The sequence below is a fragment of the Hippopotamus amphibius genome, chromosome 6, assembly GCF_030028045.1.
Source record: "Hippopotamus amphibius kiboko isolate mHipAmp2 chromosome 6, mHipAmp2.hap2, whole genome shotgun sequence".
Classification (NCBI taxonomy): Eukaryota; Metazoa; Chordata; class Mammalia; order Artiodactyla; family Hippopotamidae; genus Hippopotamus; species Hippopotamus amphibius.
In genome coordinates this window covers 120965251-121037339 of record NC_080191.1, presented here as the reverse complement: position 1 = coordinate 121037339, position 72089 = coordinate 120965251, and the positions used below count along the sequence as shown (strand labels likewise).

At 37.9% G+C, this 72089-nt stretch overlaps 1 protein-coding gene and 1 pseudogene across 2 annotated transcripts; one reads left to right on the top strand and one right to left on the bottom strand.

The window, feature by feature from the left end:
- Positions 1 to 23051: 23051 nt before the first annotated feature.
- Positions 23052 to 61233, bottom strand: SLC25A36 (solute carrier family 25 member 36). Of its 2 annotated transcripts, XM_057738196.1 has the most exons (7): positions 60928 to 61199; positions 45271 to 45435; positions 41788 to 41865; positions 39532 to 39632; positions 31520 to 31586; positions 28630 to 28919; positions 23052 to 26569 (listed from the first exon to the last, which is right to left on the bottom strand). In XM_057738196.1, the coding sequence occupies exons 1-7, from the start codon at positions 60966 to 60968 to the stop codon at positions 26376 to 26378; spliced, it is 936 nt and encodes a 311-aa protein (XP_057594179.1). In that variant the 5' UTR covers positions 60969 to 61199; the 3' UTR covers positions 23052 to 26375. The 2 variants fall into 2 exon arrangements, with proteins under 2 accessions (XP_057594179.1, XP_057594180.1); XM_057738197.1 differs by lacking the exon at positions 41788 to 41865 and having other exon boundaries at positions 60928 to 61233.
- Positions 61234 to 61706: 473 nt separating this feature from the next.
- On the top strand, positions 61707 to 65482 carry LOC130854955 (SIN3-HDAC complex-associated factor-like; annotated as a pseudogene).
- The last annotated feature ends 6607 nt before the right edge of the window (positions 65483 to 72089 follow it).

Below are 72089 nucleotides of genomic sequence, written 5' to 3'. Positions count from 1 at the left end.
TTGAAACAGCAAAGACTGACACTGACAGAAATTTCTCAAAGCATAGGTCAAGCAGGTAAAGGGTTTCAGTGAAGGCATAGTTGACTACTTTCCTCTGACTGGGGAAAAGGGAAGGCCTGAAGGATACTACACGTATTGGCCTTCTACTGGGTAGCAGGCCTTCTCACAAGTGTATCTTGAAAAATGGTACAGATCAACCAGTTTGCAAGGCGGAAATAGAGACACAGATGTAGAGAACAAATGTATGGACACCAAGGGGGGAAACTGGGTGGTGGGGGGGAGGGGGGTGTCAGAATGGGATGACTTGGGAGATTGGGATGGCCATATATACATTACTAATGAGAAAAAAATGATCAAATTGTACACTTTATATGCAGTTTATTGTATGTCAATTATATCTCAATAAAAGTTAAAAAAAATGACCTCCATAAAAAATGAAATCTTGCCAAAAAAAACCCCAAAAACAAGTGTATCTCACATTTAGTGCTCAAAGCAGCCCCGTTGGGGCAGGTATCACAATTCTCGTTATATAAATGGGAAGAATAGGAGAAGATGACCTGCTCAAGTTCCTAGAGCAGGTGCCAGAATCGGGATTTGAACCCAAATCTCTCTGAGCTGGGAAACCATGGTGATTCTATCACCCTCCTCAATAATTCCCTGTTTCAACTGCTTTGCCCTGCTCCTCCTCCTCCTCACCAGGGGCAGAGCGTTCACTGCCTATCAGGCACAATTCTTTGTGTGGCACAAGGAGCTGCACTTTCTGCCCTTGGACTCTGTCTCCGTCTCCAAATCTGAGACTCCTGGGGCACAGTTGTGAATGCAGATTCTAGCAGTTCTCGCTCCTAATTCTGTCTCTCCCACAAATATAACCGAGTCCAATTATATTGGTCTTTCATAAACAATGAAGAACTGTTGAAGGAAGTTCTCAATTCCAGCAAGTTCTGCCAGGATTTCTCTGTAACTCAGTAAACACTGCTGAATATTGATAAACAAATAAACAAGAAAACTGATGAAAGTGTTCTGTGCTTCCATAGCTGGTGAACACACTCTCTGTGATGGGGGCCAAGAGAGCCGCCAGGACAGGCTGAGGGCAGTCATTGGCTCTTCTCCTCGTCCCACCGGCTTTAAAGGGAAACCCTTTAGGAACAAAAAGGAAATTGCAGCAATAAACACAATATTACTTTAAATCCTTGATTTCCTGTATGACATAGCAAAGTATTTACTCTAATGCCCACTCAAGTCAGCATGAAATCCCATGCCCCAAAAGGAGAGGGGCCAGAGGGAGATAAAAAAAGGGCATTTATCACAACTGCAATTAGAATCAAATTGTTTTAAAGATACAATGTCAATATTTTGCAGATGATTCCCCTACAGGGTAGAGATTCTAGGAGCACCCAGCTGCTGTTTTCAACTTCAAAATTGCATTCGGGCTAAATTATACCAGTAAATCATAAAATTATTAATATCCAGCCCACATTTGGACATATATAACGAGTACCAAATTGTATCTCTCTTAGAGGACAAATACCTAATGGTGAATATATTTATTCAAATTACATTTAACTTGTTCTCTGTCATCACAGAAGACTATAAAAATCATTCTTTATTTCTCTCCATGTTTTAATGTTTGAAATTTACCAGGCCCTGAAGCATTGCCCAGGTTTTCCTAAATGTTAATGTAACGAACTTTCAGGGGTGCCCCTCTGTGGGTGCATGCTCTTTCCAGGTTCCGTGGGTTCTGGGTGCCAGCTGCTGGGCTCAGAGGGGAGGAACTCGCTGCAGAACCCAGGAGACAGGCCGGACTGCGAGCCCTATGGCAGCTGCCGGGCGCCCCCTAGAGCTTCTGATGGGGCAAGATGCCTTATTTCTATGTAAGTCTTCAACTTGTTCTATTCCTGAAGATTTTTCAATTAGGAACACATTTGAATTGAGAGAAACGTTGGGATGGATTTTTTAAAGCTATTTTTTGCATAAAATAAAAATTGGGTTATCTTGGTAATCATTTTCTAGTGGTTTCAGGAATAGAATCAGCTCTTTAAACGCCTTGCTATAACACAATGTCACTTCTGTCATCTTCCTTCCTAAAGTGCATAACCTTCCTTCCTAAAGTGCATAACCTCAATCTAATCATAAAGATAAAATAAGACAAACCCAAATTTTGGATCATTTTGCAAAATAATTGGTCTGTACTTTGAAAAACATTAGTGTCTGAGATTGAAGAGCTGAGAATTGCTCCAGAGTAAAGGAGACTTGAGACACGAAAACTAAATGCAACGTGTGATTCTGAACTGGATCTGTTTGCTCTAAAGGGCATCATTGGGACAAGCTGCCATATTTGAATACGCGCTGTACGTTAGATGATAGTGTTGTGTAAATGCTACTTACTCCTCCTGGAGTTAATAATTGCACTACTGTTATACAAGAGAATGTCCTCACTCTTTTTTCTTTTCTTTTCTTTTTTTAAAAAATATTTATTTCTTTATTTGGCTGTGCCAAGTCTCAGTTGCGGCACACAGGATCTTTAGTTGTGGCATGTGGGATCTAGTTCCCTGACCAGGGATCGAACCCAGGCCCCCTGCATTGGGAGGGCGGAGTCTTAGCCACTGGACCACCAGGGAAGCCCCTGAAACTCACTCTTAATTGAAAAAAATTGAACTAAAAAAAAAGTTGAATGTGAATGTGTATGTAATATGCACATTGTATTAGTTTCCTATTGCTGCTTTAACAGATTACCACCAATTTAGTGGCTTTAAATAACACAGACTTCTTATCTTATAGTTCTGGAAGTCAGAGGTCTGAAATGGGTCTTACTGGGCTAAAAATCAAAGTGTCTGCAGGACTGCATTCCTTTCTGGAGGACCTAGGGAAGAATGTTTTCTTGCCTTTTGCAGAGGTTGCCCACATTCCTTGGTTCATGACGCCCTTCCAACTTCAAAGCTCACAACGGCTGGTGGAGTTTTTGTTGCGATGCCATCTCCTTGATTCTGACTCTTCTGCCTCCCTTGTCCCCATTTGGAAGGACTCTTGTGATTACATTGGACCCTCCTGGATAATCTGGGATGATCTCTTTATCTTAGTCAGCTGATGTGCAACCTTAATGTTGTCTGCATCCTTAATTCCTCCTTGCCCATGTAGCATAATGTATGCATAGGCTCCAGGGATTAGGGTGTAGACATCTTTGGGGGCCATTATTCACACACACACACACACACACACACACACACACACACACGCACGCGCGCACGCACACACACACAATGAAATAGAGAGAAAGCAAATGTGTTACGATGTTAACAAGTTAACCACAAATGAAGAGCATAAGGAAGTTAATTGTAATATTTTTGCAACTTTTGTGGGTTTAAAATTTTTTCCAAAGAAAAAAATTTAATTAAAAAAACCACTCAACTCCTCACGATAATGCTGTGTTCAAGCAACACAAATCCACAGTCTCTTATCTGAAATTCAAAAGCTCTAGAAACTGACCGTTTTTCATCCTTCCTTTGACGTCAAAGGCCCCCCTGAACCGGCTCTGCACAGCCTCTACAGCCCCTGCTGTGACTGTCCATCAGCATCCCTTCACTCCCTCTGCTCTGTTTTACCTGGGGTGGCTCACGCGCGGGGTCCTGGGCTAGGTCCTGGGAGGCAACACAGGCAGGAGCACCCTGCCCTCTGAGAGCTCCGAGTCAAATGCAGCCAGTGCCAAAGCCACTGTGAGATCAGCAGAACCCAACCCAGGTCTGAGGGCAGGGACACGAGGAGTGGGAGCAGAGATGGCTTTGGGGAGAGGTGATGCACATTAATAAACAGGTGGAGATCAAAGAGGACAAGACACCCTACATGGGAGAACAGTGGGGAAATGCTTGGAGGCTTGAGGGCGCTTGCCCTGTTTGAGAAAAATCAGATCAATTGTTTTGATGGGAGGATGACAGAGACTGGAGGGCAGAAAAGGCCAGGCCATGCAAGAGGGCTTCTTTGCATGGGATTACACTGTAAGGAAACTGAGGTTTTTGTTGTTGTTGTTTGTTTTTAATTGGTTGCGTTGGGTCTTCATTGTTGCAAGCATGGGCTTTCTCTAGTTGTGGAGAGCAGGGGCTACTCTCTGTTGCAGTGCTGGGGCTTCTCATTGGGGTGGCTTCACTTGCTGCAGAGGATGGGCTGTAGGAGCATGGGCTTCAGTAGTTGTGGCACTCAGCCTCAGTAGCTGTGACACACGGGCTTAGTTGTTTTGTGGCATGTGCAATCTTCCCGGACCAGGGATGGAACCTGTGTCCCCTGCATTGGCAGGCAGATTCTTAACCACTGCACCACCAGGGGAGTCCCAAGGAAACTGTTTTGATCCTGAAGTTCCTGGCAGGACACAATAGGAATTTTTTTTTTTTTTTTGGCTGTTCCACATGGCTCTGACCAGGGATCGAAACTGTGCCCTTGGCAGTAAAAGCGCAGCGTCCTAACCACTGGACCACCAGGGAATTCCCCATAATGGAGGTTTTTTTTATTGTGGAATATTTACTAAGAGAACACACACATCCCCAAATAGGTGTGGTAGGCAGCTTTTAAAGTGGCTGTGGGTGATTCCTGCCTTCTGGTGTTCACAGTCTGGTGTAATTCCCTTCCCTTGAGGATGGGATGGGCCTGTGACTTGCTCCTACTTGAATACAACATGATGAAAATAGTGGGCGGTCACTCCTGAGATTAGTTTATAGGGACTCTGGCTTCCCTCTTGCTCACCTCTTTTGCTTCCAGTTATTCGCTCTGATGAAGCCTGCTGCTGCGTTGTGAATTGTGCTTTTTCTGTATCTGACAATCATGTGGTTCTTCTTCACTAATCTGCTGATGTGATAAATTTGCATTAATACATTATTTAATGTTAAAGTCGCCTTGTTGGGATTAACCCAATTTAGTCATAATCTACTGCGGACAAAGAACGACTCCTGCCATTTCAGTAAACAAAGGATATTTCAGAGGCCTTAAAGCTTCCCCCCTTCCCCTGCGATGGTGCACCCTGAGGGGATTCAGGATGGGGAAAAACAGGATAGTGGCCATGCATGCATAGTCAACTAATATCTGACAAGGGAGACAAGAAACTCGATATGGAAAAGATTGTCTCTTCAACAAATTGTGTGGGAAAACATTCAGAAGTCTTTCTGAAACCTTGAAAACGTTACTAAAAGTAATTAAAGTATGTGGGCAAGCAACTGGATGCAGGATGTCCTGCTTGAGCAGCCGAGGAACTAAGGGTGCTGGGCGTGGAGACCATGGGGGCATAGGCTACCATGGAAACAGAAAATTGACCCTCTCTGGGTGCATAGCCCCTTTCTCACTTGCACACCTCATATCACCCTGTTTGGCCCCGGAGGATGGCTGGTTAGCCAGAGACGGATAAGATTCCTCAGGGGAGGAACAACCTAAGACAGACACAGTTGCAGAGGGGCCAACAGGGGTGGGGCACAGACCCTTAATCCTTCTGAGAGAGGTCTCCTGCCCTCAGGGCTGCTTTGCTTTCCGCGCCCAGCTCAAATCGGGACCAGGAGGCAAACAAAGATCATTGCCCCCAGTCATGTGAGGCCTTTGTTTGTTTACTTCAAAGATAACCTTGATTGTGGGAGGAAACTGGGAGTGTTAGACCCTTAGGCTATGCTGAGAGCTCAGTAAAAGCAACGTGGGATCAATCAGCGAGGCTATTGATCCTAGAGGTCTTGAGTTCCCTGGTCCCATCTTTCTCTTAAATCTGTGTCTGTGTTTCTCTAAGCTTGCGGCACCCGTCACTCACCCCGGAGTCGCCTCGTAGTGGGAAAACTGCATAGTCACATGCAAAAGAATGAAATTGAACTCCTATCTTACACCACTCACAAAAATTAAGTCAAAATGGATTAAAGACTTAAATGTAAGACCTGAAACTCTTAACACTCAGAAGAAAATGGGGGAAAAATCTCCTTGACATTGGTCTTTAACAACAATTTTTTAGATATGACACCAAGAGCAAAAATTAATAAGTGGGACTACATCGTACTAAAACGTCTTCTGTACAGCAAAAGAAACAATCAGCAAAATGAAAAGGCAATGTATGGGATGGGAGAAAATATTTGCAAACCGATAATCTGATAGGGGGTTAATATCCAAAATATGTAAGGAACTCATACAACTCAATAGCAAAGAAACAAATAATCTGATTAAAAATGCGCACAGGAACTGAATAAACATTTTCCCAAAGAAGACATATAGATGGCCAAGAGGTACATGAAAAAAATTCTCAAAATCGCTAATCATCAACCAGAAATGCAAATCAAAACCATAATGAGATATCATCTCATCCCTATTAGAATGGCCATTATCAAAAAAGATAAGAGGGACTTCCCTGGTGGCACAGTGGATAAGAATCCGCCTGCCAATGCAGGGGACATGGGTTCGATCCCCAACCCAGGAAGATCCCACACACCGCGGAGCAACTAAGCCCGTGCACCACAAATACTGAGCCTGAGCTCTAGGGCCCGTGAGCCACAACTATTGAGCCCAAGTGCTGCAACTACTGAAGCTCATGTGCCTAGAGCCCATGCTCCACAACAAGAGAAGCCACTGTAATGAGAAGCCCGCACACTGGAACAAAGAATAGCCCCTGCACACAGCAGCTAGAGAAAGCCCGTGTGCAGCAATGAAGACCCAACATAGCCAATAAATAAATAAATATATTTTAAAAAAAAAGATGAGATAAGGTAAAGAATGTGGAGAAAAACAAACCCTTGGGCACTGTTGGTGGGAATGTAAACTGGTGCAGCCACTATGGAAAACAGTATGTAGACACCTCAAAATAATTAAAACTAGAACTACCATATGATTCAGGAATCCTACTTCTGGGTGTATATTCAAAAGAAATGAAATCAGTATCTCAAAAAGATAGATGTATACAATGGAATATTACTCGGCCATAAAGAAGAAAGAAATCCTGCCTTTTGTGACAACATGCTGAGTGAAATAAGTTAGACAGAGAAAGGTGAATTCTGTATGATCTCATGGGAATCTAAAAGAGCTGAACTCATAGAAATAGAGAATAGAATGGTAGTTGCCAGGGGTGGGGATTGAGGGGATCTGGGGAGATCTTAGTCAAGAGGTACAAACTGCCAGTTATAAGATGTGTTCTGGGGATCTAAAGTACAGCATGGTGACAATACTTGCAATACTGTATTATATACTTGAAAGCTGTGAAGAAGCTAATTGTAAATGTTTTAGCACACTCACACACACCCAAATGGTGATTATGTGAGGGGATGGAGGTATTAACCAACCTTATTGTGGTAATCATTTTGAGACAGAAGGGGGCAGGGCACACACCTTTAAAAGAATGACATAAACTGATTAGACACGACATACACTGATTAGAACCAAATAGGTCCAAGATGGTGGACTTTGAGTCTCAGTATATGCTCATTGTAACACATCAGCATGCTAAATGACATGCCCACCAGCACCATGACAGTTCCAAGGCTGACCACAAAAGGTCAAAAGTAGGTGGTGGCCCAATTCCTGGAAATCCCCACCCCTTCCCCAAAATCGCTGAAATACTCCTCTCACTCATTAGCCTATGAAATTACCCACCCCTGTAAAAACTGACAATCCTAGGGCCACTCTCACCTTCCGAGATGGCCCATACTCTGTGAAGTGTGTTTCTCCCTGAATAAATCTTCTTTCACTTTACTATGGCTCGTTCTTGAATTCCTTCCTGCTCCAAGCCAAGAACCCACACTAGTGGCCATCCCAGGGACTCTGAGGTGACCTGGGACGTGACCATCCTCTTGTGCCCCCGTCTCTTTCCTGCAACAATTTTGCACACAAAAGTGTACCATCAAATCATCACATTGTACACCTCAAGCATATACAATGTTATACGTCAACTATATCTCAATAAGGCTGGGGGAAAAAATATTTTCGTAATAGTATGGGGAAAATACATCTAAAATTTCTATTCTCTGAATTATTTCCCCAAATGATGGAATTTTGCCTATTTATACTTCTCTAAGATAGGCAGCATTTATTTTTCACTTTAAAGAACAATGACAGAGACTTCCCTGGTGGCTCAGTGGTTAAGAATCCGCCTGCCAATGCAGGGAACATGGGTTCGATTCCTGCTCCAGGAAAATCCCACATGCTGCGAAGCAACTAAGCCCCGTGCTCCACAACTATTGAGCCTGTACTCTAAAGCCTGTGAGCCGCAACTACTGAAGCCCATGTGCCTAGAGCCCATGATCTGCAACAAGAGCAGCCACTGCAATGAGGAGTCTGAGTATCATGATGAAGAGTAGCCCCCGCTCACCGCAGCTAGAAAAAGCCTGTGCGCAGCAACAAAGACCCAAAGCAGCCAATAAATAAATAACTTAAAAATAATAATAATAATGAAAGAATAATGACAACACCAGAAAAACAAAACAGAACAGAACTGTCTGCATGATTTGGATACATGCTGAAGTATGAGAACCACAGCCCCAGGCCAGTCTTGGAAGGGGAGTTTTGAGAATCACAGACCGTTAGTCAGCTGAGTCCCTGAAGAGCAGAACCAACCTGTTCTCAGTCCAAGGTCCTTAAGTGAGCAAGCAGTAAATACTGATTAGGTCGAGCCATTATGCATTTGAGTCTCTAAACCACTGTGCCCTACGCCACCCTAACTAATACAAATGCTCACCTCATTAATTTTCAGCCTTTATTCCTTTTCTAATATATGGATTTAAAATGTAAAATTTTCTCTAAGGACTGCTTAAAAAGTTATCAGTTTTTTTATATATAAATTTATTTATTTGGCTGCGTTGGGTCTTTGTTGCTGCGTGTAGGCTTTCTATAGTTACCGCAAGCTGGGGCCACTCCTGGTTGAGGTGTGTGGGCTTCTCATTGTGGTGGCTTCTCTTGTGAAACGTGGGCTCTAGGTGTTCGGGCTTCAGTAGTTGTGGTGTGTGAACTCAGTAGTTGTGGCTTGCAGGCTCTAGAGCACAGGCTCAGTAGTTGCGGCACAAGGCTTAGTTTTTCCACAGCATGTGGGATCTTCCTGGAGCAGGGATCGAACCTGTGTCTCCTGCATTGGCAGGTGGATTCTTAACCACTGCGCTACCAGGGAAGTCCCAGTTATCAGTTTTGACATTTAGACTTTTTATTATAGTTCAGTTCAAAATATTTTGTCCATTTGATTGAGGGGACTTGTGGGTTCTTTAGAAGCATGTGTCTCAATTTCCAAACTTATGAGGTTCTTCAGTCTTCTTGTTGATGTCCAGTTTAATTGCTTTGTGGTCAGAGAAACTCCTCTGTATGACTTCAATACTTTGAAGTTCGATGAGACTGCTTGGGTCCACTTTTATCAACATTCTGTGTGTGCTTGAAAAAGCGAGCATATTTTGCAGATGTTGAATGCAGTGTTCTGTGCATTTCCATTGGGTCAGGGTTGTTAATTATCTTGTTGAAATCTATATGCTTACTGTTTTTATTTGCTTGTTTTATCAATTTCCGAGTGAAGTTTGTCAAAAACTCCCATTATTGCTATGGGTTTGTCTGTTTCTTTTTGTGGTTCTTTCCATTTTGGCTCTATACAATGAGGAAATTTTATTAGCTGTACGAAAATTTTAAATCATGTGTCTTTAGTGAAACAAATCTTTTATTATCCTTGTGGTGACTAACCTTCTTGAATTCTAAGAATGTTTTCTTGCCTGAAAGACTTTTTTTTCTCTGGTAGTAGTTTAGTTACACTTATTTTGCTTTGGGTAGTATATTTTCACATCTTACCCTTTTTCGTTCTTTTACTTTCAACCTTAACATGGCCTCATAGTTTAGCCATATCTCTCACAAAGTTGTTGTTTATTTTTAAATTTAGCCTGAAAATCTTTAAACTGGAGCACTTGGTCCTTTTCCACTTAATGAAACTACTGATATATTTGGATTTAAAACTATATTATTTCGTGCTTTTGGTCTCTCCTTTCTGGCCTTCTTTTTAACTGAATTTCATGTTTTCCCCTTCTACTAGTATGGGGAAGTGGCCTTTTATTGGTTATGTTACATTTTACAATGTATTATATTTAAAATTTTAAATGAATCAAAATCTTTGTCTTCTTCCTGGTTAATACAAAGTTTATAGAATGTTTAAACTCTCACTTAAATCTCCTTCCTCACTTTCATAAAATTTTAATGTGCTGTATTTTTCTGTCATTTAAAAAAGTGGCACAGTTATCTCTTTTATATGGTTAAACACCTTTTGCATTTGCCCACCTAACTTACTGCTTTTCCATTTTATCTTGCATCTTAGGCCTTTCATTCCTTCTGCCTAAATCTTTCGGATTTCCTTTGGTGAGCTTCTGCTGACAGCAAACTCCCAGTTTTAATTTTTTTGAAATTCCTTTGTTCCTTTCTCATTTTTGAAAGATTTTTACTGGGTATAAGATCCTGCTTTGGCTATACCCTGGAAAGAATTGTTCCATTGTCTTCTGTTATGAATGTTGAGTTAGTCGTCAGGCTGTCATTGCTTTGAAGGTTCTGTCAAAGGAAAAATTCTGGATGCTTTTATCTCAAATTTTTTTTTGCCTTTGGTTATCTAATTTCACAACTCTGTGTCTAGATATGGGCTCATTTTTATTTTTTCTGTTTGGGATTACCTGGGATTTTGAATCTGTGGAGCACCGTTCTTCATCAGTTTGAGAAAATTCTCACCCTTTGCCGCTTCAGATGATCTCCACAATTCATTTTCTTTCTGCTTCTCTGGGACACCAATCAAACATCTACTGGACTTTCTGTGTATCCTCCCTACATCTTACTCTCTCCTCTGCATTTTCTTCTTCCTCTTTGCTGCATTCTGCATTTCTTCTGTTCCATCTTTCAGTTAAACAATTCTCCTTCAGCTTTGTCCAACTGCACTTTCAATTTTATTTTTCATTTCTGGAAGTTATATTTGGTTTTCAAATCTGCTCTACCATTTTTAAGTGGCCCATTCTCCTGCTTTCAAGTATGCCTTATATATTTTTTAAAATGTACCAATTTGCATTTTACAATGTATGTTTGATAACTGCAGAATCTGTTGGGGTTTTTTTTGGGGGGGTGGGGGGCATAGGCTGTTTTTGCTTCTATTTTGAGGGTTGTCACCAGTGGTGCAGTCTCCTCGTGTGCCTATTACTCGCTGTGTGCTGCTCGCAGACCTTGAAAAAACCATTGATGTGGTTTTACCATAACCTGGGATGAGGGATAAGGATTGCTTTTTCCAGAAATGAATGGGATTTGCTTCTATTGTGCATGTGAGGTTTATATTTCTGGAACCACTGTAATTCGTGAGCCGAGGGTCCCCCTCCCCACTCTAACAATGCAGATTTGGGCTTTAATTCTGCTTGAGGGTCGATACTTGATCTACAGTCTCAGGGATTATAGGCTCTTTTCCTCTTTCATTTTTCCTTCTCAGTTCTGCTCAGCACTTAGGACACTTTGTCTAGTCCCAAGAGGGCAGAAGAAAGAATCCAAATTTACTTCTGGGGCGCCAAATTAATGGGAAGGGTCTGTCAGGCTCCTCAACTTAGGTGAGGTCTTCTTGCTCATCTGCTTCAGTCTCCCTTGTTCTGAAAGGCTATCAAGATTATAATTAGATCAATAAACACATCTAAATGTCTGTTAACTTTGTAGGTTCTTGTTGTGTCTTGGATTTTGGCCTGCTTACTCCTCATTATTTTTTTATTTTTATTTTTTTATTTTTATTTTTTCACTTTCACATGAGCTGTTACTTTACTTATTTTTTTTTAACATACAATAAACTGCAAATATTTAGAGTGCACAATTTGGTATCCCAATCTCCCCGTTCATTCCCCCCCAACCCTCCCCGCTTTCCCAACTTGGTGTCCATATGTTTGTTCTCTACATCTGTGTCTCTATTTCTGCCTTGCAAACCGGTTGATCTGTAACATTTTTCTATAGTCCACATATATGTGTTAATATACGATATTTGTTTTTCTCTTTCTGACTCACTTCACTCTGTATGACAGTCTCTAGGTGCATCCATGTCTCTACAAATGTCCCAGTTTCATTGCTTTTTACAGCTGAGCAGTATTCCATTGTGTATATGTACCACATCTTTTTTATTCATTCATCTGTTGATGGACATTCAGGTTGCTTCCATGTCCTGGCTATTGTAAATAGTGCTGCAATGAACATTGGCGTGCACGTGTCTTTTTGAATTATGGTGTTCTCTGGGTATATGCCCAGCAGCGGGATTGCTGGGTCATATGGTAGTTCTATTTTTAGTTTTTTAAGGAACCATCATACTGTTCTCCATAGTGGCTGTATCAATTTACATTCCCACCAATAGTGTAAGAGCGTTCCCTTTTCTCCACATCCTCTCCAGCATTTACTGTTTGCAGATTTTCTGATGATTCCCATTCTAACCGGTGTGAGGTGATACCTCACTGTAGTTTTGATTTGCATTTCTCTAATAATTAGTGATGTTGAGCAGCTTTTCACGTGCCTCTTGGCCATCTTTATGTCTCCATTGGAGAAATGCCTATTTAGGTCTTCTGCCCATTTTTTGATTGGGTTGCTTGTTTTTTTGATATTGAGTTGGATAAACTGTTTATATATTTTGGAGATTAGTCCTTTGTCTGTTGATTCATTTGCAAATATTTTCTCCCATTCTGAGGGTTGTCTTTTCGTGTTGCTTATAGTTTCCTTTGCTGTGCAGAAGCTTTGAAGTTCCATTAGGTCCCACTTATTTATTTTTGTTTTTATTTCCATTACTCTAGGGGGTGGATCAAAAAAGATCTTGCTGTTATTTATGTCAAAGAGTGTTCTTCCTTTGTTTTCCTCCAGGAGTTATATAGTGACTGGCCTTATATTTAGGTCTCTAAGCCATTTTGAGTTTATTTTTGTGTATGGTGTTAGGGAGTGTTCTAATCTCATTCTTTTACATGTAGCTGTCCAGTTTTTGCAGCACCACTTATTGAAGAAGCTGTCTTTTCTCCAATGTATGTCCTTGCCTCCTTTGTCATAGATTAGTTGACCATAGTTTATCTCTGGGCTTTCTATCCTGTTCCATTGATCTATATTTCTGTTTTTGTGCCAGTACCATATTGTCTTGATCACTGTAGCCTTGTAGTCTAGCCTGAAGTTGGGAAGCCTGATTCCACCAACTCCATCTTTCCTTCTCAAGATTGCTTTGGCTATTCAGGGTCTTTTGTGTTTCCATACAAATCGTAAAATTTCTTGTTCGAGTTCTGTGAAAAATGCAGTTGGTAATTTGATGGGGATTGCATTGAATCTGTAAATTGCTTTCAGTAGTATAGGCATTTTTCACAATGTTGATTCTTCCAATTCAAGAACATGATATGTCCCTCCATCTGTTTGTGTCATCTTTGATTTCTTTCATTAGTGTCTTATAGTTTTCTGAGTACAGGTCTTTTACCTCCTTGGTTAGGTTTATTCCTAGGTATTTTATTCTTTTTGTTGCAATGGTGAATGGGATTGTTTCCTTCATTTCTCTTTCTGACCTTTCATTGTTAGTGTATAGAAATGCAAGAGATTTCTGTGTGTTAACTTTGTATCCTGCAACTTTACCAAATTCATTGATTAGCTCAAGTAGTTTTCTGGTGGCATCTTTAGGATTTTCTATGTATAATATCATGTCATCTGCAAATAGTGACTGTTTTACTTCTACTTTTCCAATTTGGATTCCTTTTCTTTTTTTTTCTTCTCTGATTGCTGTGGCAAGGACTTCCAAAACTATGTTGAATAGTATTGGCGAGAGTGGACATCCTTGTCTTGTCCCTGATCTTAGAGGGAATGCTTTCAGTTTTTCACCATTGAGAATGTTTGCTGTGGGTTTGTCATACACGGCCTTTATTATGCTGAGGTAGATTCCCTCTATGCCCACCTTCTGGAGAGTTTTTATCATAAATGGGTGTTGAATTCTGTCAAAAGCTTTTTCTGCATCTATGGAGATGATCATGTGGTTTTTATCCTTCAGTTTATTAATATGGTGTATCACAGTGATTGATTTGCATATATTAAAGAATCCTTGCATTCCAGGGATAAACCTGACTTGATCATGGTGTATGTTCCTTTTAATGTGTTGTTGGATTCTGTTAGCTAGTATTTTGTTGAGGATTTTTGCATCTACATTCATCAGTGACATTGGTCTCTAGTTTTCTTTTTTTGTAGTATCTTTGTCTGGTTTTGGTATCAGGGTGATGGTGGCCTCATAAAATGAGTCTGGAAGTGTTCCTTCCTCTGCAATGTTTTGGAGGAGGTTGAGAAGGATGGGTGTTAGCTCTTCTCTAAATGTTTGATAAAATTCACCTGTAAGTCCATCTGGTCCTGGACTTTTGCTTGTTGGGAGATTTTTAATCACAGTTTCAATTTCATTACTTGTGATTGATCTGTTCATATTTTCTATGTCTTCCTGATTCCATCTTGGAAGGTTATACCTTTCTAAGAATCTGTCCATTTCATCCAAGTTGTCCATTTTATTGGCATATAGTTGCTTGTAGTAGTCTCTTATGGTGCTTTTTATTTCTGTGGTGTCTGTTGTAACTTGTCCTGTTTCCTTTCTAATTTTATTGATTTGAGTCCTCTCCCTCTTTTTCTTGATGAGTCTTGCGAGGGGTTTATCAATTTTGTTTATCTTCTCAAAGAACCAGCTTTTAGTTTTATTGATTTTTGCTATTGTTTTCTTTGTTTCTATTTCATTTATTTCTGCTCTGATCTTTATGATTTCTCTGCATCTACTAACTTTGGGTTTTGTTTGCTCTTCTTTCTCTAGTTTCTTTAGGTGTAAGATTAGATTGTTTATTTGGGATTTTTCTTGTTTCTTGAGGTAGGATTGTATTGCTATAAACTTCCCTCTTAGAACTGCCTTTGCTGCATCCCATAGGTTTTGGATCGTTGTGTTTTCATTGTCATTTGTCTCTAGGTATTTTTTGATTTCCTCTTTGATTTCTTCAGTGATCTCTTGGTTATTTAGTAGTGTATTGTTTAGCCTCCATGTGTTTGTGTGTTTTACAGTTTTTTTTCCTGTAATTGATTTCTAATCTCATAGCGTTGTGGTCGGAAAAGATGCTTGACACCATTTTGTGGGAAGACATTCTGGAACCTTTTTGAAACATTGAAAATGTTGAAGTATGTGGGCCGAGCGATGGGATTCAGAATGTCCTGCTTGAGCAGTGGAGGAGCTGAGGGTGTGGGGCGTGGAGACTAATATCACCCTGTTTGGTCCTGAGGGATGGCTGGTTAGCCAAAGACGGGTAAGATTCCTCAGAGGAGGAACAACCTAAGACAGGCACAGCCGCAGAGGGGCCAACAGGGGTGGTGCATAGAGCCTTCCTTATATCACCATGTTTGGCCCTGGAGGATGACTGGTTAGCCAGAGACGGGTAAGATTCCTCAAGGGAGGAACAACCTAAGACAGGCACAGTCGCAGAGGGGCCAACACGGGTGGGGCACAGACCCTTAATCCTTTTGAGAGAGGTCTCCTGCCCCCAGGGCTGCTTTGCTCTCCACGCCCAGCTCAAATCAGGACCCAGGAGGCAAACAAAGATCATTGCCCCCAGTCATGTGAGGCCTTTGATTGTTTATGGGATTAACCTGGGAGTGTTAGACCCTTAGGCTATGCCGAGAACTCAATAAAAGCAACGTGGGATCAATCAGCAAGGCTCTTGATCCTAGAGGTCTTGAGTCCCCCGGTCCCATCTTTCTCTTCAGTCTGTGTCTGTGTCTTCTTCAAGCTTGCGGCACCTGTCACTCACCTCGAGTCGTCGAGTTGATCCCGGCACCATTTCAATTTTCTTGAATTTACCAAGGGTTGATTTATGACCCAAAATGTGATCTATCCTGGAGAATGTTCCATGTGCACTTGAGAAGAACATGTAATCTGCTGTTTTTGGATGTAATGTCCTATAGATATCTATTAAATCAAGCTGATTTATTGTGTCATTTAAAGCTTGTGTTTCCTTATTAATTTTCTGTGTGGATGATCTGTCCATTGGTGTCAGTGGGGTGTTAAAGTCCCCCACTATGATTGTGTTACTGTCAATTTCCTCTTTCATAGTTGTTAGCATTTGCCTTACATATTGAGGTGCTTCTATATTGGGTGCATAGATATTTATAATGGTTATCTCTTCTTCTTGGATTGATCCCTCAATCTTTATGTAGTGTCCTTTCTTGCCTCTTGTAACACTTTTTATTTTAAAGTCTATTTTATCTGATATGAGTATTGCTACTCCAGCTTTCTTTTGATTTCCATTTGCATGGAATATCTTTTTCCATCCCCTCACTTTCAGTCTGTATATGTCTCCCTAGGTCTGAAGTGAGTCTCTTGTAGACAGCATATATATGGGTCTTGTTTTTGTATCCATTCAGCCAGTCTGTGTCTTTTGGTTGTGGCATTTAGTCCATTTACATTTGAGGTAATTATCAATATGGATGTTCCTATTACCATTTTCTTAATTGTTTTGTTTTTGTTTTTGTAGGTCCTTTTCTTCTCTTATGTTTCCCACCTAGAGAAATTCCTTTAGCATTTGTTGTAGGGCTGGTTTGGTGGTGCTGAATTCTCTTGGCTGTTGCTTGTCTGTAAAGCTTTCGACTTCTCCATTGCATCTGAATGAGATCCTTGCTGGGTAGAGTATTCTTGGTTGTAGGTTCTTCCCTTTCATCACTTGAAATATATCATGCCACTCCCTTCTGGCTTGCAGAGTTTCTGCTGAGAAACCAGCTGTTAACCTGATGGGAGTTCCCTTGTATGTTATTTGTCGTTTTTCCCTTGTTGCTTTTAATAACATTTCTCTGTCTTTAATTTTTGTCAACTTGACTAATAAATGTCTTGGTGTGTTGCTCCTTGGATTTATCCTGCCTGGGACTCTCTGCGCTTCCTGCACTTGGGTAACTATTTCCTTTCCTTTGTTAGGAAAGTTTTCAACTATAATCTCTTCCAGTATTTTCTCAGGTCCTTTCTCTCTCTCGTCTCCTTCTGGGACCCCTATAATGCAGATGTTGGTGCATTTAACGTTGTCCCAGAGGTCTCTTAGGCTGTCTTCAGTTCTTTTCATTCTTTTTTCTTTATTCTTTTCTGCATCAGTGATGATCACCATTCTGTCTTCCAGGTCACTTATTCACCCTTCTGCCTCAGTTAATCTGCTGTTGGTTCCTTCTAGTGTATTTTTCATTTCCGTTATTGTGTTGCATATCTCTGTTTGTCCTTTAATTCTTCTAGGTCTTTGGTAAACTTTTCGATCTTTGCATGCAGTCTTTTTTCAAAGTCCTGGATCATCTTCACTATCATTATTCTGAATTCTTTTTCTGTAAGGATGCCTATCTCCTCTTCATTTAGTTGTTTTTCTGGGGTTTTATCCTGCCCCTTCATCTGGTACAAAGTCCTCTGCTTTTTCATTTTCTCAATCTTTTTTGTGACTGTGGTTTTCAGTTCCACAGAAGGAAATACTGCTGATACTGTTTGATTCTGCTGTCTGCCCTTTTGTGGAGGAAGCTGTCTAGGAGGCTCGTGTGTGCTTTCTGATGGGAGGGACTGATGGTGGGTAGGGCTGGGTGGGTGGAGCTCAGTAAGACTTTAATCTGATTTGGTGGGCAGAGCTCAGTAAAACTTTAATCTGCTTGTCTGCTAATGGGTGGGGATATGTTCCCACCTTGTTAGCTGTTTGGCCTGAGGCTACCTAGCAGTGGAGCTTACAGGCTCTTTGGTGGGGCTAATGGCAGACTCTGGGAGGGCTCAAGCCAATGAGCACTTCCCAGAACCCCTGCTGCCAGTGCCCCTGTCTCCTCAGTGAGCCACAGCTGCCCCCAACCTCTGCAGATAACCCCCCAACACCAGCAGGCAGGTCTGGTTCAGTCTCCTATGGGGTCACTGCTCCTTTCCCCTGGATCCTGGTGAGCACACTTTTTCGTGTGCCCTCCAATAGTGGAGTCTCTGTTTCCCCCAGTCCTGTGGAGGTCCTGCAACCAAATCCCGCTGGCTTTCAAAGTCTGATTCCCTGGGGATTCCTCCTCTTGTTGCTGGACTCACAGGTTGGGAAGCCTGACGTGGGGCTCAGAACCCTCACTTTAGTGGGTGGACTTCTGTGGTATAACTGTTCTCCAGCTTGTGAGTCACCCACCCAGCATTTATGGGATTTGATTCTAACACAGTTTCACCCCTCCTACCATCTCATTGTGGCTTCTCCTTTGTCTCTGGATGTGGGGTGTCTTTTTTTGGTGAGTTCCAGTGTCTTTCTGTCGATGATTGTTCAGCAGTTAGTTGTAATTCCGGTGCTCTTGCAAGAGGGAGTGAGCGCACATCCTCCTACTCCACCATCTTGATTCTACCTCACTCCTCATTAGTATACTAACTCTTGGATGTTAAGATTTTTGAAAGGTTTTATCTAGTATTTTAATTGCACTCATTAGAAACGTTGGCCCTAAAACCTAGCCCATCATGCAGGTAGCAGAAATCAAGGTCTTCACGTTGCTTTGATGTTCCTCAGTTTCACTATGTGCAGAGGCAGGGTTTAATCCTACTTAGGATGCACTGTGATTCGTGGAGCTATGGATTTTTGTTTATCAACTCTGGGAATTTTACCTTTTAAAATATTGCCTCAAGACTTCCCTGGTGGTGTATGGTTAAGAATCTGCCTGCCAATGCAGGGGACACACATGCTGTGGAGCAACTGAGCCCAGGCACCACAACTACTGAGCCTGTGCTCTAGAGCCCCTGAGCCACAACTACTGAAGCCTGTAAGCCTGTGCGCCCTAGAGCCCATGCTCCACCACAAGAGAAGCCACTGCAGTGAGGACCCCGTGCACTGCAACAAAAAGTAGCTCCTGCTCGCCACAACTAGAGAAAGCCTGTGCACTGCAATGAAGACCCAACACAGTCCCCCCACCCCCCAAAAAAGCCTCTTCTCTATTCTGTTCTCTTCATTACTTGAAGATAATGTAGTATTAGACATTCTCATTCCATCCTTCATATCTCCTAACTTCTCTTTCATACAGTCCTTTTCTCTCTCTTTGCTGTCGTCTAGGTCAATTATTTAGATATATCTTCAAGTTTAAATCACTTCGGTTATGTCTAGTTCATTTTTGACTTATCGAGTTGGTCAGTTCCTATATTTTTCATTTTTACCATTAACTTTTAGTCTGTTTATTCCTTATGTTTCTCATTGTATGCTCAACTTAGTAATTACAGCTCCTCTGCATTTTATCTCAACAATTGGCACATATTAAGTGCTTGACGGTGTAAATCTGTTTCCATGTTTCTGTAATCACTCATAGTGGCTTGTCTTCCCATCCTGGAAGCACCTCCGCCTGCTCTGACTCCCCTATTCTTCAGCCTCAGACCCCAAATATAACTGCTCAGAGTCATCTAAGCTGTAGCACAGTCCCTACACTGATTAATCCAGATTTAGTTCTAGTTGTTTAGCTTTGGGCTTGGGGTGGGACAGGGGTGTGGAAAAATTCCTTGGGGAACTCTTCTGTTTTTTTTGCCAGCCATGCCTTAAAAAGCATGTTCTAAGATTAGCTGTCATGGAAGAGGTAAGTTGCTTTGAGGTCCGGCTTACTCATGATACTAAAATCAGATATTCACTTTTATATATTTCTTGAAACATATTAAGCATGACTATTTTATGAACTGTACTTTATTTCCAGTATCTCAAGTCCTCATGGTTTCATTTTGTAGCTTTCACTCAAAATTTACTCTTTTCCTTAAACATCTTAATTTCACAGTAGATTTTAAATACATTTGAAGTGAACAAATATTAAATGTACAGTTAATGATTTTCATATTGTGTACACACCTATATAACCACTACCCAAATCAACATGTGAGAGATTTCCATTAGGCCCCGTGTTAGTCAACTTCCCCTCCACACCTTTCGGTAAACATCAACTTAGCTTCTGTCATGTTGCCTAATTTTGCTTGTTCTTGACCCTCACATAAATGGAATAGAACATATACTATTCTGTGCCAGGCTTTCATCTAATATGTTTTTGATACTCATCCATGCTATGGCATGTATCAATAATTCACATCTTGCTTTTTGTTCTACTCTGCAGTATTCCACTGTATGAACATAAATAGACCTTCTCTTGATGACCACCTTTAGTAATAAAGCTTCTATGAACATTTGAGGACACCTTTTCATTTGCCTTCGGATCCTTTTCCTCCCCATCTGGTAATAGTTCTGGTTGATAGAGTGGATTTAGTTTTAAATTTTCCTAGAAATAACATCTTTCCAAAGTAGCTGTACCATTTTACACGCTAAACAATGTATGAGTCCCAGCTGTTTGTACATCCTTGGCATGGTATCTACTTATTGTACTGGGTGCACTGCTGTGTTCTCTCTTGCATCTAATTCGTTAATCATATTAAGTATCTTTGCGTATGCCTACTCTTCTTAAAGTGATTGTTCAGGTCTTTGCCTTAAAATTTTCTATTAAATGTCCTGTCAGGTACACCGCAAATATTTTGTCTGTGGCTGCGTTTTTACTTTTAGTGGTGTCTTTTTAATTTTGATGTTTCTTCTTTTTAATGGTTAGTGCCTTTTTTTGGTAAACTTCAATCCCCGCCTACTCCAAGTTTGCAAAGATATTTTCTTCCAGGTTTACAATTTTAATTTTTACCTTTAGACCTATCATCCATCTTTTGTGTATGGTGAAGTAATTGTTCCTTCTCATTCATACTATTGTCTAGTTGCTCAAGCATACTTACCAGGGGTGTAGAGACAAAAAGCAAAACAAAAAATAGGCATATATAGTTTAGGAAGATATAGATAAAATAATGGGTCACTAAAACACAGTTCATACAATTTTGATCAAATTGGATAATCCTGAAAGCTAAGATTCAGAAGTAGCAGTTGAAAATGTGCTATTTATTCTTAACAATGAGACTGAAGAAGGAATTATGAGGTACTTTTAAGAGCAGTGAACTGGATAACAGAAAACAAGGGTCTAGCACTAAATTTTGTTGGGCTAGATATGATGAGCTCCTTTGAATTTGACTAGGTTTAGAATCCTGGGACTGCCACCAGTTTCAAAATGTCAAGACAGTTACTTTTGAGTCAATTCCCAGGAAAGAATAAAAGATTATGGGTTTTTCCCTAATGAGCTGTTAGAAAACTTTCATCTTTGCTTCAACAAGGAATGCCCCTCCATGTATCAGCTGTCAAATTTCCATCCTTGTTTCAAAGTCAAAATACCATTTTTTCCCCCAGGCAACCTTTCCAGATTTTTCTAACAGAATTAATCACCATGACACTTCAGAGAAAGTAGGACATCCCTGAAGTTCACAGGTAATATAATTGAGGGCTGCCCATCTAAGACAAATTGAACCTAATTGTTAAGCCTGACTTTCTAAGTCACAATGATGCTCCGGGGGAAAAAAAAAGCCCACGCTTCTCCAGTAGCCTCAGGCTGTAATCTAAGCTCTATATAGATCAGTTTCAGAGACGGTCCATGCTGTTCCAATTTACACACTAAGCTCCATTTTTTCATTACTCCCCAACATTCAGAAATTCTAAGCCAATCCTCATCTTTTTTTTTTTTAAATCACCTGTGTCATCTGAAGTGCTGACGAATAACCTAGTGTAGTGAGTAAACACAAACACCCAAATCGAAAAAGCCCAGCTGTAACTAGCAACACTTTAAATATCACGTCTATTCACCTTATCTATGGGCTGTTGGGAAATCACTGTACAAACACAGCACTCTACAAACTTACTGAATTGACTCCATACCTAAAGGTAGCCAGCTGGTCTGTGCAATGCAAAAAATTAAGAAAATAAAGGAAATCATTTAACTACACTTTGCTTGCTTGCCTGAGTTTTATCAGTTGTACAGATGTCACACTTGAACCTTAAGAGATCATAAACTCACAGATTCCTTCCTCTATCACAGCTCCTGATATGTGGTAATGAACACACATCCACACAACTTAAACTTGGGACACCTGAGCTAAATCATACCAACTTCAACCATTATTTTGCCCATATCTTCTCTCTATCCACTATTTCAGTCTTCAGTGGAAAGAGTACCGTCAAGAGACCAACTTCAGCTTTATGTTAACTTGAGAAATGGAACATGATAAATTTGTCCTGGTTTCCTTACCAACAAAACTAGGTGATGTTTGATGGTTGCTACAACTTGGGAAAGCCTAAAAAACCAAAACAGACAAAATATAAAGTGGGTAGCTACTACATAACACATATCTGTGTCACTTGTATTCCAATCTATCATATGTGGATTCATTTGCTTATAACAAGTTTCCAGCTCTTTACCTTTAATTTTAATATTCTTAGCTTTCCCAAAGGCTGAAACAAAACAAACAAAAGCTCCTAATGTTTAAAAAAAAGATTACAAGCTAGGGAGTAATCAATCAAATAACCTAATCAGGCTCCAGTTTCCCAAATATTCTTTGCAAATTAGATATTTTGATACATGAAAAGTACTGGACTTACAGATCAACAAACCTGTGGAAAACATGCAAGAACAGAAATTTCTTCCTAAACTATGAGGGAGTGGGGTCATTTGACTTTTCAATTCCTAGAGACATCTATCTATCACTAGGTCCAGCAGGTAGAACCCTAACACTTTAAAAAAAAAATAGCAATGCACTTTTGTTCTACACATAATCCTAAGAAAGTACAATTATATTCTCACCATACCAGAGTATTAGGATACACTACAGGAAAACTGAAAAACGAAACACCAGATTTTCATAAGCATATTTTAATTTTTTGAATTTTAACAATTCAAATAAAATTCAGCTAGTTAACATAAATACAGAGTAAATGCACATAATTTACAGCCACACACAGGAATGCAAGAATAGCAAACCTCACATAAATGGTCAAAGGATATCAACTCTTTGAAGTTGATTTTTTAGCTACGACTGACAGGTCATAATTTAATTCTTCACATATGCAGGGGTGCACATTCAAAATGTTTATTAACACAAGAACCAAGTAAAACTAGAATCTTGTCTCTAAAAGGAGTAGCATAAAAAGCAGAGTATATAGATTGAGAAATATAAGGGCATGATGGAGAAGAGATTTGTGTGGGCCAAAAGTTAGTACACTGTATTAAATACTTTCATATAATTAAAATCCCCTTCCAATTTCAACCATTTAGAAATACCTATATTTTTAGGAATGTTAAAGTCATGATCAATACTAGAGGAGAAAAAGGCTGAACTATTACATTTACCAGCCCCAAAGGTGTCCCTATAGTACTAACAATCTGGGAAGAAGAGCATGTAGGCAACAGAAGACATCATGAACAACGCTAGAAGATTAAAGGATAAACTGATTCCTAGCACTTAAGTCCTTCAAGATCAAATCAATATTTTTAGTGATCTAAAATAAATCTAAAAATGCTGACGTATTATACTCCAGTAAAAAAGTAAACACTATTTTTAGCAACCCCAACTCAGCTGGTCCTACTAGAATAAATAATACTATTCCACAATGGGCATTTGGTTTTAGGAGACAAAAGGCTGGATTAAGGTAATGATATTCTCTCTTGGTGTCAGAGTTAAAAAAATCAATTACTTGTGGGTCCCATCTAGTAAGATTGGTTCCACAAAGTTACATACATAAGGAAAACCAAGATAAAAGCTTTGGTGATACAGTTTTTTCCCTGGATTTAAAAGCACTGTATGGTACCCCACAATCACAGGTTGGTCATTCTCAGATTTTTCACTTTGAAATCTAGTAAACTGTTTCTGTGAGTCACAAGTACCAGAGTTCTTAACTGCTGTTCTATGAGTATGTTCTTTCAGTAGGTACCGCTTTAACCTAAAATGTTCAGTTCAATTTTCTGAGAAGATTCTTCAATAAAAGTACATACCAATTTGAAGAGTGCTGACTACCACTACACTGGAAATAAAGTTATCTGATAGAATATAGAGGAAAATAAAAGTTTTAAAAAAAAGTCCAATGCTTCCTAAGTATATTTTTCTTTTAAATGCTTGCATCAATTAAAAAAAAATCAAAAAAATATTTCAAAGACAAACTTTATATACAATTTTCATATAAAGTTTTCTTTATACATAAACTATGGCAGATTGTACTTTGGGGGAAAAATTAAAATAAACTTCATTGCTCCTTTCCAGTTGTTGCACAAAGAAACAAAGTCTGATGAGACTCCAAGATCTTTGCCTTCCAGCACATAAATATACTCACTTTTAAAAGCTGAATATAATGCACTAAGAGGTCGATACAAACAAGAACAGAATACAAGTTCATCCTTGAAGGACACTTGTTATGAATCTGCTACAACTAAATAAGATGTTCCTCAGCTGCTGGTTTTCATATCATTCTTAATCATTTGTGGGGTATTCAGATCACTAGGATTAGAGAGTCTCTGTCTGACATTCAATACAACTAATGTTTACAGGTCTTCACAAGGCAAATGGCACTGTATTAGGCAGTATTAAGTGGCACCTGAAAATGAAAACACTACAGATTGACACTTTCTCTACAGATTTAAGTTAGAAACCCCATTACTGTTATTCATTTTTTGGCACGTTCCTCACAATAAATGACAAAGCTGAAATTCACCATAAAAGGTATGAATAATCCCAAAGGTAATGAAACTGAATTTGCCTTTGGTTTCCAAATAGATTGGAATATTTTAAATTCCAATCGAAGCACCTCAAAAACATCCAGTTACTGTTGATTACAAAGAAGGTACAGGAATTTAAGAGGGCACTGTGTTTCATTGGTGACAGCAGAGAAAGCTTACAATGACATGTTATGATTTTTTGTTTGGGGCACTACAGTGTACATAAGAACACTTAAAACATTTATATTAAAGATCTCCAAAACAATATACCTATATGCCAGAAAAATGTTGTGAACACTGTTTCTGCCTAATACATAACCAATATTTAAAAAAAATAATCTTACCATGGGAATTCTCTCCTACACTCACCCCCCCGCCCCGCCCCCAAAGGCCACAAAGTGCATTCACAGAAAGTCATTCTTAAGGTAAAGCCATTGCACAAAATGTACAGTTCACGTATAATGAAATGAGTACCACACTGGAGTTTAATTGTCTAAATTTCATACACCAGTATAGCAACATCCATAAGCGAAAGTCTTTTAATAGGATTATAGCAAATATCTTCCTAAGGGCCATACATATAATACATTTAAAGTATTAAAAGGTGCAGCTGAACTCAACAGCAAAATGTAAAAGCTAAATCCTGTTAACACACTTAATCTGAATTAACTTGAATCTATGATTTCCCATTCAAGAAATCAGGATGGAATACATTTCTTGTCCAAAGCAGTTTGTTCATTTATAAAACTATAAGTCAATTAGGATCACTACTCACTCAGTCAGATACCAGAGGGCCTTTCTTCTATACTGTTTATGCTGCCCCAGATATTTATAATGTTGCCTTAAAAAGAAACACCTTGTAAGAAAGGGCAAAGCTGAAAATTACCATTTTCTCTACTAAATAAATGCAATGTATGCAGATCTTCTGGAAATAATTCAAAGGTTCAAATTCTTAATGTGAAACCAGAGAAAGATTCAGAAGTAGTAAATTTTTTCCACTTTAAGAAAATGACACCTAGGTATGACAGGTGATAACTGAAGTTCATAATTAATAAGTCACTGAAAAGATAACGCATTCATTCATGTATCATTAGGTTAGAAAAGATAAGAGGACATGCTCACTGAAATGGGCAAGAATCAACACTTTACCGGTTTATTTTGTCCCAAACTATTACCGTTTGAGTTGATACATTAACAAACAATTTAAGTGTTCATATTATGCTAAACATAAAGCACCTGTGAGCAGTGCAAATCAAAACATTTTAAAGCTGAAAATAAACACGTTTAGACACTTCATTTGTTGTCAAAAACAGTTGACTACCTACTAATGACAATTAACTTTAAAATATAGTGCCAGATCCTCTCAAGGAAATGTAAAAATAATATTGTTATTTTTCAATTTTATAGGAATTATACAGAAGTCAGAAGTTAGAAATTTATGACTGTCAAGACTATCTTTGGAGAGTTATAGTATGTAGTTACGGATGGCTTTGTCTAGAAGACTGGGAAAGTGCTCATGGAATAAACACTATACTCTGCCGTAAATCAACAAAATGCCAACTGTGTCCTGTGGACACGGTAGAGAAAATGGCAATTTTGAAGAAGGAGCGCTTCTAAAGGCTTTTTCTTGGAGGCAGCCAAGGGTTTTTTCCACATTACTAAAAAGACTAAGTAATGTGGTTGTGATTACTTTAATTCCTACAACCAAACTTCCACTTAGGCATAGTTCCATGTTCCCACACTATTTTCCTTCTGTCCAGCAAGCTGGCTTCGGTACCCCATGGTCCACTATATCTTTTGGTCTTCCCTCTTTATAGTACAGCAGCCTGGTGGTGCTATCCATTGAGCAGGTAGACCACTAATTCATAGGTGGCCATCATAATGGCTGTGTTCGGAATCTGTCTCACCAGGTGAGTTGTCAGACCACGGTAAAGGGACCCATAGCCTTCTTCTTGAACAAGCAACGACAATGTCTGAAAAAAGGATCTGTATTTTGTTCCCTCTTCACGCAGTCTTGTTCTTACAACTTCTGTATGGGAAAAAAAGTCATTTTATTTAAACACTAATGATACCTTTATACCCTCCTAATACTGAGCACATCCCATTTATCAGACTGTAAGTGAAAAGCTCAGGATAAATGAGGAATGATTTTTTAATATGTAACTTATTGAAACTAGTTATTATAATAACAACAAATTCCTAAGCTAACTAGCTAAAATCACATATATTAATTATAAAATTTTACACTTTCCTGATGGTAAAAGACAGAATAAACAGAAGTATTAGTTGTATACTGGATATAGATAAAAGGGAGAATAGATCTGATTAAAAAAAAAAGGAAAGCAGGAAAGAGAACAGAGGTGGTATCAAAGATGAATACAGAAAGATACAGTGAGAAACAAGTAGGAAAGATTTTTAAAAAGTGGACATTACAATGAAAAACAGAATGACTGATTTATTTACAATGGTCCACACACACCAACATGAAATTCCACGTGGATAGGCTGAAAATGTTTAAAATACTAGCTGCCAGCTAAAAGGCCCCATCTGAGAAGTAACCTGGCAAAAGAGTCATAAACTTTTAGAGCTGAAAGGCTTCTTAAAGATTAGTCTAATTTTTCTTCATTTTAAAATGTAAAGAAAGAAATTGGGGCTACTATGAGATTTTAGTCAGTTGAAGTTAGAGGTTGGGATAAGAATTTGGAGTTTTAACTGAAGACTCTTCCACATCCATTATCTCTCAAACTTTTTCAACACAATGTTCCTGATGGGCCTGAGGGAAATGACCAAAAGCAACTTTCACTGCTAATGTTAACATCTGAAATCTCTTATGTCCTGTCTTAAATATCTATGCCATTTATATATTTCACTCCAAAATATTCTGTTTATAAACTGTACCTCTTCTTATAATAATGACATCATATCACTTGAGACAAGGTACTTGCAACTCCAAAACCCTCTTTCTCTCTCACCTGAGTAGGTCACCATCCTACTCCTTCCACAGGAGGCCAGAACCTACCCAACGCTGCTCGTACTGTCCTCTTTTGACCTCTCTTAAAGAAGTCAGGAATGGCCCTCAGGTAACTGGAAGTAAGCTGACACTCCAATTTGGTTAAAGAGTTGGTTTTATTCATAAATTACATTTTAGAGCAAATACTCATTTTCTAGCCCTATTTCATTTCTCCTAACAGAGCTTTAATTACATAGCCTTAGCTTTACAAAGGTGAATATAAACATTAATCAGCATAACAGAAGTAAAGCACTTAAGATGATAAACCCAAACCAAACTAAACCTCAAACCTACCAAAATCAAAGGCTACACTTTAACAAAATAACAAAAATGTTACCAAAAACCCCTCAGCATGTTGCAGAGAAATTCTTAAGTGGCTTCCTTAGTTATTAGTAAAAAGGCTAATATTATAAAACTTACAGAGAAGTTTTAAAAATCATTAATATATACTTATTTGCCAACATGAAGCAATGTAAAATAGCTTGGTTTCTGGGCTTATAGACTTCAGTTCAAATTTGAACTCCACCACTGATTAAGCTATGTGACCTTGAGCAAGTTACTTAATCTTAACATTTCTGGTTTCCCATTGGAAAATGAAGACAATTCTGGCTATGTTCTAGCATACCTAAACTTATAAGTACTTTGCATGATTTTTATACAGATTAGCAATAATGTATATTGTATATATGTATGCAATAATATAAAGTGTCTAGTATAGCACCTACACCCATACCTTTTTTTTTTCTTTTATATTGGAATATAATTGTTTCACCATACTTTTTTTAAAAACAGGAACTTGCCCAAGTCACCTGGCTGGAATCTGACTGACTCTGGGCTGGAATTTGACTGTCCAGAACCCATGCTAAATCACCACCAGGAATACTATGGCATACATATACTGACCTATTAAAATAACAGCCTTATGTTACTCATACAGATTTAATCCCATTACGATGAACTGCATTTTGTTATACTGCAATTCAGTAAAATTATAAATGCTCTAGTAAGTGGGCCATTGGCTGGGGTGGGAAAATATTTCTGAATTAACAGATTATTCATACACATTCAAGTCCTCTTACCATGTGGATATGCTATAGTTGTGGCACACGTTTTTGAGGTGGCAGCAGCTAGCATCATTCCCACAAAATCTGATGCTTCTTTCACAGACTCTTCTTCATTTTCCATCGTAGACGCAATCTTATATTCCAGTAGTTTTTGCTTAATACTTTCATAAATAACAAAATGGATAACAGTCTCTGATATGCCAGCATATGAAGCAGACATGCCCCTATAAAATCCTCTAAGTCCATCTGTCTGATATACTTTACGGACACACTCAAATGCGCCCATTCGCTTTTCCCCACGGTTCCTGAAAAGCAAAAAGGAAAAGTTTTATTAACATAAATAAAGTAGTATAGGTTTTTAAATAAACTAAATAAAATATATAAAATATGCCACTCTACTAAAGAATAACCCTCTTTTAATTCATGGGGAAGGAAAATCAGAATTTTAAAACATTCATTTGAGATTTCCTAGTCTTTTGTCCCAAATTTGTCATATTAGATAGGTAACATATAAGCAGTTTATCTTACTGAATGCAAAATAACTACTTTGAATCTTCAGTTTCATTGATGTTTGTATTGTAGGAATAAGGAACAAAATCCACTGTGACTGTGTGTTCAAACACACTGTTACTGCAGCTCAAGATGAAATAGAAAACTTAACTATTTATAAATTATATACAACCTGTTAACAAAATAAAACCACAACTAAGACACCTACCTGATAACCTACAGATTCCTCCAATTTTATAAACTAATAATTGTCTTGAACTAATAACTATCCTGAACTAATGGTACTGAATAAATACCTTCTTAGTTGGATGATCCATGCAACCAACTGTAATTAGTTTCTGCCATCAGATCCTTTCTTACAAGAAAGTTAAGAGCTGTTAAGTCCTAAAGGGTAATATGCAAACACATCAGCAAAGTTCTTGATCTCAGTGTTATAAAGTAGCATCCTCAAATCAACCTTTCTACTACCCCAATCCCATCCCATTCCCCACTCCTAAGCCTAAGAAATTGTGCTGGCTTTATTACTACTTTTTTTCACTTATAACATTAAAGAGTTTGAATCCACGCTTTTCCTGGGTCCCCTATAATCCACCCTTTAACATACTGAAGCATACCCCTGGTAGCTTATAACAGTACAATATGGACTGGTATCTTACACATTTTAACCTTAGGGCTGTCTTATCTACCATTACCTTTCAGCTCTTTGGCTTTAAGAAATAAACTTTGAGTCTTGCCCCAAAACTCAGCTTAAGGTTTCATTAAAAAGTACTCCAGGGGACTTCCCTGGTGGCGCAGTGGTTAAGAATCTGCCTGCCAATGGAGGGGACACGGGTTCAATCCCTGGCCTGGGAAGATCCCACATGCCATGGAACAACTAAAGCCCGTGTGCCACAACTACTGAGCCAGCCCTCTAGGGCCTGCAAGCCACAACTACTGAGCCCATGTGCCACAACTACTGAAGGCAGAGTGCCAAGAGCCCATGCTCCGCAACAAGAGAAGCCACCAGAGAGAAGCCTGAGCAACCCAACAAAGAGCAGCCCCTCCTCTTCGCGATTACAGAAAGCCCAAGTGCAGCAACAAAGACCCAACACAGCCAATAAATAAATAAATAAATAAATATGGGGGGGGGGGGGAAGTACTCCAGATGAAACAAGAATTAGACATTTCTTTTCAAGTCTCCAAATAGCATACAATTCCACATGACAGAATGTGGAAAACATATCTTTAAGCAGGCATAATTGTTAATGATTTCTTAGATCAGTTCTATTTATAATCTATGAGATCTAACACTAGACTTCCCAAACCCTAAAATATAAAAAACTGAAAATTTGTTATACAGTCTACTCTGGATGAAAGGCTAAAACAGTTTCAAAACTATTAATGTGATTATTATTATCATAATACATCAGAGAGGATCATCTCTCTACTTGAAAGTGTTATCTTTTCCCCATCCTCCATTCTGAGGGCCAACAGGAGCTGAGATGGCAGGACTCTAAGCCACACTGCTTCTGGCCTTCTCTCAGCTCCCAGAACATGCCAAAGGCCCTAAACTTAGGATATGTGAGACTTGCACCAACTATTGCCTCTGCTTAAAATGCACTCAAAAAAACCATCCCTTGACTATTTCATTTAAAGTTGGTCCCCACTGAATTGGGAGATTGGAATTGCCATATATACATTATTAATAAGAAAAAAAAAAAACCAAATTGTACACTCTAAATATATGCAGTTCATTGTATGTTAACTGTATTTCAATAAAAGTTCTTAAAAAAATAAATAAATAAAAGAATCTATAATATCATGGGGGAAAAAAAAGAAGTTGATCCCCACTGTTTCCTGGGATATCACTAGAACCTACCAGTACCTGCTTACTACAGATATTTTGAATGAATGAATCTTGCTGCCATAAAGCGGTTGGTGGTAACAGATGAAGTCCATGAATACATGAGAGCTAAATTCCACACCAGAACGCTCTGTGTACAAGGTTCATGAGTTTGAGCAATGATCCTCAAAGACTCAGTCTTGACTCATTATCGTGTAGTTTATTTAGGGGTTAGTAAGCTGATTATAAACACACATGGAGTGAATGAAGGTATCACAGCTCGGGCTAGATTAACATGTCCTTTTTCTTTCTTCTTCTTTTACTGAAAAACACACTGCATAATATACTTTCTTTCCTAGAAACTCTTATACTGTCAACTATTAACGTCACTTTTGCTTCTGATGGTACACCCAAGTTTCAAAAACAAACAAATGAACAAACAAACAAACATCAGCAGCAAATGAGGGGAAAAGTGTTTAGATACCTGGCACTGAAATCTCACTGATACAAATTTATAGAAAAAATTTACTTGAAGCCAACTTCAACAAATTTTGTTTTAATGAATTAACATACCTTGCATCAAGCTGTAACCGAGTCTTTATAAGCCAAATGGGATTGGTCGCTGTGATTGCAGTAAAACCTAAACAAACATGTTTAAAATGAACTCTGGTAAAAATGAAGAACACACTATTAACTTCAAGGTTTTTAAAACTATATAAATCTATATTAAAGAAAATATATAAATATTTAAACAATGAACTGATGTACGCTTTACACTTTTATTTTACAAATCCATTCAACCATGAACATTTGTACTTTATTTCCAATTTAGTTTCAAATTCTGACCCTCACTAAAAGATCCTTTTAAGGGCAAAATCTGATTATATATAAACTCCTCTTCCAACATATTCAGAATATCCTCTGGGGCACCCTTTACTCTCTAAGCTAAATTTAGAAACCCATTTCTACAGACAAATACATAGACATTTTGTGTATTCTAGGGCTTTTTAGCATGCAAACTCTACAATAGCTACCTAGGGTCCAACTAAATCACAAACCACTATGTTCAAAATGGAGTCTACATAAATGTCAGCATTTACCAATATCTGATCGTAAGTTGATTGTATAACAGAAAGAATTGTTTGGCCTTATGAATACTTTATATAAACAAACACCTACTAATACTGTTAAAATAATGGTATCAGAGAGATAAGGTTTCTATTAGGGTTAATAGGACAGATCTATTTTTCATCCACTTAAAAACATACGAAAACTTAAACGTTCAAAAAGTTACAAATCAGAACTTCCTTCTCACTTTTATAGACACTGAAGAGAGAAACTTAAGGTAGAAGGTAGTTCTATTTTATTTCAAAACTAAAGTACTATGTATGTATTAACTATCAGTGCAGAAGGGTGGTTCCCTAAGATTACTCACTCCAGGTAGTAAATTAAGATCTCTGCAACAGTATGTTTCTAGGCTAGTGCCTATTTTTTACTTGCTGTCTTCCTAGTGTTATGGAAAAACAGCAGCACCATGAAATGCAATCTTGATGATGGGAATTTATGAAGATTGCTTCATCTATGCAAAACAGGTTTTCATGTAACACTTGTGAACATTTAAGATCAGCTACACAAAATTGAGAGAACTAACTTACATCAACCTATATTTATTCAATTGGCCTTTAAATTCAGTGAAAACTTACATGCAGAAATGTCTAAGGATCTTAACTTTTAATATTTTCTATCAAATACTAGCGGGTCAAGCACATTATTTTTAGAAAGGTTTTGAAATACACCCAGCACATTTAATATTAATACAGTCTTTCAGGAACAAAAATGCTGTGGTACACTTAGGAATAATTTTTTTTTCTTAGTTAACATTAGTGGAGAGCTAATCATAAACCTTTTCTGCTTTCAAAGTTAGTATGCGTATATTTACAAATGCAAAATAATTTTACTAAATTGTTTACAAAGTAGAATTTAGTCTCATGGGTTCTTTTCCCTTCTATAATGTCAGATAATTAGCTAACTCAAATTTTACTCCCTTAATCAACTATATTAATACTACACAAATAGCCAGATGCTTCACAAAGAGATGCTCAAACTGGATCTATTATCAAGCAAGATAAAATGAAATAAATTTGGTTTAATAACTCCTTCAATAATTTTGTAATGATTATATAGTCTCCATTTCTCTTAAGTGCTTTTAATACTACATACATACATACATATAAAGCTAGAGAGGGACCAACAATTTTGTAAGCATCAGCCAGTACTAAAATAATAAAAATTTAATGTGTTGGACAGGGTGTCAGGAAGATGTTTTAAATAAAACATTTTCATGCATATATTCTTGATAAAAGGAAAGAGAAGAAAGATATGAAACCGGATCAGTTTAAATATTTTGTTTGGAAAAGATTTTTCATGCATGGCCTGGCTAAACTGAGAATAAAGTTACGGAGTACATTTTTTTTTCTCTTGAACCTCATTTTTCTAAATGAAAAAGTCAAACTAAAGATATTCAAATTATATTCTAAAGCAAATGTGCACCTGACATCAGAATTCTGGTCATAAACCTAATTTAATGATTATTTTAAACTTAAATATCTGTGTTAGCTAAATGCCTATATAGTAAGATTAGGAGTTTAATAGTAAAAAGCTGCTAAGCAGCCCAAACCAACAAAATACTCTGCATTATTCACAATGGTCTTATTAATTATGTGGAAATTTTAAGGAAAAAACATTTGCTTTTTATTAAATTTTGAAAGCCTAAAACTGGGAATGCTTATAACCAACTTTTAAAAAAAAGGCTAGGTAAAAATTTCATTCAGTTTATTATACTTTATTTGAAAAGAAGATGAGCATCAAAGCTTTTTTAAAAAAAAATAAGTTCTGTCTAAAAATATAAATTTTGTACCCAAGCTTATTAATAACACTCTTCGAAGTCTCAAATTCCTCAGAGGCTGAAAAAACCCCATATATGTAAACTTTAAAATACTACAATACATATTTATTAATATTACTAGGAATAAAATTTTAAATACCCATAATGCTCTCTGTACATGTTAATAAACTAATCAGAAAGCAAACAACAGGTATTTCTCACTTAACTAAAATTCATTTCCAGACACAGACTGACCTACGAAACACAACACATTAAAATTTAGGTAAGTGAGAGAATGCCATCATCTTACCCCTATATGGTTTGTGCTTACTACAGTTGGGGCTGAACTCTCTCAGTAACAAGCTAGCTCTTAATAAAGACACTAACCTAACTGCCAGCAAACCATTAAGTGAGATAAAAGAATCAAGGCATAATCCACGGGTTTTTAGCTATTGGTCCTTTACCAGTTCTGGTCCTTGGGTTTTACGCTGTTACATCCTCTTAACCAAAGACACTCTAATAATTTAGAGACAGTATCAGGCTAATTAAATCTAGAAAAATATAATCTATTAATTCAAAAAATGAAACAAACAGAAAGAAATAAACATTACTAACTTAGAATTATATAAGGTAAGGCAATTTGAAATCGACAAACAGCCAAAGTGAAACATATCTTCCTACCCCCTTTAAGACAAAGATGTTGGGGATGGTGCCTCTAAAATTTAGAAATTTCCTATTACTTTCTATTTTGGCACTTAAATTTTATGACATTTTGATAATATGCTATTTCATATTAATATTCTGAACACCCTGTTAAACATTAAAACTGACTTAGAAGTATATAAAGAATCTATTTGTAGGTTAAGAAGAATTAATATTGCTCCACAGTCAGTTAAAACAAAATGGCAGTATACCAGCCATACTATTAGTAGCATGGTTAATAGTTTATTAGAAAACCAATTAAAAACCACATTAACAGAAATCCTGCCTATAATAAAGTTGCTGAAAATGTCTATTTCATTAAGTGAGTGATACCTGTAGTATTGCATTTTCACTACTTTTTATTTCAATTAACTTCTATAAGAACAAAGCCCACCTAACCTTCTAAGAAAAATATATTAAAACACTAAAAAACAAAAAACAAAAAAACCTAACTAAAACTAAAACAAACAAGATCCCATATATTCTTATCCCATATTTGGAAAGTAATGGTAGTTAAGATCAATGTTTTTGCAAGAAAGTAGAAAGCCAAGTATCAACAGACAAGAAAATGGAAAGCACTGTATCAGACTTTTAAAATATGTTATGCTAAGCGAAGAGAACTACTACTTTTTCTAAAAGTTGTCGGACGGTATGATACCATTTATAGCTATGTAAATCTTTAATACTGTTAAGGAATTCTTTGGAGGTCAAGGCTATTATGGCCAAGCTAAAGACCCCAAGCTTTTAGTACACGATGACTGAAATGTTACCCCATTCTTCCTTCTAGAAGGAATATTACAAAGGAATCAGAATTAAAGTTTTATAAAATACTCAGATAATGCACACACAAATTCAGGAAATAAAAATTCATTTCCCGCCTTCTATTAATTCCATAGCTATTATAAATTCCCAGGGTGTGTTTCTTATAACTAGAGGCTGCAAGAGATGCTCAGATCAGTACTCACGAGGTTTAAGTTAGTCCATATTTCTACAGGAAGTGACCTGCGGATGGGGAGCATGAGATGACACGATCTCACTCTTTTCTCGGGAGAAATGTACAGTAAATGCCTAAAATAGACACAGGCTTTTCTGTATCATAACAACAAGCAGTGACCTCATCAGAAACATGTGTACAAAATGAATCCCATTGGAAGGATCTGAGAAATATTTACTGTGAGATCTAACTTTTTGAAAATTTTAAGTTAAAAAATAAAAAGAAAGGAATATAAGAATGGGCCATAATTTTTTTTTGAAAAGTACCGAGTACTGAAAATTCTGCCATCGGTGGCAGTTTCAGAGTCCAAATACTTACCTAAAAGGTCAATTTTGCCCTAAAGAAAAAATGCTAACCTTGTCAAAGGGGAATCTAAGAAAATATTTAGAGGGGATTATTATATCCCATTTTCCTACCATTATTACCTATCATGCTCAGAGCTGAAATTACAATTTTCTATTCTTTAACAATCAGCCTACTTAGTAAATCTGAAAAACAAAAACAGGTCAGTTCCCTGGCGGTCCAGTGGTTAGGACCCGGCACGGCATGTTCACGGCTGTGAGTCAGGGTTAGGTTCCTAGTGGAGGGACTAAGATCCCTCAAGCCGTGTGGCGTGGCCAAAAAAATAAAATAAAAATTAAAAAAATAATAATAATAAAATAAAAAACAAAAATAGAAAATTCAAGTAACTTCATTTTGTAACTATAATTTAAAAAAAAAAAAGTATAGGTGGCTACAATAGTACCTTTCACCTTTTGCACTATGCTCAGTAATACTGCACATCCATTTTTATGAATTAATTTGGATTATTTTGTATTCAGTTTCTTGTGTTCTAAAAAACAAAAAACAGGAAGAATGTTTATACACGAACATACAAAACATCCAACCATCCATTTGGCTGAATAAATTGCCATGGATAAATTATTTTAAAAAATATTTTATAATGCAAGACAAAATTTCTATTTAATGAGTAAAAATTTAACCTTTAATAATAAACTTTAAGTCAAATAGAAAAGGTATCTTGAAAAATAACAGTGAATGCTATAAGCAAATAAAACCCACTAGGTATGTAGTAAATGTTAAACAATTACATTACACGTATCAAAAAATTAAGCACTGTGTGAATATATAATCCAATAAAAATCAGAATTCATTTCTGTTAGATCTGTACAGTTGTATTTAAAAGTATATACAACCCAGACAAAAACTTTTGACAACTGGGAGTTACTATAAAGAAGAAATGTAATACTATTTTTTTCTTTTTGTATACACGCTTGTGTCCAGGTGTATACAGAGATATGCAAATTTATTTAAACAAAAACACATAAATAGCCTCAAGGAAATAAATACCCTCAATAGCTAAGATACACTTAGTCTGGCAAACATCATACACAGGCGGGAGAAAAAAATAAGGCAGGTAAAACAGTCACCATTACTTAATTTGATGAAATAGCCTTGCAATAGCCTGGAAAAAAAAATTTCAATGCATGAAAATTTACAGCTCAAACTGAAGTTTACAAATTCTTATATTATTCCCTTGAAACACTAAAACAAATGAAAATAAGATGGCCTTTAAATAAATTATCCTTTTAATTTAAAAGGTTTAGTATCAAACACTCAAGTTCATATGAATAAAATATAAAATGCAACTGAACTGAGAGGTTACTTGTAATAAAAATTTACGTACAAGGTATGTTACTAAATCCTTAAGGGGTGTGCTATTTGATGTGGCAAAATCTTGTAGGCACTATCATTAACGGTGTATTTTAGTACATTTTTGATACTAAAGTGACAAGGTTAGCATTTTTTTCTGAATAGCCAGTTAAAAAACAAATTTTCCCATGACTGCTTCTAAGCACTTTGCACCCCCAATTCATATTTTGAAGACCTCTAAAAATGATCCTGAAGAAAAACCAGTGCAGTCTGGTCTAGATTACTACAAGAATGAAGGGGGCAAAAGGCTACCTTAACAAGTCTGCATGGGACCATTCAGTTTCACCAACCATGTAGCTATGTATAAAAACTGCAAAGCTAAATGTTATTGCTCATGAATAGTACAAGGAAGCTCTGAAGGCATAGTTCTCAGAAAAATCTAACTGCAAACAAATGGAAGACGTATTTTCAAATTACACAATAAGTGTATAGTGCAATACTCTCTGAACAAGTATAATACTATTGATTTACCAAAATTCAAGAAATTCAAGTTGGGAAATAGTATTAATGTATAGATAAAAACTGAAAACTATGAGTTAACACTTGTACACATTTGAGAAAAAAAGTACAAAATGACAATTCCACTGAAATTCTTTGCAATGTGATACAAATATAGTAATAAATTCTGATTAGATATTCTAATGAAAAAAGATGTTTCAGTGGGAATTAAGGTATTCTAAATTTGTAATACTGAAAATATAACTATCCTCAACTTAAAATAATTGCTTACCTACTTTCTTGGCATCAATTCTTTCAAAAAAGAAAGATTAACATTTCTTTACAATTTTCTGGGGTTAAAAAACAAAAACATGAACACTGGTAATCTAGAAATATATTCTTAAAGACCCTAATATAGTGGTTATATAGTTTGAAATTAGCCAGTAACTTTACACTCAAAGTTTAGAGGGAAAAATCATCTCTATTCATATCCAACTTCTATAAAAGTACATTAAGAAAATTCTACTTGTAACCAGATGATCTCTGTGGTATTAAAGAACTAATTCTCAAAATATAAACCTATGTAGAGCAACCCACTCACTACAAGAATAAGGTAATGGAGATTCACATAAATTACCTAACTTGCCCAAGATCTCTCTTCATTGGTAAAGGGTATTTCACCACCTTGATCTTTAAAGCTTTCCTTCCAGCTTTAAAACTTCAATGAGTCAGTCAACAATTACTAAATATAAAAAGCCATGAAAATAATTTCTAAGGTACATGCTAGATTTACTATATGGCTATTGACCTTTCAGAAATTAGTATTTCAAACTTACACTCAGTTCATTAAGTATGTGGTTGAAATTGATCCAATTTATTTCTAAATAGAAAATGGTTAACAGTTTAAGGCACTCATTATTAAGCACCTAACTGACACTCAATTTATTGATCAACAGTTGATAAAAGTAGTTTATAATTTGCTTTATAAAGTCACAGCATAATTTGGAAATGTGAGACATGGTTAAATATATAATAAATCTCAGAAAATTATAGAAAATTTTTCTAATGAGAACCAAAGGTCATGGCTTTGTCTAACATGCAAGACAGCAAATGATTCCAGAACCACACTAGTCAAACCAATCTCCCAGTTTATCTTTAAAGCAGTGCAGAGGCCCAGGACTAGTTGTTTTAATTCAGAATTGTATATTCTCATCAATGATGACAGAAGAGCTCCTGGGAACATTTCTAGAGCAAGCATGTACATACATCTGGTGCCTACATTTTGAGTGCTATCTCAGTGTGATGTATGTGGAATGATAAACATATTTTTCAATACATACATTACAATAACTTTGAGTTATCAGTAACATATCACTCACAAAAATTTCAGCATTTGAGCACAGGACAAAATGAATACTTTACCAAGAACTGCCGGCACATTTCAGACAGAAGCCAAAACATGCAGCAAAAAGGGAAAAGGCACTAACAGAAATTGAGGAGAAAAGAGTAAATTACAGCTCTGTAACTTTTAAGTGTAATTATGGTTGGATTCTTAAAACTGTTAAAAGTGATCACTAAATATTCAGTGGACTACACAAGACAATGTAAATATTATATTACCTGCATGCTATCACAAACTCCTAAATACAAAAATGCCAATTGACAACAGATTTTACATATACCACTTAATCAAATTTATTGTATACTAATAAATGTAAAAAACATGTTTACAGATGCGAATCAATGAAAAGCACATTAACTGCCTTAACTTTATAAGGTTAAATTCAACAAAATTCAATATTAAGTCTCTAGGTGTCAGAAAACTTTTTGTTTTTTAATATCATATATTCATACCTGCCATTGCAGCTGAAATCATGTGTACCTGGGTAGAATCAGGATCAAATAAACCATTCAACTTTTCCTTGCAGTTTGAATAAGCAGCAAAGTATATTGCTCTAAAATAAAGATTTAAATTTTGTCAATAAGCATGTTGCATAATTCATAAGATTTAAATGACATGTAAATTGATCTTTATTATTCCAGAGTCCAGAAATCTAAAAACATAAACAAAGTCTTAGTTATTATTTACATTCTAATGTAACATCACATACATATTTTTTCATGAAGACCATGAAGTACTTTTTGTATCAACTCATTAAAGATAAACTCAAATATAAAGCATCCTCAAACAGATAGCTCCACCCCAGTAAGTTGACAGCAACTGACTATCTGAAACAAAAAGTAGTTGTATAAGACTCTGAAGATCAGAAAACACAGTAATAAGGCTGGAAGCCCTACATAATGCTAAAGCTAAGTTAAATACACTTGTGCAAAGTAAATGTGATATGAGTACTTTATATGTTTTTTTGAAGAGAGTAAGGTAGAACTGACTCAAGTGACTAAAGTATATGCTAAACAATTTTGAGACACTATGCTATATACCAATCTACACTACACAGAGTAGTTCACAGCATCCTTAAAGAGATAGAACAATTGCAAAAGAAATGAGTCCCATCAGGTGAGATCATGTTTTCTAACACTTGTAAACATTCCATTAAATGTGTAAATATTTTCCCTGTTAACTTATTAACTGTGACTTTATGCATCCCAACTACCTCTTCACTGTTTAGCTTTGCAGGCACTGAGTTACTTGCTTGATGTGTCAAATATACTGTTAATTCCCAGCAACCCTGATTATCTATCCAATGAGGGGAAGAGTAATAAACAAACAAGTAAAAATGAGGAGAGTATCACCACTGTGCTTTTTTAATGTGCTTAAGAAAAAAAGGAAAGTTATTATAACTGAAAATGAAACATTCTACTTCATGGAAAAAAAAAAAGATACAATGAATGATACCAAATTAGCAAGGGGAATAAATAATACATTACCAGAAAATGAATAAGAAAAAAAGCATCCTAATGAGAAAATAGGCAAGGAATATACACAGGTAATTCACAGAAGAGTGATATAAATGACAAATAATTATAAAGAGGGCATGAAAGCACCAAAATAAAACAAATGTATATTAAAAAATAGTGAAAAATCATGGTTAGTCTATTTGGCAAATATTAAAAGACATAGATAATAGGCAACCTTGGTAATACGTGGATAAAGAACAACTAATCCACTGTTTGAGAATAAAAAGATGGCATGCCTTTTCAGAAGGCAACTGAGCAACATTCAGTAACTTTAAATGTTCATTCGCCCTTTTATCCGGAACTTCTACTTTTTGGTAACTATCCTAAAGAAAAATAGTTGCTTAGGTACTCAAGCATAAAAGTGCAGCTATGTTCACGAAGCCATTGTTTTTAACAGCAAAAATCTGGAAATAAATCTAAAGGTTATCAATAAGGCATCAATCATACTATACAACAAAAAAAAACCATGTATTTTCATGGAAAACGCTTCAAAACAAATTTGGTGAAATAGTTTTAATATGATTCAATTTATGTAAATAAGTATACACATTATGCTTTTTATGTACATGATAAACCAGAAAAATGGAAGACTATAAACCAAACTATTTATCAATGGTGGTTATCTATGGGGAGGAGAGAGGAGTAACTATGTGTGGAAAGGTGCACAGGGTGAGAGTGCACAGGGTGGGAGGTGGTGTGTTTAAGGTAACACATCAAGCTTTAATACTACACAATTTTTTAGTCTTAACAATAAGAATGAAATTTTGGGTATTTTTAAAAAAGAAAAAGCCCATTAAAAGTTGAAACCCAATAAATCACGAGACATGGATCTGCTACACTGTTTGAATACAGAGAGCTGGGTACACATTTTCACTCTGAATGGGAACCCTGTAGTGTTCTATCATGGGAGAAGTCAATCTAAGATAAAAAGATATTAGAGAAAAATGACAAATTAATGTATTAAGGCCTTCTTGGTTTCTTGAACTTGGTGCAAAAACTGCTTCACAACGATCTCACTAAGAGGTCCTCTGCACCTGCACATGGTGCAATCTGCCTATCCTTTCAGATGGTTACTGGTACCCATTTGTTACACCATAGTGCTTTATCTTAATTTCTCTTCAGCATCTGTCCTCATTATGCTTGAAACAAGAAAGACTGCCACAATTAGATTAACTAAATATATTTTTTTACCTGGAAGGGGCCACCCCCACTAAATTGGGGCCTAATCCTCTAAACAGGGAACGAGGCCCTTCTTTTTCCAAGATCACCCTGAAAGAGAAAAATATTATTTAGAAAAGAATGTCCTTCAAAGTGTGGTACTTTATTTATACAGCAAATGTGGAGTCTAAATCCCCTATGTTTGTACTATGTTATAAATGCTTCTGTCAAGTGTTCCTCACTTAGGAGAATCTGTTTTTCTTGACAAAGTATAAATTAATAAAGACGTAATAGATTTACCAGTGATAATAAAAAGAACTCCATTCAGATTCTTTGCTGAAAGTTTTAGACATAATTATCAATATAGATTATATTTTCATATGATCAGGCTATTCTTATCTTCAATCTCCTCCATTTTACTATCTTTACCAGCAAATTCAACTGGACACCTCCCTCATATTGCAGCATTACCTTATCCCAACCACTCCAGTGAAATGCTATGGCAAATCTATCACCCTAACATCCTTTAGGGTACTAAAATGGTTAGTCTGCTACTATTTCTCCCTCTCCTTAGTTAACATTCACTATGTTGAATAGTTACTGTGTAAAGACTAAGCAGAGTAAGGAGACAGAAAAGAGGGTAAGGCCCCTGCCACTGAGAAGTTTGCTGTCCAGTTGTGGAAAAAAGATTTATATTGAAATAAATAATTTAACAGAACATATTAATAAGCAAATACTATACAAGCTAGATATATATGCTCAGCAGGGAAAGGAACAGAGGCATGTCCAAGTCATGGAAGGCTTTCTGAAGGTGAGTTATTAAATGAAGTTTTGGTGTAAGAAAATAGATTGAGGAAGAGTAGGTATTTTAATTCAGAGTTAACAGACTGGGCCAGTAATTCTGAAGCATCTATATGCTTAAGAATGATCTCTTGATAGGCAGCTGAGCTGAATGGTTAATTAAGGTCCTGAACTGTGGGGTCTGACTTCTCAATATAAAGAGCCCAATTCTGGTAACTGACTAGTTGTGAGGACATAAAGTAATGACTTTTCTTTTAGCCTTATTTTCATCAGCAGTAAACAGAAAAAAACAGTACTTTTTTTTGGGGGCGGGGGGAGGGTGGTGGTTACTACAAGGGAATAAGTAAGATAATTTAAAAAAGAGCTTAAAAGAATACCTGGCTCACAGTAAGCACTTGATAGATCTTAGTATCATTACTGCTGGAACATTTGTTCAAAATGCAAATTTCTTAGATCCCACCCTCTAAGTATTCTGATTCAATAGGTACAGGACAGTGCTCAGCAATTTACATTTTTTCCACGCTGCCAGCCAGATAACTGACATAGGTGATACAGAAACACTTTTGATAAAACTAGGTTAGACAAAAGCAGAATTAAGAATGACAAATTGTAGAGCACACTTGGAAAATTTCAGTGTTTGCTAGCCCTTTCTGTGTTATTAATCCCTTTGAGAAGTAAAGGAAGGTAAGTGTTCTTTTAAAAACAAAAGCATAAATATGCAAACACTCACAATTTTGCATACACTTTCACCTAATTTATAGACCTCTTGAAGCTCATCCTCGAGCCCCAAAGAAACGAAAAGAGCCTAGGGCGGAATTCCCAAAGTTCAAAGACAGAAGGAGTAAAACAAAGGTTGGTGAGGATTTTTATTTTATATTTTACTTTATTTTTTGGCAAAGAACTGGAAATCACATTCATTGGTGGTGGGAATATAAAATGATGTATCCGCTCTGGAAAACAGTTTGGGAGTTCCCCAAAGTGTTAACTAGGTACCATACAACCCAGCAATTCCACTCCTAGTATATCCCCAAGAAAAATAAAACATATGTTCCTATGACGGCATTACTCACAATACCCCAAAAGGGCAGAAAATGCAAATGTTCATCAACCAGTGGGTGGATAAATAAAATGTGGTACGTACCTATACAATGGAATATTTGGCAATAAAAAGATACTTGTTACAACACAGATGAACCTTGAAAACATACTAAGTGAAAGAAACCAATCACAAAAGACCACATATTCTATGATTCCATTTATATAAAATGTCCTCAATGTGCAAATCTATAATGACAGAAAGCAGATTAGTAGTTGTTGCCTAGGGCTAGGGGGAGAGGAAAATGAGAAAATAGAAGTGACTGTTAACAGGAAAGGGCTCCATTTTGTGATGATGATGAATGTTCTAAATTTAGTGTGGTGATGGTTTGTACAACTCTGTGAATATACTAAAAACAACTCAACTGTACACGTTAAATGGGTGAATTTTATGGTATGTAAATTATCTCTCAATAGAGATGTTGGGAAATTAAAAAAGAAAAAAAGGAAAAAGCCATGAAACAGATTGATTAGGTCAGAGCCCCAGAGTAGAGAAAAAAATAGGAATAAGAGTGAAGAGCGGTTAAGGCAAGAGAATGCAGTTGGAAGCCATCTGGATACCGATGACATTAAACATTAAACTGACTCTTAACTGAGAAATTAAAACAGAGCCCAGAGGGATTCCTACAGTTCCTCTGAGAAAAGTCAGAGAAGGCAAAACCACTGAAAAATAGAATAAAAAAATATAGTAATGTCACAAAGGCCAAAGGAAGAATTTCAAGGAGAGGGGTAACCAGTGGTAATAAATGTCAAAATCATGATATTAGAATACTTTATTATTAATCAGATAGAAGTATTTATCTACAACTATGGCATTTTAACCCAAAACTGTTAATTTTATTCTATCTACTCATGTACTTAGGTAAGTTTGAAAAAAAGGAGAGTGATGAAATCTTTTGGTAGTGAAGGTAAACACACAGCATAGTTGACTTGTTACTACAAAATAAACACTACTGAACTAAGCTCAAATAGATTATGTCCCAAGTGAGCTGATAAGACAGACACACATGGCATTTAGTTACATATCTAAATTTAAACATATAAAACCCAATTTCAATAGTTTTGAAATTTCAAATCTGATCTGTAATATAATAAAGTATGGTAAAATGTGAAAACACATCTCTTTCAAACTGTCAAGAAATGCCAAACACTGAATTACATTTTAAAATCAGTAGAACTCTGCTTTAAATCTTAGTTATATTTAGGTTATATAAAAATCAGACTGCCATTAATTGGATACACTTAACTTGTGTGAGTACTTTGAAAATTAAAAAATACACACAAAGAGCTAAGCACTTAACACTATCACATTTCAAAAATAAATCAATTCATAATTTAAAACAAAATACCTATAATATCTTGAGAAAACAAATCCATTGGATAAATGTAAACAAATACTCCAAATACATATGATTTGGAAATAATATTACATTTTGTATTATCCAACTTACGTTCCTCTCCATTAGGGATTATTGTTTCTAATAAATTTATGGGAGTAATTCTGTTGTTAACAACATAGTCTGTAAAAACCTTTTTAAATCTGGCAGAATATAAATAAACAAACAAGGGCATCATTAAGGTAAATGGACAAAAAAAAAATCATGAATACTGTGCTCTCACTTTAGACAATGGAGAGGTCCAGGAGACACTACTCGATTGACACTGGCTCCAGCCATGGTGTTCAACTGAACTTCAGAGATATAAAGTGTCACAGAAGATGACTGCAACCGTGTTTTTACAACTTCCAGTGGACATGTCAGAATAGCTCCCACTGTACCACCACATCTACAAAAAAATGCAAAGAATAAAACTTACCTACTTAATTCATAAATTAGTATACATGCACAGGGCTGTGAAACAAATGAGCAACTGGGGCTTTGGGAAGGTACTAAAAATTTATGACTTTTGATTTTAGAAGACTAATTTTTTAAATGTTTCACTTATTTGACTGTATACAAACACCTCTAGTAGCTAAAAGTAACAGAGCTTAATATCTACCTAGCAAGAATAATTAGTTGAAGATTCCAAACAGTGGGTATTATTACTAAAATTTGCTGGTACACCACATCATAGCTTTAAATACTGTTCTAAGGGTTTATTTGGTACTCCCTGCCCAGATATTACATGTGTTGAAACCTAGACCATTATTTGAGGTATATCCTATTTCTCAAACTCCTACCTTATCTTTCAAAATTTAAGAAATGGTCTTGAGAGCAATAAGAAATAGATAATCATACATGTCTCCTATTTTAAATATCCAAGTACTCAGAGGCATTTCCCTTACAAATAAATATGGAATTTGAGTCTCAAAATCTGTATGTTAGACCCACATGTGGAAATCTGTGCAAAGTAGGTAGGCTTAGCTAGAAGAATCCAATTTAAATATAAGGACTGATCACCAAAACAACAACAAAAACTCTTAAATGGTATTATTTAAACTTTTTAAAGGTATATAAGAGATAGGCTGACTAATTATTCTTTTTAGGGGCTTCCCTGGTGGCGCAGTGGTTAAGAATCTGCCTGCCAAGGCAGGGGACGTGGTTTTGAGCCCTGGTCTGGGAAGATCCCACATGCAGCGGAGCTACTAAGCCCATGTGTTGCAACTACTGAGCTTGCACTCTAGAGCCCACAAGCCACAACTACTGCAACTACTGAGCCTGCACTCTAGAGCCTGCAAGCCACAACTACCAAGCCCGTGCTCTGCAACAAGAGAAGCCACCAAAATGAGAAGCCTGTGCACCGCAACGAAGAGTAATCCCTGCTCTCCAAAACTAGAGAAAGCCCCCAGCAGCAATGAAGACCCAATGCAGCCAATAAATAAATAAACTAATTAAAAAAATTATTCTTTTTAAATGCAAGACTGGAAAATAATTTTCTCTTAAAGCATTAATAGCTACTCAATGAAGCCTTGAGAACTCCTTTCTAGCCAGAGGAAAATCACTCAAGAGAGCTCTTACTGCATTGAAAGAGAAAAGCAGACTGAGTCAGAAGTAACCTGGACCTCCAAAACAGGCATTAAAGCAAGAAGAAAAATAGCTCACCACAGAAAGATACTAAATAATTCTACATACAGAATTTTTTTAAATGTATATATACAAACTATATAATAAAAGGAAAGCAGGCATGAAAACAGTATCATTCCAAATAAATCATTAAATAAGAGTATTTCATATTATGTAACAGTACATGTCATCAAGAAAATAAAACTGAAACAAACTTCATGAAATAAAAGTGAAAAATTAATACAATAAATGAAAATAGAGAATATCCACATGTAAAATAAAACCTGATTCTTACCTCATATCATATTTTAATAAGTAACTCAAAATGGACTATAGACCTAAATGTAAAACATGAAACAAACTTCTAGAAGAAAACATCTGACAAAAAATCTTTTTGACTTTGGGTTAGTCACACATTTATTAGACTGAACAACAAAAAGCAAAAGCATGAATCATAAAAGAAAAAAATGATAAACTGGACTTCACCAAAGTTTAAAAATTCTACACTCTGGAAGAAACTGTTAAGAAAATGAAAAAACAAGCCACAGTCTGAGAGAAAATATTTGCAAAACACGTATCTTGCAAATGCTTATATTCAGAAACAAAACTCAAAAATAAAAACAACTAAAAAAGATCAACAGACACTTCACCAAAGATTTATGGATACAAATAGAGAAAGATTTTTCAGAATCATTTGTCATCAGGAAAATGCAAATTAAAACCACAATGAGGTACCACTGCACATCTACTAATGGGTAAAATTAAAAAGACTGACAACAACAAGTGTTAATACAGAGCAACTAGAAACCTCAAACACTGCTGGTGGGAATGCAAAATGGTAGTGTTATTTTTTGTTTGTCTGGGTTTTTCTTTTTTTTTGACCTCGCTGTGTGGCTTGCAGGATCTTAATTCCCTGACCAGGGATTGAATCCTGGCACAGCACTGAAAGTGCTGAGTCCTAACCACTGGACCACCAGGGAATTCTTGCAAAATGTTAGGTTTGGGGGAAAAAAAAGTTACAGTTTGAAAAAAAGTTTGGTGGTTTCTTACAAAGTTAAACATATTATTGCCATACAGCCCTGCAATCCCACTCCTAAGGTGTTGACCTGGGAAAAAAATCAACACATACAGGCATACTTCAGAGATACTGTAGATTCAGTTCTAGACCATTCCAATACAGTGAATATCACAATAAAGTAAGTCACATGAATTTTTTGGTTTTTTAGTGCGTATAAAAGTTATGTTTACACTATACTGTAGTAAATTAAGTGTGCAATAATAGCATTATGTCTACAAAAAAGTACATCTTAATTTTTAAAAAATGCTATTGATCAAACATAAGCTTTCTTTTTGCTTTGAAAAAACAGATGACAGAGTTTTTCTTTCTTTTTTAAATTTATTTTATTGAATTATAGATTCACAATGTTGTGTTCATTTTTACTGTACGGCAAAATGATTCAGTCATATACACACACGTCTTTCATATTCTTTTCCATCATGGTTTATCACAGGATATTGAATACAGTTCCCTGTGCTATAACAGTAGGACCTTGTTGTTCACCCATTCTATATATAATAGCAAATTTATAAGCTTTTGCACAGCAAAGGAAACCATAAACAAAACGAAAAGGTAACCTACATAAATGGGAGAAAATATCTGCAAATGATGCAACTGACAAGGGATTAATTTCCAAAATGTACAAACAGCTCATACAACTCAATATCAGAAAAACAAACAACCTAATCAAAGTCTACAAATAATAAATGCTGGAGAGTGTGTGGAGGAAAGGGAACCCTCCAACATTGTTGATGGGAATGTAAATTGGTATAGCCACTATAGAGAACAGCATGGGGGTTCCTTAAAAAACTAAAAATAGAGTTACCATATGATACAGCAATCCCACTCTTGGGCATATATCTGGGGGAAACTCTAATTCAAAAAGATACACATACCCAATGTTCATAGTAGCACTATTTACAATAGCTAAGACATGGAAGCAACCTAAATGTCCATCAACAGATGAATGGATGAAGAAGATGTGGTATTATATACACAATGGAATGTTAGCCAGACATAAAAAAAAATGAAATAATGACATTTGCAGCAACATGGATGGACCATTTTCACACTAAGTGAAGTCACACAGAGAAAGATAAATATATATCACTACATGTGGACTCTAAAAAAAATGCTACAAATGAACTTATTTACAAAACAGAAACAGACTCATAGACACAGAAAACAAACTTACAGTCACTAAAGGGGAAAGGGAGGGTGAGGGATAAATTAGGAGTTTGGGATTAGCAGATACAAACCAGTATATGTAAAATATGTAAAACAGAACTACAAGGTTCTACTGTATAGCATAGGGACCTGTCTTCAATATCTTGTAATAAACTATAATGGAAAAGAATCTGAAAAAGATATACATATATGTAACACACACATATATGTAACTGAATCACTTTGCTGTACACCAGAAACTAACACAGCATTGTAAATCAACTATACTTCAATTTATAAAAAGAGAGAGAAAAGTATACAGTTTGTTTAAGTTTTATATGGAAAACTTTACAAGAAAATGAAGATCCTAAGAAGTGGTTAAGATTGAACATTTTTATGGTAGGCTTGATGAAGAATGGGAAATTGTGGGAAATGTGATAGGACAGAAAAAGGGTATGAGCAAACAAAAAAAATGCTGTTGGAAAAATGGCTCTCATAGACTTGGCTCAACACAGGGTTGCCACAAACCTTCAATATGTTAAAAAAAAAAGGCATTATCTTCAAAATACAACAAAGCAAGGTGCAATAAAACAGTATGCCTGTATATGTCCACACAAAGACCTATCCACAAACGTTTATAGCAGCTTTAGTTTCACTAGCCAAAAACTGGAAACAACCAAAATGTCCATCAACTGATGAAGGATAAACAGATTGTGGTCTATCCATACAATGGATTACTGCTCTGTAATAAAAAGCAACAACCTGGATGAATCTCAAAAGCATTATGCTAACTGAAAAACAAAACAGGCACAAAAGGCTTTCATTTCACGACATTTTCATTTTTATGACATTCTGGAAAAGGCAAAACTAGAACAAAAATAAGATCAGTGGTTACCAAGAGGCAGAGGAGGTGGGAAGAACTGACTGCAAAGGGCATGGAGGAATTCTTGGGATAATAGAAATGTCCATGTTTTGACTATAGAATAGGCATACCTCATTATACTGTGCTTCACAGGTATTGTATTTTTTATAAATTGAAGGTTTGTGGCAACCCTGTGTTGTTAGATGATGGTTAGCATTTTTTGGCAACCAAGTATGGACATTTGCTTTTTTTTTTTTTAAATGGACGCCTCAGGATATCTCAGTTCTCCTACCAGGGATCAAACTTGCACCCCCTGCAGTGGGAGCGCAGAGCTCTAACCACTGGCCTGTCAGGGAATTCCCAACAGTCAAGTACATTTGATCCTTGAATAACTCTCCGAGCCTCTGCACAGTCAAAAACCCATGTATAACTATAAAGTCAGCCCTCCTGTATCTGTGGTTCCACATTTGTGCATTCAACCAACCATGGGTTGGGTAGTCCTGTAGTAAGCATTTACTGAAAAAAATCTGCCTATAAGTGAACCCGTGCAGTTCAAACCATGTTGTTCAAGGGTCATCTGTATTTTTAAATTAAGGTATACAGATTTTTTTTTTTTAGACATAATGCTATTGCACACTTAACAGACTACAGTACAGTAAATATAGTATCAGCAAACCTTTATAATTACTGGGAAACCAAAAAATTAATATTTCTCAAAAATTCCACTTATGGCTTTAAATAGGAAATGAAAAAATTTCATCCCCCAAAAGAAAAGATCAAAACCATAATTATATTTTCAGAAATCAAACATCAATTAGACAAATAGTATGGCCATAAAAGATTTGAAACAAAATTAAGTAATCCAAGAGAGACCGTTACACTCAATGAATAAGAAACTGACATTTTTAAACAGCTATGAAATAGGCTTAAAAACCTAATTATATATAAGGCCCAAGGAGAATCTTAAACAAAAGCCACAGTCTGTTTATGTTATTTGTTGAGGCTAAGTAGTAAGAGATATGAATGATCACAATATACGCTTTAGTATATACTGCAGAACTCAAGAGAGCCTACCTGGTAAACCACATTGTATTCACACTATAATAGTGATTTATTTACAGTAAGTCATATGTGTTTTTAATTCAAATTTGCCTAGCTTTTTGAAAGCTGTTTAATATATTTACTTTGTAAGCTTACTGAACATAAAACCCAATAGGCCCCAAATTTGTAATAAACATGCAAATTTATAGTCTGTAAAACCTGAAAACATGTTCTTGGTTTTTGCAATGAACATGAATTACTTCCAAAATTAAAATAAATATAAACAAAATAAATAAAATTAAAAAAAATAAATATAAACAAAAAAACAAAGTTAGCACACAGGAACGACTATAAATCATACTCAGTCATTCCTGGTTCCAAGAGAATAAACACATTACACAAAGAAAACAACCAAACTACCAGGGAAAAACAGTATCTATGCCTCACAGGCTTGTTGTAAAGATAATATATGATATATGATATAACCTGTGTCCTGACACATAGAAAGTACTCAATAAGCATTAGTTACTGAAGTTGTCAACATCTATTACTCTTAATAGCAACTAAATTTTTTAACAGATTTATTACAAATACTTTATGGGCAGACCATAGACAAGATATATATACTATGATTCCTTAAAAAACCACTTCAATAAATAAAATACACAAGGATCTAAACTGTACAGAGCCAGGGGGAGGGTGTATAAGCGGATGTACACACAAGCACTTACACTGCCCTGAAGTAGTTTTACATTATAAAATGCAATAGGTATGTAGTATAGGAGTGACACTCCAGTGTTTCTCGTATTGCTTTTACCTTGTCATTTTAAAGTACTTATTTTGTACATTGAAATCATCATAATTGATGTAGAGAACAAAAACACTGCTGTCAATAAACATTTTAAAATCTCTATTTATGAAAACAAGATTAACTACATTAGATTTACCTCCTCTCCGTTTCAAAAATCTCACTGTCTAAAGGAAAATGCCACAAGGACAGAGAGGTGAAATTAACACAATTTCAAGCAATGAAGCAAATGGGAAGGATCAGCTGCCTTGGCAAAGAGGAAGAAAGGCTTGCAGAGGGAAATACCAAAGAGAAGCAAACAGTTTTGCCCTGCTGAACCCCTTAGAGACCTAATGACTAAGGGCACCAAGTATTCAAGATGCAGGTAAGACAAAGAAGTGAAAACAGAAGCACTGGCTGACAGGTAATGTAGCAAAGCTAGGATACCCAGGTCGTATTCTCTTCCTTCCGGCTAAGGGTAAAACTGCATTCCAGGGCAGAAGCCTAATTCTCTGAAAAACATGAACTCAAACTCTGAGCTCAGGTTTAACAGGTACAATGGATGCAAAAAACCCACATCAACTTACAATACTGCAATCTTTCAAAAATACTGGAGACAAAGATCTCATAAACTTCTAGATAGGACAAAAGGTCGTATACACAGGAAAAGAAATAATAGCATCAGATTTCTCAACAACTGCAGAAGATAACTTATTCTAGAATTCTATACCAAACCTAACTATTAAGCAGATAAAATAAGAAGTTCCCACTGGGAAGGAGACATGGGGGAAGGGAGCAGGGAAATGTTGGTTTTTATTATCTTTCAGCAGCTTTTTAAAAACCATACATATACATTTCTTTACTTTTAAATAAATCTTTAATCAAAATTTTAGCAGTAAGTATCCTTTAAAAACAGCAAAGGTTTTAAACTGGAGAATGTGGTTGATGTTTCTGAAAAAAACATGTGTTTGTGCCAGTGTCTTTGACTCAGAACTCCAAAACAAATCCAGAAACTTGACCACTTTTTCACCATTTCCACCCTGGTCTAAGCCACAATAACTTATTGAGGTTACTGTAGTAACCTCCTAATTAGTCTCTCTGCTTCTACCCTTACCCCACCCTCTCCAATGTATCTTCAGTACAGTAGAGTGACTATATTAAAATCTTAAGTCAGATCAAGTCACTGTTCTGCTCAAAACTTTCCAAAGACTTCCTACATCATTCAGAATAAGAGCCAAAGTCCTCACAATGGCCTACAAGGTCTTGCACAATCTGATCCTTCCTGATTCATCCGATACCATGTACTATCCACCTTCTCACTCACTCTGTTCCAACCGCATTGGCCTCTGCTCTAATTATTAGAGTTTAACACACCAAACATACTCCTGCAGTATTGGAGGCTAACCATCATCAGTTCGAAAGGAGATTAAGGGACACAGGGGCTTTCTGATATGTGATTATCCTCAAGTGTCACTGGTACTACATTCTAAGCTTCCTATTATATTTCCCCTCACCATCCCCACTGCAAGTGCCTTAAAGCAGGGCCTCACTGTATTTCTAGCCTTCTAACTGGTCCTGAGTCCCTCTGATGCAGTGATGTAGCCAATGAATCAAGATCAACCACAAGGCGTCACCAATGTAATTTGCTACTAACGAAAGCACTAAGTTGGATGCTTTACTGTAAAAAGAAAAAGTTACAATTCAAAGTCTCTCACTCACTTGCTTTAAATGCTTTGATTAGCAGAGAATTCCAAGGAGAGAACAGCCAAATTTGATAGCAAAAGAGCATAAATGTAACATCAAAAATCTAGAAAGGGCGGTTTCTAAGGTTATGAATCAAATAAAACTGTTAAATGCCACTATACCCTTGGTGTATCCAGGTTAGAAAACCTCAACTATATACTCTCAGTAAAACTACTTGGATCAACGCTCATTTTAAAGTTTCAAAAGCAAATGTAATACCTTTTAAACACATGAGATCAAGGTTGCTTGGTAAGAGTCAGGTTATCATATAACCATGCATTGATTTTGGAGAATATTTAAGAATTGTTTAACATGGTTATCATTAAACACCTTTACAAGACATTTAAAACTATCCTGTTTTCATGATGTTTGAGAAATCATATAATAAGTAAATCAAGCCACCCCAGGAATTTACTGGAATGTAGACACATTTTTAGCTTATGGTAATTCGGGAGGGTAAATGTCTCAGAAGTTTCAAGTGTTGCTTCTATTTGTTTACTGTATATAATGAAGGTAAACATTTTTGACTTGCCAGGGGTTCTAACTACTCAAGGGCTATGGGTCCACTGAGTAAAGCAGTGGCTAAAAGCTGCTGAGACTGAAGATATTTTATTTATTTTATTTTTTTGAAGCTAGGCACAATGTAACCAAGAAACTAGTTAAAAGAACAAAACAAAAAAATCTGGGAAAGTAAGAGAAAGGCCTCTGAGGGCCCTAAAGTACTCTCTTGCACCCCAATTACAGCGACACAGGAATCAGAAATTTGGGAGGTTGGAGGAAGACAGGAAAGGGGGAAAAGAAATTGTTCACTAAGTAAATATGAGTAACAAGCAGACCAGTTTCAGCCAGGATGCCAAGAGTCCTAAATCCCTAGGTCAATGCAGATGCAAAACCTGATCAGGATAGCCCCAAGAGCCTGAACCACTTGATTCAGTTCCCCTGAACTAGTTAGAGAACTTTACTAGCCACATCTGTGGAGGAATCTAAGGCGTGCCAGATTTCTGCTAAGGAAAGGATGGGTCATGGAAAAGAAACAGGATTCCAAGACTGCGGCTGTTACACATATATCCTTGCTTTTGACCTTCTGAGCATGTATGGATCAGGACACTTGTTTTTGACAGGTAAGGTAATTTATAAATGGACAAAATATATTCTGATTGGGTCCACAATATTGGTGTGTATGTGCATATACATACACACACATATGTATATACGTGTACACAATAGGTACTTCAGAAATATATTTCTGTTAACATTATGCAAACCTATTTTGTCAGACAACTGTAGTGTTTAGCTTTGTAAAGCAAAGTGAATAGGTTAAAATATTCTGTCATTTTTCTGATGCAGGTAGCACTAGCCAGTAATTTCCTAATTAGGCCATCAGTCAAATTAAGAAATACCAGTAAGAAAGAGAATCATTAAAATGTTAGCTATATGAGTTTTGCAATCTCAAAACATGTAGCCTGTCTGAAATTCTGTATCATTTAGGAAGCCTTACTAAAAATTGTTTCTCTGATAGTATATTTGTAGAGGTATTTCCTCTGAAGTTTTAATGTTCAGGCAAGAAACAAGGACATATTCTATGTACTTGACAGACTAACTTATGAAAAGTTAGATAGATATGAGTGGTTGAAAATAATGGTATTTTGGGGGGAGGGGTGTACATGTAGTGTTTCTCATGCAGGAAAAAAAATCAACAAGCTAGGTTTAGTCAAAATGCCAAAGCAAAACCAAAACACTAATAATATTGAAAAAAAATGTTAACTTTGATAAACATGGAAACAGAGGAAAGCTATTATCATACAAACCAAGATGAAGATGTATAGTCTTTATTGTAAGGGAAAACAATATCAGGACTAAAATTCACTACAGAAGCAAAACATGTTGAGGGTATGTGGTAGGTTTAGTAAAATAACCCCCATCCACTCAAATTACTGCTTAGTTTCTTTGTTCCCCCTTTGCAACAAATCTCAAAATTCTATTTACTGTCTCCAATTTCTCTCCCACTTCCATCACTCACTCCCTTAGTGACCTCAGCTAGGCTTATGTCACCATCTGTGTTCCGCTAACTATGAAACGTTTATCTCTAGTCCTGACCTCCTTCCTGGACTCGCCTAATATATATCCACCTAAACAACTGGCTTTTTGACTTTACTTCTCAAACTTACGTCTTAAATGGAACTACATACTGATCTTCCCCCACCCCAACCCTATTCCATCTGCAACCTTCCCATCTCAGTTTACAGCAATTCCCTCCCTCCAGGTGCCTAAACTAAAAACCTGAAATGACTCATCTCATTTCAGAAAAAAAGCCAAAGTTCTTCAACAGCCTAACAAGGCTCTACTACTCTGGCTATACTTGCCTTATTTCACTGCTCCTACCCTAGGTCTTTTCACTGCCTGATCCTTCTGAACAGTGCTCTCTCCGCTCCAGGTCTTTGTTCAAAAGTCACCTTTTCAATAAGACTCCACCATTCCCCTTCTTGGAACTATAGCGCACCCCCATTATTCCCCTTTATCCTGCTCCACTTTTTTTCCCCAATGATGGCATTGAAACCTTTTAATTAATGATATAATTTGCTTAGTGTAACAATTTAATCCCCTCACCCTTCAGATAACTGTGGATATTTTTCAATATTACATTAAAACTAGACATGTGGGAGGCTCCTGAAATTAGCTGCAATATGGAATCTGAACTATACCAGTAAACTTTTCATAGTGTTACATTAAAAGCTATTGCTTTATTTTATTCTGAATCTTTTACCTACGCACTACTGTGTAACCTCATGTACTGATCATTTGAAAAATATTGGTTCACTGGATTATACAGGTCTTCCAAATATTGATAGGCTTTATTATACAATATTTTAAAAATTACATGTCCTATCTGTTCAAGATTTCAAAAATTCTAATTTTTGCTTGAAAACTCAGATTTCATCACATGGCAACAAATGCTATCAGTGGTTTTCCTTGAAGCAACAGGCCCACTTCTTTCATTTTTTGAGAAAATGTCTGCCAAATATTCAAGTCTGAATGGTCACAGTCTATCCATCATTCTTTCAAGAGTGGTTCTCGTGAAAAAAGAGGCTAGTTCAGCTTGAGGCTGAAACGACTGCAGAAGTACTTTATTCACGTTTCCCATTTTGTCATGCAGAATATGAAATGGAGATGTGTACTCAACAGTCAGGATTTTTTTTGGCCACACCAGGAGGCATGCAGGATTTTAGTTTCCCCATCAGGGATTGAACACTACCCCCCCCCCTCCACCGGAAGCCCAGTCTTAACTACCCACCAGGGAAATCCCAAGAGTCAAGATTTAAAACATTAATTTTTAGTGGTTCAAGAATATTCTTCAGAAGACCTGTGTATTTAAATTCCAAGTGCTAGTGACTACTAGCACAGTCTGGTGATGCTGCCTTGATGCACGCTAAGGCATCAGCAGCTTCACCCGACATTGCTTTTGCACCATCAGTCCAAATGTCAACACAGTAAAAAGGCAAATAATGTGTTAGTATTTTTATGAGAAGAGCTTTAACATCTCAGACCACCAAAAAGGTCTTGAGAACTCCCAGGGGTCCCGGACCCACAATGCTATACTACACTAACCCACTTATAGGAAAACAAGTTTCTTTGAGAATAGTCTACATCAGGATAAGCAACTTACCTTAGTCTTGAAATCTATTAGTAAGAAAGCAACTTACCTTAGTCTTGAAATCTATTAGTAAAGAATCAGAGAATGTATTTTTAAGGAAAAAAAGAAGAAAAGGTTGTAAAAATTATGGAAATAAAGCTAATAAAAAATGTAGACAGTGTAAATAAACCACATTAATTATACTTTTAAGTAGTCTGCTTTTGCCCTGATCTTACAAGGAAACAGGTGTAGTAATTTAACAAATATTATGACAAAATTTCTACAGAATCAACATATCTGACACCCAAATGGAGTTTTATTGAATAGGATCTTGGTTTTTTTTGTTTGTTTGTTTCTTTTTTTTAGGCGCACAGGCTTAGTTGCTCCGTGGCATGTGGAATCTTCCCAGGGCAGGGCTCGAACCCGTGTCCCCTGCATTGGCAGGCAGATTCTTTACCACTGCGCCACCTAGGAAGTCCGAGTTTTATTGAATAAATGAAAAACAAATGGTTTAATAAATGAATGGATTAATTCCAGAAACAATTTCTTGGATAATATGAGATTACTCACTATATGTATTAAGCTCTCACTGTTGCAGGAAGAGCTTAAGAGCTCTCACTACATAGGAAGAAAATTCATCCACTTAAAGGTTGAAGGTTTTTTCCTCCCATTTGAGGCAATCTCTCCCTCAAATGGAAAAAAACCCAAACTGCCTCTTGGTGGACATATGCAGCTGACACACAACTAAACAATGCAGATCAAAGAATTTAAAAACATACTGCTTATACCTTCATACAAAAACATGTAGTATTAAGAGTATAGCTAAAATTAAATCATATTTACATCCTTTTTGCGGGCTGTCATGAGTAGCCTCTGTGACTCAATCAACCTAACCGATGACCTTACAAACTCTGAATATTAACCCTGACAAAAACATAATGGGACCAAAGGGTGTGTTAAAGAAAGCACGAGTTATGCATGTGAGTCTATCACCCAGACCCAAGGTCCAGTGCTAGTCTGTTTCAAATTTTTCTGATTTAATAATACAGCTCTAAGGCTACTAGAAATGTGAGATCCTGATAAACATGTATTTGAATATATACAATTATAACCATCAGGAAAATAATACAAAGGCTCCATCTTAAGACAACTTTTGTCTAAAGATTAAGTGCCACTGTGAAAGGTTACTGCTTCTTGCACAATGGCTAATAAAAAAAATCTCTCTCCTTTTCTCTCTGGTTATCATTAAAGTAAAAAATAAGTTTCCTAACTCCTAATTTACATAATCCTATCATGATAAAAAAAAATGAAATCTGGTTTTCTATGAAGACCGTCCAAAAAACTACTGCCTAAATATGCAAGTTTGAGATGTACTAGACATCTTCAATTAAGAACAATGTTACCCACAACTCGGTCTGCATTTCCACAAAGCAGCCATAATTCTAGAATATTCTACAGAACTGATTTCATTTGATATAGAGCTGGAAGGTTCTTTAGAGATTATTTAACTCTCATTTTACATGTATGAAAAGCTGTTTGATGTTGGGTAAGTAAATTTTATACCTTGGTATTTTCCCATACTTTGAAGGGGCTAAATCAGATCTTTACCATCTTTTCTAGTTCTAATGTTTCTCTAAAAAAGATAAACCAAGTTTTACTGAAATGATATGCAACCACATATAAACATAAAATTGAGGCTGGATGCAAAGGAAGAGAATTTATAAGGCTGAGCACCTATCTTGTGTCAGGCCCTATTAACAAGTACTTAGTCGAATACTCTAAATAACCTGCACATGCTGGGTTCTTTTCTTGGGGGGGGCGGGGGGGGGGGTAGAGGGGCTTCTAAATCTACTTGGGTTTAGATGCTGCAAAAATGCCCCGTTTCTGTTTTTAAAGAAAAAACAACCTTAAGGGCCTTCACATGCATTAATAATAACGTGGCTGATGATCCCAATTCTAACTGGTAAGTTAGTGCCATCAAGCTAACATTTCAAATAATGTGCCCTATTTTAAACAAAACATACGAATCTTGAATGCAGAGCAATAAAAATGTTAGGACCTAGAATAGGGCCTTAGAGATCATTCAGTAAAACTCCTCCAGTTTACAGATGAAGCAATTAAAATCAGTTTGTCCATCTTTCACTCAAATTTAAAATAGCGGCAAGGAGCTTCCCTGGCGGCGCAGTGGTTAAGAATCTGCCTGCCAATGCGGGGGACACAGGTTCGAGCCCTGCTCCAGGAAGATCCCACATGCCGCGGAGCAACTAAGCCAACGTGCCACAACTACTGAAGCCCGCGCACCTAGAGCCCGAGCACCGCAACAAGAGAAGCCACAGCAATGAGAAACCCTTGCACCACAGAGAAGAGTAGCCCCCACTCTCCGCAACTAGAGAAAGCCCGCGTGCAGCAACAAAGATCCAACACAGCCAATAAATAAACAAAATTTAAAAATAAATAAATAAAAAATAGTGGCCAGAAGTAAATGTGTGGCCTCCTAACTTTCAAGAATTACCTTATGATCTAATTACAGAAGGGAACCCAATTATTCGAACTATTTGCACCTCTTTACAAAAACATCTACATGGCTAACGGTTTTTTCAAAATGACTTAATTTGCCAAGATTATTCGTAAACGTATCAGAAATATAGAAAGCAAACCCTTCCTAAACTGAGTCTCACGAATTAAATGAAAAGCATTAAACGAGAAGTATTTTAATGGCAGAAGAGTGCCTGGCCCGTAAGTGGTGTACAATAAATCTTTGTTGAATGAATATGCCAACTCAAGGAAAGTATTGTCATCACGGCAATAGAGTCCATACGTTTAACTTCAATCAAACGCTGTGAATAGAACCGCATATGTATTACTTTAATATTTTTAAACTAGTCGACTTAAAAACAAACTGTATGCTTTAAGTTTAAGTAGATGCGACTTTATATGGTCATAAAGGCAGAAAAGAGCCTCAGCATAATTCACCGTAGCCATTTTTCATAAGACTCTTTATGATCCTACAGATAAGAAGTAACTCCTAAATTTAAAATTACTACGACGAATAATTTGGAAAGAACAACCTAAAAAGGAGACTAAACTGGATGAACAAGAGATCTGTAGCACTCAAGTTGGCCATCAGGGAACTAAGACTTTAAGTTTAGTCTTAATCTTGTACACACAGTAACTGCTGCCAAAGCTTCTGACCTCTCCCCTACTCCCCACTTTCTCCTTTAAGCAGACGAAAAGCAGCGGGTGTGGAAGAGGCTTGGTTTTCAGGAAAAGAATTTGACCCCAGACGCACTGTCGCTTCGTACCGCATCTAGGAACCTGAAAAGCTCCGGAAGGAAATTCTCCAAAAGCTGGAAACCTACAGCTATCGCGGACGACAGAACCCCAAAGCCTACCCGCTGGCGCCGGAAGCCCCTCGCCGACCCACCGGGGCCGAGCAGGGCCCGGAAATCAGCGGCCCGAGGTCCGAGGCGGGGCGTGAGCGACGTGAGGCGGCCCCGCAGCCGGCGCGCCAGGGAAGGGGGGGGGAGGAGGAGGAGGAGGCGCGGCGCCCATTTTGTCCTCGGCCTCCGCACTTCCCGCCCTCCCCCCTCCCCGCCGCCCGGGCCGAGAAACCTACGTGAGGGCCTGCAGCCACGGTCCTTCCGCCGCCCCGCATCCCCGACGCCCGCTAGGCCGCGGCGCGTGGACTGGGCCCGCGTGGACCGCAGCCCCTCCCTAGGCCTCGCTCCGGCTCCGCGGGCCCGGAGCCTGACGTCCTGCCGGCTTCGCCCTCCCATCCCTCCCGGCCCGGGCCTCAGGGCCCTGGGCTCCCTCAGCTCCCCCGACTCCAGTCCCCGCACCCCTCCCCGCCCGGGCCGCACCCCCTCACCCCTCCCCGCCCGGGCCTCCCTCTTTCGGTCCCCGGGGGTTAAAGCCCCTTCTCCCTTCTCGCCCGCGTCTCAGGCCACGGCCCTCAGCCCCAGTCCGCAAGCCCCGCCTGGGACGTACCCTCCGGCAAAAAGATGCACCAGCGTGTCCCTCTGGCTCATTCTCTCTGCCGCATGTCCTCCGGGCCCTGAGGCGGGACGCGGATCCGGCCGCCCGCGACGGCCGCAGCTTCCGCCCCGGACTGCAGCCGCACGGCACCCCAGGGACGGCGACGCGACTGCAGAAGGAGACCGGCGCGGCCCTTCCCGCGGCGCTGCAGCCACGCCGCCTCCCACTCCGGCTCGGCGTTCACCACCCGCGCTGGAGGGCAGCGGCGCGGCGACGGGGGCGTGAATATTCCGGACACCCCACCCCCCGCGACATAAACAGAAGCTACCATTGGTCCGCACTGCGTGACGTCACGGAGCCGGCATGCCTCTTTCACGTGATCGCTAAGGGGTTCTCAATGAAAGGGGCCCGGAGGCGTGGCCAGAGCGCGTGCCCAGAGGGTAGTAGGTCACCGTGTCCTCGCACCTAGCCCGCCAGCCCCGAGGGCTGCACCCGGTGCTGTCTGGGCCCGCGTGGACCAGCGGTTCCGAGCTCTGCGCTCCCGGCCCCGACCACGTGAGAAACGGCCTGGTTACCTGGTACGCAAGCATTGTCAGGGCGCGAGCCTGCCCAGCCTCTGATTTACTTTTTTGAAACACTATTTTTTTAGAGCTGTTTTACGTTCACAACAAAATTGAAAGGGAGGTACAGAAGTTTCCCATTTGCCCCCTGCTTAATTCACGTTTTAAAAATTGGGTCTGTGACCCAGCGTTTCCGCTTCCTCGTATCTATCTCACAGTAGCACTCAAACAATGCACGAAAAGTCTTGTACAGTTACTCTTACAGGATCACAGATAACAGTACAGTGTTTACAAACAATGCTTGTAATAGTGGAAAATTGTGATCAGTAGGAAATGGAGAAATAAATCATGGAACAGTCCTGTGGAGTATTATGCAATTGTGACAAGGGGTGAGGTAGATCCATGTAGGAAAAGATCTCCAGGGTGTAGTAACTAAAACAGACAAATAAAAACTCTAAGGTTTATTTTAGAAAGAATAAAGAAAACTGGCTTTTACTCATTTTTCTAACCAGCAGTTGTTTCTTATATGTATACACAAGAAGGTCAAAGACTGAGGAAAAGAAAATGTTTTATCCCTCTAGAACATGATTAAATATTTAAAATTTTTGTTAATTAGTAATTGTTTCTAATGTGCAGAAGTGCAGAAAATAGTATAGCACATAATCTGTATTCATCACCCACAGTGAACAAATGTTGATATTTTCCACCTCTCTGGTAACTTCCATTTCGCTTAAAAGACCCTCACCACACTTTCCCACCCATGTGGGGTTATCCAAGGCCCACCTTCCTTTCCTTCCAGGGCCACTTCCTTCACAAAGTCCTCCCTGATTGCCTTAGCTCTCTATGCTCATTACTTGCTCCTAAATTCCCACAAAATATACAGACTGCATGCCACTGGCAAATGTGCATCTACTCCACAGTAAATGCTCCTCTGTAGAATGGGCATAAGAGTACCTACCTCACAGGGCAGTTGTGGGGACTAAACACCTTAAAAATATGTAAGGCACCACAGCAGTGCTATGTAAGTGCTATCTATAGTAATTAGTAGTATTATTTTACTGTGTTGTATTCTTAATAACAAAAACGGCAGCAGCTATTTCTTGAGCACCTACTAATATGCTAGGCTCTGATCTAAATGCTTTATAGCATTCTCTTATTAAACTCTCACAACTGCCCAATGAGGTCATTGATATTATTCCCCCCGATTTTTCATGAGGAGACTGAGATATAGAATAATTGACTTGCCCAAGATTATCCAGTTCATCCAGAAAAAGATTGGATTTGAATCCGGCAGAGTCTCTCTGATCCCAGAGCTTCAGTCAGTGAAGTAATAGCTGCACATTAGAGAGGGAAATTTTGAAAAAACAACCAACCAAACAAACCCCCAAAAAGTAGAAATAAAAATTGACACCCTGGCCATACTTCTCCCAAACCCTTGTATTAACTTTTGGTAGGGAGTTAGTTCTTTCTTTTTTTTTTTTAACTTTATTTTTTATTTATTTATTGGTTGTGTTGGATCCTCGTTGCTGTGCACTGGCTTTCTTTAGTTGTGGTGAGCAGGGGCTACTCTTCATTGCAGTGCATCGGCTTCTTATTGCTGTGACTTCTCTTGTTGAGGAGCACAGGCTCCAGGCTCTCAGTCTTCAGTAGTTGTGGCATGTGGGCTCTAGAGCACAGGCTCAATAGTTGTGGCACATGGGCTTAGTTGCTCCGTGGTATGTGGAATCTTCCCAGAGCACGGCTCGAACCCATGTTCCCTGAGTTGGCAGGCAGATTCTTAACCACTGCGCCACCTAAGAAGTCCTTAATAGCAGGTTTATTGAAGTTATCTTTCACATGCCATAAAATTCACCTATTTAAAGTGTACAGTTCAGTGGGTTTTAGTATATTCTGATGGTTGCACAGCCATCACCACTACCCAATTCCAGAACATTTCCAAAAAGAAACCCCACACTTGTTATCAGTCACTCCCATTCTCCCCTCTCCCTGTCCTCTGCCAACCACTAACCTACTTTCTCTCTGTCTGGATTTGCCTAATCTGGACTTTTTATGTAAGTAGAATTATATAATATGTGGCCTTTTGTGTCTGGTTTCTTTCACTAAGCATAATGTTTTCAAAGTTCATTCACGTTATAGCATGTATCAGTGCTTAATTCCCTTTTATGATTGAATAATAGTCCATTATATGACTATCACATTTTGTTTATCCATTCTCAATTGATGGCCATTTGGATTGTTTCCACTTTTTGGCTGTCATGGATAATCCTGCCATGAATATTTGTGTACAGATTTTAGCACGCACATATGTTTTCAGTTCTCTTGGGAATGTACTTGGGAGTGGTATTGCTGGGTCACGTGGTTACTCGATGTTTAACCTTTTGAGTTACTGCCAGACTGTTTTCCAAAGTGACTGCACCATTTTAGGTGTATTTCTTTTAAGACAATGGCTGTAGTTTCATGTTTTTGGCATAGTAAGTGCTGTAGTAATTACATTTATTGAAGCTTCTGAAACTGGTAAGGAGGGAGCCTGAGTTCTTATGTGCGCTAAATTATTCCCATAAGAGCAACAGCAATGCATAATGAGACCATTTCCTTTGAAACCTCCTTCAGATGCTATCGTGGAAGGAGACTCTGCCTCCTGCACATTCTGGCTGGGCTGCCCACTGGGGTTTAGTTGCTGAGGCTGTCATTCTTGTGGGGATTCCAGGGTTGAGTTGGCTGTCATGTTTGTTGAGGTTCCACCACACTGTCATCTGCCAGCTCTCTTGTAATTTCCTCATTCCTGTTGGCTAATGTCTTCAAGTGATTCCTTCAAGACCAGCACAAAGATGAGGTTTTTTGAGCCCTTGCCGCTTAAACAAACAAGCTGCCAGGTGTTTATCCAGAATGATAGGAAGGCAGGGTGGCTGGGGCTATGTCCTTGCTTTAGTGTCAGTCATGCCTGTACCTCTTCCAGACTCCCCATTCCTACCAAGGGGTCTTCTGGGAGCTGTAGTTTTTAACTGAATGTAGAAAGAGAAACTGATGGGGAAACTGTAGGCGGCCACAACTGGTTGCTTGGCTCAAAACAAACAAATAAGCTCATTGTGAAGTAGAGAGGACTGCTACTCTATTTCCTGATTTGTACTAACCTCAAACTTTAATTGCTGCTGAACTGCAGGAGACAGTCTTTCTACACAAGGTGGTTGAGGAGGAAGAGGGGAGGAAGAGGGGAGGAGGAAGAGGGGAGGTTGGCTTGGCGTGTACTCTGCACCTTTATCACTTTTGGAAGACTAAAACGGCTGCTTTTGGAAGACAATTGCCCAGAATAAAAGATGTTTGGTTTTCACAAGCCAAAGATGTATAGAGGGCTGCTGTATTTGCAGAGCTAAATCCTCCAGTTCTCGATTCACTGACAATAAATGCTATGAAAAGGATTTCCAGAGCTGTTTTGGGTTACATAAAACTTGATCAGGAGACATCTGTAACGTCTGTGTCCTGCTTGTGGAAAGATGGAAGAAATTGCCAGCAGGATTAAAAAAACAAAAACAAAAAACCAGAAACAAACAAACAAAAAACCCTGGGATCACATGGTAGATGCAAGGGCAGGACCCAAACTAAAGACTACACCAAAACCAAAGAAAGTGAAAATTCTATCTGGAAACAGGATAAAAAGCAACCAGATCAGTAAACTGCAGAAGGAATTTAACCATCACAATTCTGATGCTCACAGTACTACCTCAAGTGCCTCTCCAGCTCAATCTCCTTGTTATAGTAACCAGTCAGATGGTGGCTCAGATACAGAGATGGCTTCTGGCTCTAACAGAACGCCAGTGTTTTCCTTTTTAGATCTCATATACTGGAAAAGACAGAAAATATGCTATGGCATTATCTATAAAGGCCATTTTGGGGACATTCTCATCGACACGCATCTATTCAAGCCTTGCTGCAGCAGTAAGAAAGCAGCTGCTGAGAAGCTGGAGGAGCAGGGGCCAGAGCCTCTGCCCACCTCCACTTGGGAGTGGTGACTAAGCTTTATGTAGAAAGGGAACAAAAAATGATTTAAATTTTGGAAAACAAAGCAACAAAGTGACCCTCCTATTTTTAACTTGGATACCTCCTATTCTGCCAAAAGACGATTTCTAGAATAGCTTTGAGTGGGTTATTTTCCCTCCAGTTCCACAAACTCTGAGGCCAGTGTCTAGCTCACCAAAAGAAAAAAAAAGAAGTATGCATAATATTGGGCTGGCCAAAAAGTTTGCTCGGGTTTTTCCGTAAGATGTCACGGAAAAGCCCAAACAAACTTTTTGGCCAACCCAATACTTAAGATGCTGAGTATTTCACAGGAAAGCTGAGTGCTGCTGTAAAAGTGCTCTTTAACTCTTTTATAAAAATCCCCTTCTAATGAATGAAATTAGGGGAATTTCAGGGATGGGATGGGATTTGATGTGTGATAAACCTATGTAGTTTTAGTCTTTCTATATTCAGAAGCAGTGGTCGGGGCATTTTTTAAGATGTTTGGCTATACTTGTTTTCCTTCGTTATAATAAATTTGTCATAACTCAGTAAACATGGACTTGCCCCTAGAGGTAGTTGTTAATAACTTTGAAATAGTAAGGTCTTGCCAAGGTTCTGGATTCAAACCTGTACTACTGAATATTAAGCAGGACAGACTAAGCTCTCCGGTGTAAAAGTCTTAACGGAGTAATTTCTGAATATACAGAGGTAACTTGACTGTATAACTTGCATCTTGTCTGACCTCCCCCCAAACTGATATTTGGTAAAGATTTTAATTTACATGAAACTTCTAAAGCAGAATCAAAATTCCTCTTGGGGAAATGTCACGTCTTTAGGATAAGCAATCCCGTGTAAATAGTACCAAAGCATTACCACTTGGTAAAGAACGCTATTAAAAATGTTAAATCATCTGAAAAATAAAATGTGCAAGTTTTCAGGATGGCACATGAAAAAAACAAAGGTTAATGCTTCTTGGGGCATGTTTCTTAGAGGGCTTGCAAGTGTGTAAGTAATTTGTTTATGTTACATGACTGGTGACGTCATTGAAAATCTGCACAGTTCAGTTTTAGCTCTGGATTACTTCAGTTGACTTTTGTGAAGGTTTTATCTGTGTAGAATGGTTGTTTGACTTGTTTTAACCTATTAGGGCTTTGGGGTTTTTTTTTTTTTTTTCATTCTATATTAAAGTAAAATTCTACTAAATTTTTTTTCTTTAATTGCTCTGCACTGAAGAAAAGTTCTTCATAGCTATTTGTTGGAAAGTGGTGCACAGGTGGACCACTGATGCCATTTCCCCCCCACTTAGCCTCTGTCGGTCTTGTAGGTACATAAAATTCATATGGGTTCCAAGCCTTAGATTGACAATGTTAGTTTTAAATATTTGGTAGGATTTTTTAAAAAAATATTTTTGTGTCTTCTTAGCTTTTAGTGGGAGGTTTAGAGAGGTTGTTTTATAGTCTCTTAGCCAGATGCCATTAAAATTTTTCCCCTTATCTTGCTTTTAATGAAAAGTAATAAATTCAAGCAATACAGAAGTGCGTGAGTTAGAAATTAAAATCTTCACCTCAGCCTCCCTTCCTAAATTCTACTCCTCAGAGGACATCATTGTTAAGAGTTGGGTATGCATCCTCCTGGGTAACTGATGCCTTGATGGTAATCATCCCAAAGAGCATCAGATGCGTACAGTACGCACCATGTGCCAGGCATTGTTGGAAGCACTTTTCATGTATTTAACTTTAGAACTTAAAGAAGGCCATTTTACAGATGAGGAGACTGAGATACAGAGAGGTTTAGACGATTTTGTCAAGGTGACTCAACTAGCACATAGCTGAGTTGGGTTGGAAACCTAGGGAGTCTCTGGCTCCAGAGTCTGTACTCTCATCCTCTGTTCTACACCATTTCAGTTGTTTGTTGGTTGATTGAGAATATTAGCTACGCTTTAAAAAGAAGGGGGGGAGGTGTTGGAGAGGGGAAGTTTGAGGGAACTTAAGGAGATGTGGTGCCCAGAGGATGAAACGTGCACTTATTTCTGAGCCCCAGATGGAGTCATGAGGGCAGTTGCTCCCACATGCAGGCTTCGTGTCCCGTTGAGCCACCTCTCCCATCAGCAACATCAGTGACTTCGTGTCACATTTCACTTCAATCATGGTTAAGGGCTCTCCTTAGATGCACAGGTGATAAGCAGAGTTAGCACTGGAAATAAGTAAGGAGCTGGTAGAAAATGGATTTTCCCCAGAAGGATTCAGTTAGCTAGTTGGAAACACCGTCCCCCAGGGAGCACTTCAGGAATATGTCCCAGGAGGCTTGGAGAAAACCCCCCAAAAACAAAAAATGACTTTTCCTACCCTCCAGGACAGGAGTATTAGAAGGGGAGTGAGACCTTGCAAAGAAATGCACAGGTTTTGTTGAGATAGGGTGTAATGCACTTTTGTGTGGACAATGCCTAGGGCCTCAACAGTGCGTGGTCATACAGAAGTTGTGCCCTGCCTCCCATTTAAGAAACCATCTAAGGGCCTTACCAAGGGTCCCTGCTTTAAAACCAAGCTGCCTGCTGGCATTTGAATCTTGCTTTTAACATTAATGCTTTGTTTTTTTTCTCAAATAGTAAAGGCAAACAACCCAACTCAAAAAAATGGGCAAAGAACTTGAATAGACATTTCTCTAGAGAGAATGTACAAATGGCAAATAAGCACATGAAAAGATGCCCAACATCACTAATTATTAGGGAAATGCAAATCAGAATCGCAGTGAGATCTTACTTCATACTGATTAGGATGGCTACCATAAAAACAAAACAAAACAGACAAGCAAGATCAGAATACCAAGTGTTGACCAGGAAGTGGAGAAATTGGAACCCTTATGCATTGCTTGTAGGAATGTAAAATGGTGTAGCTCCTGTGAAAAACTCTATGGCAGTTTCTTAAAAACTTAAACATAAAATTATCATATGATCCAGTAATTCCACTTCTAAGTATATACCCAGAAGAACTGAAAGCAGAGACTCAAACAGATACACTCACATCAATATTCATAGCAGTACTATTCGAAGTAGCCAAAAGGTGGAAACAACCCAAGTGTCCATCGTCAGATGAATGGATAAATGAAATATGGTATATACATACAGTGGAATACTCATTCAGCTTTAAAAAGGCGGGTAATTCTTTCACATACTACAACATGGATGAACCTTGAAGACATTGTGCTAAAGTGAAATAAGCTGACAACAACAAATATTATAGATTTTCACTTATATGCCATACCTAGAATAGTCACATTCATAGAGAAAGTAAACTAGCGGTTCCCAGGGGCTGGGGCAAGGGAGGTTGGGGAGTTAGTGTTTAGTGAGCATGAAATTTCAGTTTGGGGTGATGGAAAAGTTCTGGAGATGGATAGTATAATGGTTGCACAATAATGTGAACATGCTTAATGCCACGGAATTGTGCACTCTGAGATGGTTAAAATGGTAAATTTTATGTTATGGAAATTTTACCAGAATAAAAAAAAGTACTAGAAGCAGTGCACATGGTTGTAAAATAGTAAATGTATAGTATTAGAAAAGTTATAATGATTTCAGACTTCCTACTGCGTTCCTCCCTGTCTCCTCATTTTTGCTCCTCGAGGTCACCACTTTCAGTTCTTTACTTTTTCTTTGGTTCCAGATTTCTCAATTATAGCAATTCATTCTGTTTTTCTTGATTTATTAATTTCAGATGTTAATTATTCCACTTCGGGTTATCAGAGATGCAGATTTAGTTTTCTTACTCCGCTCCTATACTCCCCATTTTTCCTGCTTCATCTTCCCCACAGTCGTATCATGATTTTTTAAGTAAATCAACAGTTATTTATCTTATCATGACTATGTAAATTTTGTCCACTGCAAAGTCAAGTGGTGTACATGTTGTTCTTATACAACTTTTTACTTTTCTTGGTTAACAATTGCACTTTTTTTTCCTTATTTGCTTACTTTTCTATACCTATCCTTAATTTTTTCCACATACTACATCACATCTATCAATGACCTAAAAATATTATTTTCTAAATGTTTTCATATCAGCCTATCAATCCCATTTTCCCCCTCTCCCTTTGGAGACCTGCCTCCAGGATTCTTCCATCTTCCTGCTCCAACCTGAACGAGTCATAATTACTCTCTTGGCTGCACAGTTGTCATCCTGGGATTTACATCCCCTTACCTGTTTTCTGAATCTCACTTTTCTGTTTGTTTTTTTCTTCTTCAGTATTTGCTACTTCATTCTGCTGAAGTACATTCTTCAGCAGCTGGCAAAGAAATTTGCTTAGGTAGGAAGTATTATTATTAGATTTTGCATGCTTTTATTTTATCTTCATATTAGATAATTTGGCTAAGTGTGGGATTCTGGATTGAAAATCATTTTCCCTCTGACTTTTGAAGTCACTGGTTTCTAGCATCCAGGGCGAATATTGAGAAGCTTGACTCCGTTTGTAGCTCTGGTCTTTACATAGAACATGTTTTTTGCTCTTTTAACCTTTTAGGATCTTTCTTTTAGGATCTTTCTTTTATCCCTGCTTTTGGGAAATTTCACTCAAAGTACACTCCTACACTCCTACAAAGTGGTGGAGTCTCTTTATGCATTGTGCAGGGTACCCTATGGGCCTTTTAAGTCTGGAAATGAAAAACTAGAATTCGCCCTTGGAGTGTTCTTTAGTGGTTTCACATGTGCTAGTTTGGGTCTTTCAGGCTCCAAAGGCAAAAAGTATAGCTGATTTTTTTCTCTCCTGAACAAGTACCTGGCAAGAAGTTGGCAGTGGGTCAATACCCAGAGTCAATGGCCAAAAGTTAAAAGGATAGACTTCTGGATTGGCAGCAATGCTATGCAAAGCAGCACTTGGCAAATATTTGGTGGCGAAGAGACTGCTAACAGTTTTGTTTCATAAGTGATCGATTCCCCTGAGTCTGGGTCATTCCTCACCACCCCGCCTTGCCCCAGAGCCGGTTCAGCAGCTTTCCACCTTCTCCAGCCTTGACCTCAGGTCATGCCCTCCTACCTTGCTTAGGAGTTGGGTTGAACAGAAGAGAAACAGAAAACAGGCCTGGGGAGTCTCATAGACCTTGGGGTTAAGGTCAAAGATCAGTGCTCGAAGGGAAAGCCCCACACCCCTTAGTCAGAATTATCTCGGAAAAACCGTTAAATTTCCCAGAAATATGAGATACTAAGAACTTTTTGTACTTAATGTTTCTCTCTGCTCCTCAATTAATCCCTTAATGTCTTCTTTCAGGATGTCCGTGAAACCTTCACCATCCAATTTCTTGGCCACAGTGAAACTGTTTTTTCTCTTTTCATTGATTGGGAAATAAAGTTGTTTTCCCAGCTTTTCCATAATTTTGGCTCTGTAAGACTTTCACTTTCAAACAAGATGGACCAACAGGGATCAGAACAATCATGAAAATCCAGGCAAGATATGTAAAACTGTAAACAAAGAAAACAAGGAGCATTGCTCATCATCCCCTTATACGAGGAATTAAGTCACAGCCCACAATGCCAGGGCGCCCTGATGGGAATTCAGGATGGAAAAAGCTGGAAGCATTCTGCGCTTTTGGATATATGGCCCCCTAACTTTTATTTAACAACATTTTATCCATTAGGGTTCTGGCATGTTGGTGGTTGCTTTCACATGTATTGTATCATTCTGTTCTCACAACACACCCATGAGGTTGGATTTCTTTATTTTTTTCTACTGATGAGAAAAAGGGAAGAGAGGGAGGGAGGGGAGAGATAGAAGGGGGAGAGAGAGAGAGAGGAGGTGAAGATGAAGAGGAGGAGGCAGAAGAACAAGAGAGAGACACAGAGAGAGACATAGAGAAGGAGGAAGAGAGAGAGACAGAGGTGAAAGGAGAGAGAGAAGAAAGTTCAGCTCCCCGAGCTTGGCATTTAATGGCGAGGTCCCTATCCCCCCCCCACCCCCACTTCCTATAAGCCCAGGTCCCTCTAGGCCAACTGAACAGCTGGCATTGCCCACAGTCACACAGTTGCTTCACTCTTCTGGGCTTTCAGAAATGTCCAAACACTTCCCTCCCCTCCTGTGTGCTTCCACAGCTCTGTGCTGGCCTCTCCGGACCGTGCCCTGTCTACTCTGCAGGCGCGTGTGCTCCCTGAGAGCCGGGATTCCTGGCCAACCACGGGCCCCATGCTTCCCCGTTGCATATTTGTCTATGTAGCCTCTTGGACACTTGGCACCTGTGGACATTAAATAAATATTTTCCATGTGTCTACCCTGTGCCAGGTGCTGTCCTAGCAGAGCAATGAGACAGACAAGGTGCCAGCTCTCACGGAGTGTATGTTCTGCTTTACAACAGACAATACACTGGTCAACAAATAAAAATAATTTCATGCCATGAAACTATTTTACCGTGAAGGAAAACAAGTGATAGGAAGGTGTATTGTCGACTGAGTGGTTACGGACGTACTCTCTGAAGACATGGCATTTATGTTGAGTGCTGAGAAGGATAAAAAGAACCATCCCTGTGAAGATGAGGGTTGTTTGAGTTTCCTGGGGCTGCCGTAAGGAAATACCACAGACTGGGTGGCTTTAAGCAACAGAAATTTATTTTCTCATAGTTCTAGAGGCTTGGAGCCCAAATCA

What these genes read in the sequence shown, in the direction of transcription:
- SLC25A36 (XM_057738196.1), bottom strand. Translation starts at nt 60,968, where the DNA reads ATGAGCCAGAGGGACACGCTGGTGCATCTTTTTGCCGGAGG. An exon ending in GTGGGGGTGGCCCCTTCCAG is followed by an intron (nt 39,633 to 41,787) that starts GTAAAAAAATAT and finishes TCTTTATTTTAG; the next exon opens with AGCAATATACTTTGCTGCTT. An exon ending in AACTATAGCATATCCACATG is followed by an intron (nt 26,570 to 28,629) that starts GTAAGAGGACTT and finishes TTTCCCATACAG; the next exon opens with AAGTTGTAAGAACAAGACTG.